General features: G+C 42.4%; 4 protein-coding genes and 2 pseudogenes across 11 annotated transcripts in view; 3 read left to right on the plus strand and 3 right to left on the minus strand.

Annotated features, from left to right (window-relative positions):
- The first annotated feature begins 768 nt into the window (after positions 1–768).
- On the plus strand, positions 769–7,240 carry LOC115753224 (annotated as a pseudogene).
- Positions 4,381–30,495, plus strand: LOC115749161 (beta-amyrin 28-monooxygenase-like). Of its 4 annotated transcripts, none has more exons than XM_048281055.1 (6): positions 4,381–4,388; positions 7,244–7,251; positions 28,568–29,059; positions 29,362–29,817; positions 29,906–30,093; positions 30,185–30,495. In XM_048281055.1, the coding sequence occupies exons 3-6, from the start codon at positions 28,570–28,572 to the stop codon at positions 30,479–30,481; spliced, it is 1,431 nt and encodes a 476-aa protein (XP_048137012.1). In that variant the 5' UTR covers positions 4,381–4,388; positions 7,244–7,251; positions 28,568–28,569; the 3' UTR covers positions 30,482–30,495. The 4 variants fall into 4 exon arrangements, with proteins under 4 accessions (XP_048137012.1, XP_048137014.1, XP_048137013.1 ...); XM_048281057.1 differs by lacking the exon at positions 4,381–4,388 and adding an exon at positions 6,676–6,683; XM_048281056.1 differs by lacking the exons at positions 4,381–4,388; positions 7,244–7,251 and adding exons at positions 6,676–6,683; positions 7,589–7,590 and having other exon boundaries at positions 28,561–29,059.
- LOC115753207 lies at positions 11,099–17,200 on the minus strand (annotated as a pseudogene).
- A 5,518-nt stretch (positions 30,496–36,013) lies between the features above and the next one.
- Positions 36,014–39,335, plus strand: LOC115730589 (beta-amyrin 28-monooxygenase-like). The gene is made up of 4 exons (XM_048281053.1): positions 36,014–36,546; positions 36,659–37,114; positions 37,220–37,410; positions 38,772–39,335. Exons 1-4 carry the CDS (start codon positions 36,036–36,038, stop codon positions 39,078–39,080), a joined length of 1,467 nt encoding a protein of 488 aa, XP_048137010.1. The 5' UTR covers positions 36,014–36,035; the 3' UTR covers positions 39,081–39,335.
- An 817-nt stretch (positions 39,336–40,152) lies between these two features.
- On the minus strand, positions 40,153–46,347 carry LOC115730586 (pumilio homolog 12). 5 transcript variants are annotated; one of them, XM_048281152.1, is made up of 8 exons: positions 46,062–46,347; positions 45,460–45,540; positions 43,367–45,047; positions 42,996–43,158; positions 42,032–42,195; positions 41,635–41,893; positions 40,671–40,783; positions 40,153–40,574 (listed from the first exon to the last, which is right to left on the minus strand). In XM_048281152.1, exons 3-8 carry the CDS (start codon positions 44,965–44,967, stop codon positions 40,565–40,567), a joined length of 2,310 nt encoding a protein of 769 aa, XP_048137109.1. In that variant the 5' UTR covers positions 44,968–45,047; positions 45,460–45,540; positions 46,062–46,347; the 3' UTR covers positions 40,153–40,564. The 5 variants fall into 5 exon arrangements, with proteins under 5 accessions (XP_048137109.1, XP_048137110.1, XP_048137112.1 ...); XM_048281153.1 differs by having other exon boundaries at positions 45,441–45,540; XM_048281155.1 differs by lacking the exon at positions 46,062–46,347 and having other exon boundaries at positions 43,367–44,809; positions 44,916–45,047; positions 45,441–46,046.
- Positions 46,348–50,913: 4,566 nt separating this feature from the next.
- LOC115753201 (chaperonin 60 subunit beta 2, chloroplastic) overlaps positions 50,914–54,403 on the minus strand; it is a 4,896-nt gene continuing 1,406 nt past the window's right edge. The window contains exons 3-13 of the mRNA XM_030691725.2: position 54,403; positions 53,709–54,185; positions 53,373–53,607; positions 53,088–53,257; positions 52,911–52,988; positions 52,764–52,835; positions 52,469–52,573; positions 52,056–52,148; positions 51,879–51,971; positions 51,299–51,422; positions 50,914–51,172 (exon numbers count right to left, since the gene is read on the minus strand). The exon at position 54,403 is cut by the window's right edge and continues 125 nt beyond it. Of these exons, the coding sequence (XP_030547585.1) occupies positions 51,159–51,172; positions 51,299–51,422; positions 51,879–51,971; positions 52,056–52,148; positions 52,469–52,573; positions 52,764–52,835; positions 52,911–52,988; positions 53,088–53,257; positions 53,373–53,607; positions 53,709–54,185; position 54,403 (1,462 nt within the window). The 3' untranslated portion in view covers positions 50,914–51,158. The remainder of the gene's footprint in view (positions 51,173–51,298; positions 51,423–51,878; positions 51,972–52,055; positions 52,149–52,468; positions 52,574–52,763; positions 52,836–52,910; positions 52,989–53,087; positions 53,258–53,372; positions 53,608–53,708; positions 54,186–54,402) is intronic.

The following is a 54,403-nucleotide window of genomic DNA, read 5'->3' on the forward strand; positions in this document are numbered from 1 at the left end:
AGAACACTCTTTGTCCTCTCACCGTCTCACCTAACAGATCCAGACCTGACCAAAATGCTCATGGACTCCCGCCGCCTCCTCGAGTTGTTCCGAATCTTTCGACGGTACGATGTCCGGAGCTTCAATAATATCATATTGGACCGACCAGCTCATATAGCTATCATGCACCTAAGTTTTCGACATACATTTGTTTATTTTTTACTGATTTTGATCCTATTTACATCTTGGAAGTTGATAGCCTAACAACTTGATAGTATTGTCGAGTTATTTCGATCACACGATCTCCCAATCGATGAGTATTTTATGCAAAATACTGAGTGATAGTGTGTGGATTTACGATAGATACGAGAAGATCTAGTGGATAAACACTTGCATTTATAGTGCTCACCACATAACCGTCTGAGAGCCGTTCTCCTGCAGGTTTAGCCATGTTTCTATATCTTCGAGGATTTTGGTCAGTTGCTCCTTAAAAATTGCATGTTGATCTCTCGCACTTGTTGGCTGCTGAGTTGACTTCATTCTTCACCCACGATTTGCTAGATTTAATTGCTCTATCCACCGGTGATTTCAAATATGATCATTATAACTGAGTCTTGGCACCTTCTAAACATCCAATCTTTACTCGGCATCTCAATCTATAGCTTATCGATTTCTTTAATCAGTATCCTTGCTGACTCAACAATCGTTGACCATATGCTATCGTGTATCGACAACTGATTTGTAGTCAATGATGTACATTAAAATCGACAACTCTTACAATCACCGGCAATGGGTCATGTGTCTGGTGTTGATAACCAAATATCGCCTACTCATGTCGACTACCCGGTTAATTTTTAAGGGAAATGCTTTCCTGTAGTTACTGTAAGGAACGGTATAATATCAACCGTAGATCCACACACCATCAGTATGTGTTTTGCATAAAGTACTCATTGATTGAGAAATCATGTGATCAGAAATAACTGATAGTACCGTTAGATTATCGGGCTAGCAACTCCCCCAACAAAACAAATATGTTATCTTTTAGTTATCTTTTAACTCATGCACTATAGCAGTAGTTTTTAGATGCGTGTAGTTTTCGGATGCTTGTCATTGATTGAATTTCGCCATTACGTCTTTACGTTTTTTAAGCTTGACCGTCAATTGAATTCCGGTCAAATTTGTGTATTTTCGGTTCTGTTTGAAGCGAAGTTGTCGATTTCCTTATATACCCGTGATATTTCCTGTCCGAAATCACCACAAAAACTTGTCTCCTCTATATAAAATAGAAGAATGTCTTTCAATTGTGAATCCCAACGAAACAAATCCTTTTACCGTTAATGGGTTAGTCGTCAAAGATGAATCCGCAGACGATTTACAAAGAATTGCTCACTGCTAAATCAACGGCAGTATTTTTTGCAAGACACAAACATCGTACCAGTACGATGTTTGGCTGTTATAGTCAACTTAAGTTAGGCAGGTTGATCTAATTAATAGGGTTTTCCACGTTATAAGTAGAGACGCTGCGCAACCCATTTGAACATCCCCATCACGGACTCCCTACTCTGCTCTCCATACTTGCTCGCTCTCCTCATTGCCCTCCCCACGTTGGCCCTTGTCCTCTCTATCGCCAGCAAGAGAGTTCCCAGAAAATCATCTCCCCGCAGCACTCCTCCAGGCCAATTTGGATGGCCTGTCCTAGGGGAAACCCTGGAGCTGCTCCATGCGGGCCGGGAAGGGAGGCCCGGGAGCTTCCTGGACGAGTGAGCCGATAAGCACGGGCAGTGCGTCTTCACCACTTCCCTCTTCGGCGAGCCGACTGCCATGTTCTGCGGCGCTGCAGGGAACAAGTTCCTCTTTGGCAACGAGAACAGGAAGGTGGCCGTGTCATGGCCGAGCTCCGCGGTCAAGCTGCTTGGCTCATGTATAATTACTCTGGCCGGCGACGAGGGAAAGGTGATGAGGAGGATGCTGATGAGCGTTTTCAACCATGAAGCGCTCGCGAAGTTCACCAAGGTCATGGATGAAGTCACTTGCAATCATATCCAAGCTAATTGGAAAGGTATAGCTATACAGTATATGATCTGCTGGTCCAGAACAACCGAAACATGGAAATTTTGTGCAACTATCCTTTTTTTCTTTTTGTTGTTTTGATGTTCTTCGGTATTATTAAGGCTAAGAAGAGGTGCTTGTGTACCCGACCATCAAGCGCTACGTCTTCGAGCTCACGTGCCAGCTCTTCCTCAGCATCCGTCACCCGCAAGAGATTGCGGACCTCGTGCGCCCCTTCGCTGCCTTCCTCGACAGTGCGTTTAGCATCCCTGTCGACCTGCCGGGGACGAGATTCCGTGGCGCGAAGAGGGCGGCGAGGTCCATCAGGAAGATCCTCCAAGAGATCATCAAGGAGAGGAGGACGGCCTTGGAGAAGGGGGCCGTGTCCCCGACGCAGGACCTGCTGTCCTACCTGATGGTCACCGCGGACGAGAATGGCTGATTCTTGACCGAGGTGTAGATCATCAACAACCTGCTCCTGCTCCTGGTCGCGAGCCATGACACTTCGAGCTGCGCCATAACGATGGTGATCAAGTTCCTCGGAGAGCTGCCTCATGTGTACGAGAAAGTTTTGGCTGGTGAGTCTCCTGAAAAGCCCGTTTTCCATTTGCAGCCCTTAATAATCTTTCTGTTCGTTACATGCAGCGCATGCAATGTCTTCTTCTGGGAATTGCTATGAGCAGAGCAGAGAGGGATCGCCCTGCAGAAGAAATCAGCGGGAGAGGGATTGACGAGAGAAGATGTACAGAAGATGCGAGATTCATGGAGTGTGGTTTTAGAGGTGATGAGGCTCGTGCCACCTGCTCTTGGAGGTTTCAGAGTTGCCTTGGAGGATTTCACCTTCTGTGGCTATACCATTCCCCGGGGATGGAAGGTACATAAAAGAACGCCAATTTTTTTGGAAAATTGTCAACAACAAAAAATACTAAATTTTTTACATTTTTGCTAATTGAGTCCTAAACCTTTTAAGTTTGTCATTTGATATTTAAATCTTTTCACATTTTGTCAATTCAGTACTATTGACCAAAATGACTGACATGAACGCTGACCGTTGTACATGGTACCGCAGACGCTGACTTAAACAAATTCTAATAATCTCTTTTAATTTTTAATTTATTCTTTGTTTTCTTTATTATGTTTTCCTTTTTCTTTTTTTCCCTCCGGCCATCACCCTCCCTCGACCTCCTCTGTCATTTTGCAATGGATGCCGTTGCCAGCCCAAGTGAGGGCTCCCCACGCCCACCCAGGCGAGGGCTGCACACGCTATGGGACGGCAGGAGAGACTCTTGCCTAAGGCCGATGGAGGTTGAGGCCGAGCGATGGCCAACAGAGGGAACAAAAAATGTAAAAAGTAAAAAAAAAAAAAAGAAATAGAAAAAAGAGAAAAAGGAAAAAAAAATTATTCGAAAAATATTAAAGCATTATTAAAAATTACCTACTTCAGCCTCGGCGATGTCATGTAGGACAGCTAACATCCACGTCGGTGCCGGTGGAGGTTGAGACCGGGCGATGGCCATCATAGGGAAACAGAAAAAGAAAAAAGGAAAAAAAAAGGGAAATAGGAAAAAGAAAAAAAGAAAAAAATTATTCAAAAAATATTAAAGCATTATTAAAAAATACTCACGTTAGCGCTGGCGACGCCGTATAGGACAATGGACATTCATGTCAGCAATTTCTAGTCAATATGACTAAATTGGCAACAGGTGAAAATGTTTAGGACTCAATTGGTAAACTTAAAAGGTTTAGTATTGAATTAACAAAGTGCAATAAGTTTAAGATTTTTTTTTTTATAATTTTTCCACAATCTCTTTTATAATGTTCTGCACAAATTCATCAAAGATTTTGAATCTTTCAGCTTGATTAATCTTAAAAAAAATTATGTTGAGAAAAATAAAAGAAAGTTATTTCTTAAAATAAAATGGATTTATCTTCTATAGACATAAGGCAAACGAATTGATGAACACACACATCTTATATCAAGCATAGAGTATCAAAATTGATACTACTTTGCATTTTCTTAATTTATGTCGATGCTCGACGATATATCCGTACTCTCGTAATTGAGTTCTTTTATCTCGATAAACTAATATCTTTAAATTTTAAAATTAAGAATACTGCATTGTAAAATCTTCCCGTGCTTTAGATCGATTTAAATCACAAAGTACTTCTGAAATTTAGATTCTCAAGTACTTTCTAATATCCTCACAAAAGTTTAACAAAAAATGATGGGATTTGATAACAATTAGATCAGATGTTCCACAACGGAAGATTAGTTATTTAGTAATCAAAGGTGAATGGACTGTTCATGCAAAGCATTACCTTTGTTCGGTACTTTGCCAATGGAAGTATTGAAAAAAACTGTGATCCATTGACAAAAATTTTAGTCCAGGTTAAGCTTGCTTGATCAAATTACATTACACAGCTGATGTGGAGTCCTCTCACGACGAACAACGATCCCGCCATATTCCCGAGCCGGAAGCTATTCGACGCGGCCAGGTTCGCGAGGAGCACGTCGCCCGCCCCGTGTGCGTTCGTCCCGTTCGGCGGCATCCCCGGGGAATGGTATAGCCACAGTAGGTGAAATCCTCCAAGGCAACTCTGAAACCTCCAAGAGCAGGTGGCACGAGCCTCATCACCTCTAAAACCACACTCCATGAATCTCGCATCTTCTGTACATCTTCTCTCGTCAATCCCTCTCCCGCTGATTTCTTCTGCATGGTGATCTCTCTCTGCTCTGCTCATAGCAATTCCCAGAAGAAGACATTGCATGCGATGCATGTAACGAACAGAAAGATTATTAAGGACAGCAAATGGAAAACGGGCTTTTCAGGAGACTCACCAACCAAAACTTTCTCGTACACATGAGGCAGCTCTCCGAGGAACTTGATCACCATCGTTATGGCGCAGCTCGAAGTGTCGTGGCTCGTGACCAGGAGCAGGAGCAGGTTGTTGATGATCTCCACCTCGGTCAAGAATCGGCCTTTCTCGTCCACGGTGACCATCAGGTAGGACAGCAGGTCCTGCGTCAGGGACGCGGCCCCCTTCTCCAAGGCCGTCCTCCTCTCCTTGATGATCTCTTGGAGGATCTTCGTGATGGACCTCGCCGCCCTCTTCGCACCACGGAATCTCGTCCCCGGCAGGTCGACAGGGATGCTAAACGCACTGTCGAGGAAGGCGGCGAAGGGGCGCACGAGGTCCGCAATCTCTTGCGGGTGACGGATGCTGAGGAAGAGCTGGCACGTGAGCTCGAAGACGTAGCGCTTGATGGTCGGGTACACAAGCACCTCTTCTTAGCCTTAATAATACCGAAGAACATCAAAACAACAAAAAGAAAAAAAGGATAGTTGCACAAAATTTCCATGTTTCGGTTGTTCTGGACCAGTAGATCATATACTGTATAGCTATACCTTTCCAATTAGCTTGGATATGATTGCAAGTGACTTCATCCATGACCTTGGTGAACTTCGCGAGCGCTTCATGGTTGAAAGCGCTCATCAGCATCCTCCTCATCACCTTTCCCTCGTCGCCGGCCAGAGTAATTACAGGCGAGGGCTGCACACGCTATGGGACGGCAGGAGAGACTCTTGCCTGTGGCCGATGGAGGTTGAGGCCGAGCAATGGCCAACAGAGGGAACAAAAAATGTAAAAAGTAAAAAAAAAAAAGAAAGGGAAATAGAAAAAAGAGAAAAAGAAAAAAAAATTATTCGAAAAATATTAAAGCATTATTAAAAATTGCCGACTTCAGCCTTGGCGATGTCACGTAGGACAGCTGACATCCACGTAGTGCCGGTGGAGGTTGAGGCCGGGCGATGGCCAGCATAGGGAAACAGAAAAAGAAAAAAGGAAAAAAAAAGAAATAGGAAAAAGAGAAAAAGAAAAAAATTATTCGAAAAATATTAAAGCATTATTAAAAACTGTTCACGTTAGCGCTGGCGATGCCGTATGGGACAATCGACATCCACGTCAGTAATTTCTAGTCAATATGACTAAATTGGTAAAAGGTGAAAATGTTTAGGACTCAATTGATAAACTTAAAAGGGTTAGTATTGAATTAACAAAGTGCAATAAGTTTAAGATTTTTTTTTTTATAATTTTTCCACAATCTCTTTTATAATGTTCTGCACAAATTCATCAAAGATTTTGAATCTTTCAGCTCGATTAATCTTAAAAAAAATTATGTTGAGAAAAATAAAAGATTATTTCTTAAAATAAAATGGATTTATCTTCTATGGATATAAGGCATACGAATTGATGAACACACACATCTTATATCAAGCATAGAGTATCAAAATTGATACTACTTTGCATTTTCTTAATTTATGTCGATGCTCGACGATATATCCGTACTCTCGTAATTGAGTTCTTTTATCTCGAAAAACTAATATCTTTAAATTTTAAAATTAAGAATACTGCATTGTAACATCTTCCCGTGCTTTAGATCGATTTAAATCACAAAGTACTTCTGAAATTTAGATTCTCAAGTACTTTCTAATATCCTCACAAAAGTTTAACAAAAAATGATGGGATTTGATAACAATTAGATCAGATGTTCCACAACGGAAGATTAGTTATTTAGTAATCAAAGGTGAATGGACTGTTCATGCAAAGCATTACCTTTGTTCGGTACTTTGCCAATGGAAGTATTGAAAAAAACTGTGATCCATTGACAAAAATTGTAGTCCAGGTTAAGCTTGCTTGATCAAATTACATTACACAGCTGATGTGGTGTCCTCTCACGACGAACAACGATCCCGCCATATTCCCGAGCCCGAAGCTATTCGACGCGGCCAGGTTCGCGAGGAGCACGTCGCCCGCCCTGTGCGCGTTTGTCCCATTCGGCGACAGCCCTCGGATGTGTCTCGGCAAGGACTACGCTCAGCTTCAGATTCTCGTCCTCCTCCACCACCTAGTGAACAACTTCCGGTGGACAAACGCAATCCCGGACGAAAAGGTCAAGTTCGACCCATTGCGGGTCCCATTGCAAGGACTTCCGGCTCGCATTCGGCCTCATTATGATCGACCGTGATGTCGATTCGCATCGGCGTGGTATTTAAAGCTCGAGTACTTGTTTAGTTGGCAGTGTAACATCTATAAGCTTAATCTGCATAAATAATGTGTGCACGTTTCAGTCACTACCTTCACGAGTTCATCTTGTGATTGAGTCTACGTTTTCGTGGTTTCATTCTATGGAATAATGGTTGACGGGTTTTTGTAGTTTGAATTGTCCATTTTGAGATGAACATGGGAAGGTGATGGACTGAGAATGATACTTGTGATTAGACCCCTCAAATGAATTGGTCAGGTCGAAAATAGTCGTGATCCCTATAGACCAATTTAATCCATTTTTTCATATAATGCAAATCTAATTGCTCGTACCCAATCCAACCCATACACAATTCATACTCATCCGACACATATTTCTAAATCACTTCTATATCTAACTTAATCTAGGAAACCCATACACAAACCGAAGTGAGAGTAATGAGTAAATGAGCACGAGATTGAGTCGGGGCGAGAGAGAATAAAAGAAAATCATAGATGTAAATTGGGTCTAAGTAAGTTGTAAGTCCATTTATGATCCATTTACGATTCATTTAACACATATATTATGTTTAGACTAATTTATGATATATTTATCGAATATAACCAACCCATTTTATAATCTATTTTGACAGGTCTACTTGTAATGTGCATAAACTATTGTCGGAACTTATGAGAGAGTCATAATTATGCAGTGTTGATTTCATCTGGCGGCTCTTTTGCAGAGTTTTCCTCAGCACGAAAGCAGTTCCAAATAAGGTCTTGACACATCCTTCTTAAAACTTGCTCAGCTTGCCTTCAGCTATCGAATGGATGTGCTTCAGCAAGAATTTAAGAGCTGAAGACCATCAATCAATGTTCCTGAATAGCGAAGATCATAGGATTACTGATGTAACTTTTACCGTGTGTTACGGACATTTAACCTCCCGACATCGGTACTGGCAGCTTCAAGCGAAGGATTGGCTTCCTGGCATTACTCGATGCAGGCCAAACATGATTTACTAAACAGTCCGATAGTGTCTAATCCATGATACTTGGGGGGTTTTGTCACGCCCCGACTTTCGAGCTCGCGACATCCCTACCTTATTCACCTCAAGTCATGAATGATAGCGTTCTAGGTAGGCTATCGACCTATGAAATTACGGCGCATGCGGAACGTGCAATTCTCCCGGACAATCAACAACAACGGGATAATATAGCAAGAAAATCAACACCATCAGTTCACAAAACATAACTTCATTCAAAAGCCAGAACAAACGAATCTTAACCTTACCGAGCTACGGTAAAAAGGTACAACCCCATACGTCGAGGTGACTCACTAGGACCTCAAAAAGAGACGAGATCGGGTAAGGTTAATTCCTCGTCTACTCTCAAAAATCCTACCACAATCCTCTCGGTTCAACGTCCGCGGTCTCTATCACCGCTTGAAAATTATTAACCACGACGGGGCGAGAAATTAATCTCGGTGAGCCAACGCTTAAGCCCGGTTAGGACGTTGATTCGCTCGGACACCCTAAAAATTATCACATCAACATAAAGTAAATATTTCAACCATATGCAAGCTTACCCTCCAGGCCACATGTAATACAATGCGGACTCAACTCAACAGTCAACCAACCAAATCCATTCAACCTACTGCAAAGCATCATAGCACTTGCATGCACAGGACACCACATGTAGTCCATTTATTATCAGATTCGATCCGTAGGTCCAGCACACTAGTCGGTTGGTGCTCTCCTGGCAGGACCAGGCATCGTCCCTTACTTTCGACGATGGCGTCTGATAGTCCATGTGATTCCGCTCGACCAACCGGAAGATAATGATTGTCGACACGGCACGGAGCTAACGGGAATCCTAAAAAGGCTTCGACTCATCACAAGTTAGGACCGGCAAACGTATAACCAAAAGACAATGATCGACGCGCATCCAGAACCTGGAAAATAATGATTGCCGGGACCGATCAACCGGAAGACAATGATCGTCGGAATTATCCCATTATGTGACCACTCACACACTTCGACAACTAGCCAGTTCATTTCTTGGATTTATGTCGAATGCTCATACTTGCATGTTCAAATACTTGGCCCAAGGCCGTTTTCGTGCAAAAACATGCAATTTTATTTTACACGTGGTCACATGAATGCGCAATTAAATCGATTGACACACCAGGCAATTTGGGGCGATTAACCTCTAATTGGACCCCCATGGCAATCAACAGCCAAACTAGCACTCTCAGCCAACAATTCAATAATCGATTAATCAATTGCGATCAATCGATTATTAATCCCAATTTCAATTCCAATTGCGCACTCGTCTCTGACCTATCGCTCGCTCGCGATCAATCAATACAATCAATTAGATTAATCAATTCTAACCAATCAATCTCATCTAATTAGGCATAGAATCCTCATTAATTAGACTAACTTAACCAATTAGGGCCATTGAACCTAACCAAATTTTTAACCTAAATATGCTATAATCGAGCTACCTAAATACCTAATAATCTAATTAAATTAATCCAAACGCAATTAGCGTCCTAACCAAGAGTTATGAGCCAACTCACAATTTTAACAAGCTCGGGCAATCTCAACTCGAGCGGCGGCGACACAAACTCGGCTTGGCCCGACCCGACAGCGACACAAACTCGCGGCCCGATCCACTTAAGCTCTGGGCTTCCAATCCGAACAAAGATGGCCCAAGGACTTGGCGACACCTCGGGACAGCGGCACGGGGCTTTGGGGTGGTGGCCGGAATAGCGGTGGCCGGCGGTGAACAGTGGCGGCACAGTAACCGGCAGAGGAAAAACAGGGAAAATGGGGCTGTTTTGGGGCGTTTCGGGCTCTGCAAAGGCTGGGGGAAGTTCGGCCTGGGTTGGGTGGCTCAAAAGGTGGTCGAAGGTGGCCCTGGTGGCGGTGGCGGACGGCCGGAGGCGGCGGAACAGCGGCTGTGCAGAACCGGGAGTCAAACAGAGCAGTTTTGGGCAGAACAGGGGAGGTGACTTCGGGGTGGTTTCGGGGCTCTCTGGGTGGCGGCTAGTCTCCGGCGGCCTTGGGGGACGGTGAGGGGTCGAAGGCCGTCGTTGGAGGTGGTCTGGGGAGGCCGGAGCTGGGCTGAGGGCGCCGGAACAGAGGTGGAGGCTGGGCGACGCAAAAACAGGGCAGGGAGGTCACCGGGGCTTTGGGCGGCCGTTCGCGGCTCCCACGGTGGCTTGCGATGGTCGGAGGGGTGCAGGGTGGTCGGAGGGCGGACGAAGAGGAGGTCGGTGGTGGTCGTGACTGGCGGCAAGGGCTAGTGCAGCTCAGACGTCCACTGAGGCCGAAACAGGGTAGACGCGCGAGAGGGGCTGCTGCACGGTCTTCCGGCGGTCTGCGGCGGCGAACGGCGGCCAGAGCGAGGTCGGAGGGAGGCTGAGTGGCGACTGGAGGCGATGGGCTGTGGTGGTTGCACAAAATGGCCGAGGAAGGAGGTTGGGTGTTCGGGTCAGGAGGGGAAGGAGGTCGCGCAGTGCATAGGGGAGGGGGCAGACGCACGAGAGAGAGAGAGAGAGAGTGTGTGTGCAGATGGAGAGTTGACTGGTGGGTGGGGGAATGACTTGTGGGCCCCACCCATCAAGTCACACTTGAAATAATTGTCTTCTAGTGTATTATTGGGGACAAAAGGGTAATTTGACATTTTAGGACTGAACGAATTTTTTGGCATAACTGACTGAGAATAAAATTTGGATTTTTACGGGCTAGGTTCGGTCCGAAAAGAGGCTAGGCGCGAGAATTAAAAATCCTAAGTCGTTGTGACCACGATTTCGAGTCCCAATTGAAATCGAACGACAATTCGGGATTAGTCCAAATTCGTCACTTTCGCCCTTGCGGTCCAAAATTTACATCGGCTAAAATTCAATTCTCTTCCTTTTTATTGAATTCAGGCAAATTACATAGCTCGAATTTCTCGGGCGTCACAGGTTTCATATCCATCCACAATGTCTGATCCACGATACTCGGGGGGGTTTCACATCCATCCACAAATGCACTAGCTATTAAATGAACAACGATCTGTCACAGAATGATACCAACATAGCATGTACAGAGATCAACATAGGTCTAGGGCACAAAAGCCGCTAGATCAAAAGAACAGAGCTCCGCCCTGCATAAGCTTTTGAAGGTACTCTACACCTCTACAATTCCTTATTTTTCTGTGCAAAAACTGCTGATCTACGCTGGAACCGTGGTAGAAGCTCAGCTTCACAGGAGTCCGACCAAACTTATACTTAGAAAAGACGTGTATGGACTAAGGAACAACAAAAAATTCCAGCTGTTGCTTTGCAATGCTTGTAACATATCTCTTTCTCGAAGTCCTACTCGAAGGTTACAAAATTCTTGAAATGAGACGTGCCAAGTTGATCGCAAGCTCTTGTTCTGCGCTCCTACCAGAGCTTGCGGATTTCTCAGTCAATCATACCTGAAAGTCATGAAAGCTTAGCCGTTTCACCGGAAAGATAAAACCAATAGAATCTTGCAGACACGCCCAAACAAGGTTCGGCAATTGGAACCTTACCACCGATAGTTCTTCAAGGAGGGACATGAGAGGACTTTCTTGCCATACGGGTTTGTCCGACGCACAGGAATGCAGCTTTAAGAGCTCCCTGCTCAAGAAAACGAAGACACGGATCCACGGGTTATAACAGCACTTCTTCCTATTAAGTGATACCCGGCTTATATCGAACGCAACAAAAAAAAGTGACACCCAACATGTGGTTTTTCTTTATCGGTTACGCTCTACTCAAAAGTACTCGTTTATACTGAAAAAACAGCTGCATAGACAATGAGTGATAGGTGATCCCACCAAAGACAGAGCAATTTTGAATACCTCCAAAAATATTGGCTGAAAGCAAGTTCCATGTATCTCAAAGACTGTAGTTAGAACAATATTAAGCCTTTTATTCCACTTACCAAGCACACAAGTGAACTCCTACAAAAACCGAGAGGCTTTTAAGAAATTTTCTTTCATACATATCAGGACAACTTCTTCTTTATGAAGCCTCTCTTTCTGTACCAATAGGCTTTTTGAAAATTTCGTATTTCATATTCTACTTTACGAATCATCTGTTTCTGTCCTCCTTCCATTTGCCACAGTTTCACCATTCTCCCGCACTTTTTGCAAGTTCGTGTTCCTCTCCACTTAAAGCATGACGACAATATTTTAGAAACAGACAAAACGGAAACTCAATACATATTTTGTACCCAAAATGTTGACAGAGCTGACGATACAGCTCAAAAAAATGCCTATAACCATTTAAGCCAAGCCACACAGCCCAGACAAGCAAACAGAGGAGCTATCAATTAAGGCCCAACGCGAAACCTTTTAAACTGTAACAAAATAATTAACAAATTTATATCAGACCAAAAACCCGATGTAGCGAACGAAGAAAGCTTCTTGCAAGGATCATGAAACTAAATATAAGTAAGGCTTAATCTTGAGAAGGTATTTCGCGGACCTTTGATTTTTCAAGTGCAGCTTGGATGACAAAGTTGCCAAAAGGGTCTTGCATGATCTGAGCTAACCGAGGATCATCCATCAACTCTTGGACAATGCGAGTGCGACGTTCTTCACCCGCAAATTTCAGACATTTCTCCACAACGTTGCTGCTATATTTCTGCATGGACAAGTCTCCGTTATTGCCATCCAATTGGTCAAGTATATCTCTCGTTGCATGGGGCATGTGAAGCTCAAAAACAAATTGCACTACATAGTTCCTGCAAAGTGCTAGGGAAAAGAAAAGAGAGATGTAAAAGAGCACCTCCCGCGAGGTGAAACAATTATAGCATATTTTGCAGCAAGACCTTCCGTGCTAAATTTTAAAAGGGAACGGAAAGACAGATGTAAAAGAGTACCCAAATTGATCCTGTGAAAGGATTAGAGCATTGGATGTGATCCCACAGATCAGATGGCATTTCTGCTCACCACCAGAATGACCGACGCACTTCTGAAGCACACAACAGCCATGGCGGTCTGTTGCCTGCTCGAGACAATTAGCAGCAGCAGCTTGAAACAGAAACTGCAGAAGAAACCACAAGTGCTCCATTAAATATTGCAAAATCCCTTTGATGTGTACGATGTTGCATCTAGAAAAATAACAACATCGAAGGATGCAGTCGCATCAGAGTAATGGAGGACTGCATTTTCATGTAAAGCCAATCCTTTATTGAAAACTCAAACATGAAAAAGGCAACTTCTATTAGAGTAAGAAATATGGAGGAAAAAAAAGGGCGAAACATGAGAAGAAGCTAATAACTGACAGCAGAAATCATCAAAAACAGGCAAACTCTTTCCATCATGCATTATCCATGACATCAACATGCACTCTTAACCCGATGACACAAAGTTTAGATAGCAACTCTGCAAATAGAGGAGTGAAAGCAAATAGAAAAGCTATCAACCACACGTTACAGGCCTTCAAAACATAATGACGTACATGGTGCATTCACTCATGTTGAGCCACCTAAATCCATGACAGAGATATGGAGTTCATTTGCAAATAATGCTTTCAATTATTGGACTAATGTGACCAAGCATGATCTGAGAAGAAGTTTAGAGAAATATTGCACTCAGAAGATTCGCACCACCGACTATTGATAAGCACCAATTTCCTAGAGCCAATTGTAACCTCGACTGCAACCTAAGTGTTGACTGTTGAGGATTCTGCTTGACGAAAGCTATTTAAAACAGAGCTGAACATACTGGAGTTTTAAAACATGCTGACACTAGGGCATTCGGAAAAATAAAGCATCAGATTCATGCTGCAATCACTATGTGACCAAGAGGCTCCTCAAAAAACAGAAGTACTCACTGACCTCTTTGTATTCCAGCGGTAAGTAGCGTAGGCAGTGCTGAGCGACATGATTCCCATTTGTGTTTTTCATTAAAGTTACTATACCAGGTTTTAGGGCAGAAACCACAGCAGAGAACTCCTCTGCAGTTTTAAGGGTCTCAAGTACCTTTTGAACAACTCGGGTCCTGTATTTGACAAAGACAATCAGAACAGTAAGCGGAAGTAAAATCAGTGATCAAAAGCACAAACTAGCACATGCGGGCACACACGCATGCACGTGCGCACACAAATATATATATATAGAGAGAGAGAGAGAGAGAGAGAGAGCGAGAGAGAGAGAGAGAGAGAGAGAGAGACCCATGCATATCACATGAAATGTGAATCAGATCACCCGGTCTCCTAGTGATAACATGAAGTATTCGCATTCTCTGATCCTCATCACACACTTCCAGCAGCTTCTGGAGTAGGTAATTGCCAAAAGGATCTGTCATCAGCTCGACTATGTGGTCAATGACCTCAAAAAATATCTGCTCAACATCCTTTCTTGTTCCCTCGGAGAACTTCTTTTGGAGAAAGCGGCAACCATTTTGGTCCTTGGCCATGAGATATATTCTTCCGCGACTTCATCCAGACTGTTACACCTCTGCAGCCTCAGATCAGCACTTCTAAGACTGGCTGCATCAGGGGAGGAACCCCATTGGTTCAAACTCTCTGATCGTAAACATCCTGTACTAGGATTGCACAGGTTGTGCAAGTGTTGACCATTCAAATTAACTCTTCCACTCTGGCTGATGTGGCTTAGTAATTCATTTCCTCGAACAGAGCCAAATTTCAAAGCTCTTAATGCATTTAGGCCACATGACCTTGTTAGAATCTTTTCAGGCACAACCTGTTGGGAGATTCTTCCAAAGTTTTGCACGGTATGGACATCTCCAGAAGAAAACTCGACATGTGGTTGCTTACATTGCGAATTTCCACATGAGCGCAAAAATGGTCCCTGCTTAGATTGTTCGAGTAAGTGAGCCACTGGCATCTCATAGTGGGATTGACTAGCATTTGGATTCACTACCCTAGTGATGAAATAGGCATTATCTTCCAGAGCATGCTGAGAATCAAACTGATGGCTATACAAGTTCTGGAGATACAGGTGTTGCTGATGCATACTGTGGAAGCGTTCCTCCTCTACATTTCTGCAAGGAAACTGAGACTCGTGGATTTGTCGTGGTGAATAGAAGGAAGGGAATTGAGATTGCTGATTAGTGAAATAGTGCGGCTTATTAGGAATCATGGGAAACTCTTGGGTCTGGATAGGTACATTTGGTATGAAAGAAACCCCTCCGCTGATTGGCATGCAGCAGCATAATTTTCGATTGGCTGGTAAGTACCGAATTGTCGCCCACTGTGAACTTCGCCATTAACTTCTACTAAATTTGCATTCTGTTTGCCAAACTCTGTGCTACGATACTTGTTGGAAACTTGGAACCATGAAAGCCACCATCTTCTGATTGCCATACATTGTTACATAGGGACTCTCCGGCCAGATCGCGGAACCTTAAGTTGATGGGGTACTGGCTTCCAGAGCAAATGGCATCATTTGGCATGGATAAACAATTAGTCAAAGGATGATTAACAGCTTCCGATGTCAGTCCATTGGAAAAGCTGAAGTCTGCAAAAGCAGATATGAAGGATTGGTCATCTGGCAGCTTCCTTCCCTCCATCTGAGCAGTTTTGACAAGTGGCCGCTGAACTTCATTTTCTCACTTGAAGGCCCTCTGCATGAATTGACAAGCATAGGCAGCGAGCTATCATCCAAGCATGCCCTTTTCAGTATAGATTTCCCAGCGTGCGAATCCCCAGAGGTAGCGTTAGGAATCTCACCTAGAAGCTTCTCTATCACGCTCCGACTCTCGAGCTCGCGACATCCTTACCTTACTCACCTCAGGTCATGAATGATAACGTCCGGGTAAGCTATCGACCTATGAATTTACGGCGCATGCGGAACGTGCAATTCTCCCGGACAATAAAAAATAACGGTACAGTAGAAAAATCAATACCGTCAATTCACAAACACAATTTCTTTAAACAACCAGAGTATATGAATCTTAACCCTACCGAGCTACAGTAAATATATATAATCCCATACTTCGGGACGGCTCACTAGGACCTCAAAAAGATACAAGGTCGGGTAAGGTTAATCTCTCATCTACTCCCACAAATCCTACCACAAACCACGGCCTCCATCACTGTCTGAAAATTGTTAACCATGACGGGGTGAGAAATTAATCTCAGTGAGCCAACGCCTAAGCCCGGTTAGGATGTTGATTCGCTCAAACATCCTAAAAATTAATCACATCACCAAAGAGCAGATATTTCAACTACATGCAAGCTTACCCTCCAGGCCACACATAATGCAATGCGGACTCGACTTAACAGTCAACCAACAAAACCAATTCAACCCACTGCAAAGCATCATATCACTTGCATGCACAGGACACCACACGTAATCTATTTATTAACAGATGAGGCCACATGGCCCGACACACTAGACGGTTGGTGCTTAGCACATTAGACAGTTAGTGCTCTTTCGGCAGGACCAGGCATCGTCCCTTACTTCCGGCGACAGCTTCTGATAGTCCATGTGACTCCGCTCGACCAGCCGGAAGACAATGATTGTCGACACGGCACGACACTAACAGGAATCCTTAAAAGGCTTCTGCCCATCACAAGCTGCGACCGGTAAACTTCGGGCTTCCAACTTGGTCCGAGATGGCTCGAAAGACTTGGCGATAACTCGAGACAGCGGCACGAGGCTCGGGGGTGGCGGCCGGAGCTGGTCAGAATAGTGGCGGCCGGCGGTGAACAGTGCTCGGCCAGAACAGGGCAGCAGCAAGAGCAGGTGAAACGGGGCTATTTTGTGGGGTTTCGGGGCATCCAAAGGCTGGAGGAAAGATGGGGCCATGGTTGGGGGTCTTCGAGGTTCCCGTAGGTAGCGGCGACGGCGCCGGTGGATGGCCGGAGGCAGCCAAATTGCGGCTATGTAGAACCGGCGCCCAAAACAGGGCAATGGTTTTAGAACAGGGGAGGTTGGCCGGGGGTGATACGAGGCTCTCCGGGGGGCGGCCGGCTTCCAGCGGCTCCAGGGGACGATGAGAGATGGAGGGCGACAGCTCGAGGTGGTCGGCGACCAGAAGAGGCGGCCGGAACAGTCGCTGCCAGAGGCGACAGAGGACAGGGCTCAGAACAGGGCAGGCCAGTGTCGGGGGCTGCTAGGGGCTGTCCGACGGGTTTCAGGCGGCATGCGACGGTCATGGCGGTGGCTGAGGGTCAAAGGGTGAGGGAGTGATGGCTGGCGGTGGCTGGAACTAGGCTGGAGCAACTGGAATAGTCGCGGTGGCTGGTCGACGCAAAACAGGGGACGCGCGTCGACGGGGCTGTTGCACGGCCTTCCGGCGTCGGGCGGCGGGCGGAGCGACGGCGTAGTGGTGACAGAGGCACGGAGGAGGCCTGTGGTGGTGGTCGGAGGTGGTGGTGTCGCTAAAAAAACGCTAAGGAAGGAGGAGGAAGCTTCGGTGTGCAGGGGGGAGGGCTGGTCGCACAGTGAATAGGGGAGGGGGAAGACCAATGGGAGAGAGAGAAGAGGGAGGAGAGAGAGAGAGAAAAGTCACGTGAGTTGGGGGGAAAAAGACCAGATTTGACTAGTAGTGGGGCCCACGGGTCTCCTCCAATTAATGGTTTTCGTCCTACATGCATAATATCTGTGACGTCCTGGAATTTCGATGTCCATAGGAAAAATGATAAATTCCAGCGTGGAAAGTGAAATTTGATCTCGAGGTTTTAGAAGTCGACGATTGGTTGTTCGAGATGTTGTCGAGAAAAAGCCAAGTTTGAATCGTCAAACTTTGACTTGTTTTACCGAGAATAGTCGGACGAAAAATTTAATTTTGTCCGAACCATAAATGCGAAATCTCAATTACGCCCTCGGTTGATTGAGCTAAATGACCATCCGATGTCCATTTATTAACTTACTATTTTGCCTCTAGGATTTAAGCACATAAAACAAAATTTGTTACGAGGAGTTGGTTTTATTTTGTGGGCCTCCATTCTCCTTTTATTCGGTTGAATCCCTCCTCCACGTTTTCTTTTGTGGCCGCCCAACATCACAACCTCCCATGCTGACTTCACTTCTGCCCATGTCAGCATCTAAACCCTTCCCCAAGTTGTTTTTCTTTGACTTTTCCACCCTCATTTTTCTTATCTTGGCTGATGACCCTACTTGCTCCCCACGTTCTCTCTCTCTTCCCTTTCTTTTCTTTTTCTTCTTTCTCTCCTTTATCTCTTCTCTCTCCCTCTCTTTGTCAGATCTCCCCCTCCCTCCCCCCACTACAACGACGCGACCCCACCTCTCTCTCTCTCTCCTCCTCTTTCGTTCTTCTTCTTCTTCTTCTTCAATTTCCTTCTTCGTTCTTCTTTTGTTTCCACAGAGCCGAGCGATACCCAGCCACTGTTACGTGCACCACCACGACCAGCTCGCTCGTCGCTAGCCACTTCATCCCGACACCATCTCGCCCTTCGCGGTTAGCCACGACCCGAGCCTCGACGTTTCCATCTTCGCCTCTGTTACTCGACCGCCGCTGTACAGCCGCACCCGCGACCCATAGTCGTGTCGTCAGTCGAGTCGGACTCGCGAGCCTGCAACCGAGCCTCCTCTTTTCACCGTGAATCCCGTCCCTCCTTCGCCCGAGCCTAGTTACAAGCCGCGAGCCAGCCCCCTCGCCGGTCGCCGAACTTCAACCATTGCTTGCACCGACGCGAGCTCGAACCGCTAGCCCCGACTCGCGACCTCACCCTCTCGGGCCGTCGCCTCAAGCCTTCGTACCCCCACCCGACACTCACAGCCACCAGTCGTCGCCAAGCCGTTGTTGCCCTTATTTGTCGAGAACCCGCGCCACCCGAGCCACCATCGAGCTCACCTCTCTCGGCTGTGCCTTGTTCTGACCCTAGGAAGTGTGCCTGTGAGCCTGGGCCGTGGCCGAGAAATTGGGCAGAGTGGCCGAGCCCGTGTGCCTAGTGGCCGAGGCCGTGTGCCGAGATCGTGGGCCAAGTGGCCGAGAAATTGAGCCCACGTGACCGAGTTTCTGAGCCCGTGATCCGACCATGTCCAAGTTCGTGCCCGAGGATTTTCAAGGATCGTTGTAGTACTCGCCTCGTCCCGTGGAATAGTTGTGAGTTAACTCCTAAACTCTGAATAGGGTGTTAACTGCGTTTAAGGATTAGCTTAATTACTGTTAATTGTTAATTGGAATGATTGACTGGTGCCGGATATATTTGTTTAAATCGCGATCGAATTAATTATCTAAAATCGAGCTTGTTGTATATTTTGACATTATCAATTGGAATATGGATTAATTAATCAAGTCAGATTAATTAAATATAGTCTGGTTAATTAATTGTTGTTACTTAATCATTACTGCACGATTATTATTATTATTGGGTGATTACTTTATTATTATTATTATTGAGTGACTGTATATTGGCTATTGCTTGTCGGGACTGATGTTATTGATCACCTCATTTATAAATGTAAAATCTTGTGGATGACAAGTATATTTGTGTGACCACGTGTGGACTGAATTTTGAGCATAAAAATAGTCTTGAGCCAAGTTTTGAGCACGATCGCTTGTGTATGTGCATTGGATTAAATGCGAAGATATAAATTGGTTTGATTGTTTGGCGTGCTTGTGTGGTCACATGAGGGTTAACCTGATAAGCTCGTGCCGTGACGATCGGAATCACACGACTTATTAGATGCACGACAGTTCGTGACGTCGGACCGATCGGATGCCGGTCGCAGCTTGTGACGGACCGACGCTCCTTACGGGAATGCTCGTTAGCCGTGCCGTGACGACCGGAATCACACGGCTTAACGGTCGCCGTCGCCGAAGGAATGAGACGATGCCTGGTTATGCCAGTAGAGCACCAACCGACTAGTGTGCTAGGCACCAATCGACTAGTGTGCCGGGCACCAACCGACTAGTGTGCCGGGCCTAATGGCCTCTAATAATTGGAACACGTGTGGTGCATTGCGTATGCGAGTTGGGATGAGTGTTCTAATTAATTGCCTTGATTGTATATAAACGATTGCATATATACATATGAACTGCTCGTCGTGTGGATCAAGGCAGGGTAAGTTTGCATGTGATTAAGGATTCACCGTGATATTGTACTTGGCCATGTGGTAGTTATAGCGTGGTGTGAGTTGCACGCTATTGATCCGTTATCGATATTATCCTGCCTGTTTAGGATGCCTTGAGCGAGTCAATGTCCTACTCGGACTTAGGCGTTGACTCACGGAGATTTTATATCTCACCCGTTGTTGTTAACCATTTTTCGGGTCTTAGCCGTGGGAAGCTAGAAGTGAGCGTGACTTCTTTTTGAGTAGTTTGGAGTAGTTTTAACCCCCCAACCCCGAACCGATATTTTTTAGGATCAGAGAGAGTGGCCCTAAGGTAGGGCTTGTATGTATTTTACCGGGGTTAACAAGATAATTAAATAAAAGTGATCTTTGGTTGATGTTGATTGATTTGACTTCCTACTTTTCTATCTCGTAAATTTTATATTTGTTTGGGGAAAATTACATGTTCCGCATGCGTTAATAAAAGATAAAAATAATGGGTCGATGACGTGTCCGGGACGTCGTCCTTTTTGACCTGAGGCGTTTTGGTAGGGTTGTTGCGGGCCCGGGGATCGGGGCGTGACAATATCCATGGGCAAAACGGTCTTTTGATAAATCGGGACCGATTGGATTTTTAGCTCAACCGATTGGGAATGAAATTTGGATTTTTACGGGTTAGGCTCGGTTCGGAAAAAGTTTAGGTGCAAGGATTAGAAATCCTAAGTCGCGGCAATTGAGATTTTGAGACCCAATCGAAATCGAACGACATTTCGGGAGTCGTCCAAAATTCGTTACTTACATCCTTTTGATCCGAAATTTTATACCAACTGGAATTCAATAATAATCATTTTTATTGAACTCGGTCTCTTAACAAACTACGAATTTTTAGGGCATCACAACTCTTTCCACCTTAGGAAATTTCGTCCTCGAAATTAAGTCTTTACACAACCTTGAAAAGATAAGGATACTGCCGTCTCGGAACATCTCCACCTCTTGCCGTATACCACTCACTTCATTTTAATCCATATCTCAACTTAGCACACAATTGCCGCGATGCGACCATCAATACACGTGCCAAATTCAAGCCTACGATTCTCAATTACCCACTTGTCACAATTCCATACCAACCATTTGTCTAGATAAGTTAAACTTTCCAACTCCAAGAATTCAACCTAAGTTGCCACCCTCTAAACTTGCTGTCCAGCCCAACTGTTGATTGCCATATAGAAATCAGCTATGCCTATCTATCGATCGATCATCCCTTAATTGGTAAACAGATAGAAGTTGTTACTATTACTATTTTTTTTTCTACCGGATGCAATTACATTCTACGACATATCACCTCGTGTCCGATTAATCCTTCTAGATTGGCCATCCACCTGCGGATGGTAGATCGTACCAAACCGCAGCTTCGTTTCCAATGCAGCCTACAGACTCTTCCAAAAAAATGGTAGTGAACTTGGGATCGCGATTTGAAGTGATCAACACTAGCACTCCATAAGGATGTGCTATCTGTAGTGTATATAGCTCAACATATCTGTCCAAAATAAAACCTTTTCGCGCTACTATAAAATGAGCAGACTTCGTCAATTTATCCATTACAACCTAGATCGAATAATTTCCCTTTAACTTCTTGGCAAGCCCATGACAATTCCATTATAATACACTCCCAACTTCACTCTAAGATTCCCAATGGCTGCAGCAGTCCGCCAGACTTACAATGCTGCACTTTAACTTACCAGCATGTCTAACGCTTCATTATGTTTTTGGCTATGTCAGCCATCAAATCAATCCACTAAAAGTATTGCCACAGATTTTTATCTTTCTTCGTACTAATAGGACTAATACTATAGCTACTACGATGGGTTTCCGACAAGGTTTCTGCCTTAACCAAAGCAAGACCCTCATGGTCATTAACTCAAGAATTTACGTGGCCTTACTACGCTTTTGTTGCGTACCCCGATCACACGCCTTCCTTAATTGCCACATCTCACGATTTTAACCTTATTCTAGGTTATCACCATTCTTAATAACTCATACATTTATCTAGTACACCCCATTGTGTCCTCTACTCTTAGCTTGCTATCACGAAATTTTCATCGTTCGTTCCCATAGTCTTCCTTCCACATATTTGCCTAAAGTTCCATTGGTTACAGTCCTTAAACAAAATCCATTCCATCACAACATTATTGGGGGTTAACTAGCTCATATGGATCTCAAACCATTCCTAGGCTACTCTAGTCACATAGCACGGGGTTCTCTCTCCGATTCACATTCGGAGGTACAATCGACCTTTACCAATACCACCAAGCATAAAAGTATTACTTATTTGAGACATCTTGATCAATTCACAATCTTTCGTCCATTATTAAAAAAAAATCCAATCTTGGACTTCTTTTGTTGACTGACTTCTAAAAGGATTTGGTGGATGGAGTTTTTCTTTTTTCTTTCATGCTGATGCCGTCGAAGGAGTCCGACAACTATATATTGTGCACGAGTCAGAGAGGCTTAGACAACCAAGTCTTGAAGCGCCACTTTCATCGTGAGTGCTTGATATCCCAAGAAGTGCAGAGAATTCTTCGAGAATTGTGGGCCATAATTGATGTGAAGACATCTTTGAAGCATCATTTGTTGAGTGCTTGCTCGTGGGGTTTTATTCGCAGAATTACATCAAGAATTCAAGTGTTGAAGCCGATTAAATCTTGATGTTAGATTTGTGTTAATTCCTTACAAGATTGAGAGATTCTTTCGCTAGGAATTGGGGGCTAAACACTGTATGCATTCTTGAATATAATTGGGACCGAGAAACACCGTGAGTGTTTGAGTGACTCAAGTGTGGTTTTGTAATCTCCGTGTATCGCTCATTCTATAGTGGAATTCGTTGCTGCTCTCCCCGTGGACGTAGGTCTCTACGACCGAACCACGTACATCTGGTGTCCGATTTATTTTCTTATTCTGTCTATTTTATCGTTCGATCGCTTGTTTCGCGCAACAGCAACTATCTCACTATTTAAATCCTGACCGACACAAAATATATTTCTCAAATGAGGGGACAGTTCCACTTGGCCCCTTGAATTTCGCCACTACCTGGTGAATTCAACTTTTGCAAGAGTGCTCATCCAGAATTATTAGCTGTCGGATTAGAAAGGGAAACGTACGAGCCATTAGATCATATTTTAAAGCAGCACAATTAGGTTTGTCATATTATATATTGGTCGACAGGGAGCTTGCACGAGTAGCGATCATTCACGAACCCGCACGAGTAGCGATCATTCACGAACCCGCTGTGGGGAAATTTGTAGGCTAACCATCTCTCCGCCGTCGCCGGCTGAAGATCTGATCAAGAAAAGTGCCACGGAAAGGACCGGTTTATTACATATGCAAAGAGAACGCGATGCTGATAGGTGAATTGGACATGAAAATGAACATGAACATTAGTTAACCACTCCTTCTAATGTACCTGATATCCTCCCACCAGATGAAGCACAATGCAAGCGTTGGCATGGTCAGCGAGCGAGTATGGCTCGTAGAACCCAAATCCAGTTAACAGATTGCCTGGGGTGCTGTCCCCGAAGTAGAAGACGGTGGTCACGACAATCGCATACATCGAGGCCTTCTTCATCGTCTCATTTTCCAGGGGAGGGGACTTCAAGGTGTCCTTCAATACGAACCATCACACATACCGCTTCAATCATTAAGCTCCCTTCTTAAAACAAAACTCAATCCTGTGCGCTAGAAAGATAAAGTCGTACCTGTATCTCCTAGACGATAGTAGAATAAGGGTACGCAAAGGCGATGTCTCCGAGTGCTTCAAAGGCTAATAATGACTCGTCGACGATGCTCGAAGCTGAGACTCCTGTGATCGTTCCCTTGATTGTTTCATTTTCTGCAGCCGTGGAAGCAAGTTAGCAATTGGGAATCGCAATCAAACGGTTGATGTACGGTAATTGAATTTCGTAAATTGCAAACTTCGAGCAATACGTATAACACGAGGCTGCTATTTTGACCAGCACTTGGAATTCAAGTATGATTTCAAGTATAATACCAGTGCATGCAGTGCCAGTAGCTAGTTTGTTCCGGTATTCGCATTCGCGAAAATGGTTTTGGACATGGTCATTCAGTCACAGCTTTAATACACAGAATGCAGGGGAAGCTTGTTCAGGAATTACTCATGGACATATTAACTCTCTTAAATACTCTTTTGCAGTTAATTACCGAACTTCAAGTAGTTCAATTTTATGGTAAATATGGCGTAGTGATCCAAATTAACCAACATATATGACAAACCTAAATTGAAAAGGTTTGCCTTTTCTCAGATTATGAAAAATAAGCTTGCCTAGCCATCAGTGGGTGAAAATATATATTAAAAGGAAAGGACACACATTTTTTTCTTTTTCGAGAATTTTTCGTAATGATAATAATATCTTTCTACTGCTAGTTTTTTGGTGGGTGGAGTGTTGTTTTTTTCGTTTATATTTAGAACTTTTTTAGCAAATCGGAAAAAAAAATAAACATTAAATAAGAAACATATGCACATCAAGGGATTAATCTGGGTAGCCTCATTTTCAGGAAAGGTAACCTCGACGTTCGGGGCTGTCCTAATGCACAAATGTACATAAATTATCGAAGGGAAGCCAACAAGGCCGAATTTCTGTCAAATAACCCAACCAAATGCATAAGCATGTCGCCGGGTGGCTAGAGGAAAAAGGAAGGAAAAAAAAAGAAAAAGAAAGAAAAGGAAAAACATAAATCAAAAATAAAAAAACCAAAAAAATATTAAAATACTATTCAAAATTGGCCACGTCAACGACGGCAGAACCACGTCGCCGATTTCTGATCAAAATTGGCCGAAAAAACCGAATTGACACAAATATAAAATGTTTATGATTAAATTGGCAAAAAAAAAATTAGAATTGAATTGGCATAATTGTAATAAGTTTAGGACTCTTTTTTTTTTTTGTAATTTTCTCAGTAACATTCAATAAAACAAAGCAATAAATAAATTGGTGGATATAGGACTAACCCCAATACCAAGCAAAACATGATTTCACTATAATTGTTATTTTAATATCTGCGAGATGTTAATTTAAAGAATCCATGCGATGCATGAGACGCAATTCTATTCTAAGTTATGACTATATGACCTAATTTAACTAATGATATGTGACATTAACTATCTCTATGACGTAATTCTAATTACAAGTAAAAAAAAATATGAACTATTCTAACGTCACATGTAACTCAAGTTGTATGATTCTAATCATAACCACTAAATGAACTCAAGTTGTATGATTCTAACCATGCAACTACTAAATGACATCAAAATATGATGACACCGCACCTAATAAACTAAACATTAGATCGAGAGATTCCATACGGTCTTAAGCAAGCATCTCCTGAATGATCACCATAAAGGGCTAGGAAAGAAAGATACTTGAAAAAGCAATCTCGTCGCTTCGGTGCCCTGAGGTGAGCTAAGCTAGGTGTGGGGTGGAAGGCCTTACTAAGAGGGTTCCGTGTCGTGCATTGTCATACAACATGGTGACATTACAATGATGTAGCAATGATGCAACTTATTCTATTGAGCTATACATGTTTTTGTGATTTTCTTTCAATGTTAAAATAGGAAAAAAAAATACTTAAAATTCTTGACTTCTTTAAACCGCCAAAGAAGAGTGTGGTGTGTTCTCCGTGTGACGCCTAGGAAAAGGCAGTTTGAATGCAATTCTCTCTCCTTTGGTATTTGTGTGCTCTGAATCCATAGTTATGAAAAGTTCCTATACCTTTTGGTTCCGACAATGTCCTCATCATATTTCTCCTGAACCAGAACATCAAGAAGAATCTTCCTCCTGAATGCTACATGATCGAAGAGTCCTTCTTTGATCTCCGATGCTTCCAGGAATGGAGAATTACTCTCTTTCTTGTTTCATCATTTTTTGGCTTTTCTGCAGTTCTCGTGCTTGTCCGAGCGTTCGGGTGGTTCACCCCCACTAACTATATCCAGGTGGGGTAAGTTCGCATATAAAAGAAGGACAAGGGAAAAGGAACCAAAAAGTCAATAAAATGTTGCGTTTGATCGTTCGGATAAAACTCAGAATATGATATGTTTTATCATATCATGTATTTGGTAGATATTTAGAACAAGATAAAGGGAGATAAAATAGTCCTAGGGGTGAGATAGAGCCAAATAGGATTTCTCTTATCTATTGCTCAAGCCACCTCCTCTCCGTCGCACCCTATCCGCCTCTCCGCCACGCCCTATCCGCCTTTCCGGTGGAGGTGCTAGTGGTGGCCCAATTTGGTTCATCTTCCTTTTCTTTGGCCCCATCAACTCCACCGTCAAATCATCCTCGTCAGCTTCACATTCTATATTTCTTTTTATGTTGAGAACTATTTTAATTTGTTCTTGGATGTCTTAGAATCTCAAAACTGAATCAAGGCGCTCCGTTCAGCATTTCAATGATGGTACAAGCAACGTTCCATATATCAATAGCAAAAACAATCTCAGGACTTGTCTTCTTCTTTGTCATAGATCCCTCCAGGACCTGCATGATAATTTGAAATATGACATCAAAGTTTGCACTTGCATGGAACATGAGCTTGAAATAGATTAAGGTATGCTACCTCCGGAGCCATCGAATAAGGACTACCCTTCAGAGAGAGAATGGAAACCTGTCCTGTGAACTTTATACAAGCTTGAGTTAGCATACAAGCAACTAAAAAAGTTGATGCAGTGAACTTCCATGATGCTACCCATGGAATGCAAAGGTGGTGCCCTTCCATCCACGACAGCACCTATTTTTACTTTGGTTATGTTTTTTAATCCCTTGAATTTTGCTGAATCCAACCACCCGGGTTGCACACCTTTCCTAAAAACCAAGTTTTCTACATGTCAATTAAATTTCCCCAAAACTTGTAATTTCCTAATTATTCTTTCTATGGATAATATATTTTCTCATTGCGAAATGGATTGAGCAATACAATATTTTATTTTAATATTTATTTTATGCTACTTATGCTACTATGTCTTAGAATCACAGTAGCTCCCGGTGGCCGTCCCCTCGAGCTCCAACTCGACGGCCCCTGCGAGTGAGCGGAGATCCACCGCATCGACTCCCAAGAAGAGCCTCCGATGGTACAAGCAAGAATCATTATATTGATACCCAGTTTCTTCCAAATAATAAATAGAATAGGATATAAAGATATCCTACTTTGAATCCACATTTTATCAAATGGAAGATAGGATATGATTAAATCCTCGAATTTCTTATCCTAATTTATCCAGTCCTATCCCGACTAGAAATGCGGATGGCCAAATGCTTGATCCGGCCTCTTTCAAAAGACATCAATTGAAGACCTTCACTTACCTCCTAAGAAAAATTTGAAAAGGAAACAACAGCTCCACCTTGAAATGATAGATTTGCCAGTTTTACATGAGTACAAATTCTCATATGCTTCCAAGTTTATGCGTACACATAATTCAAATTTAAGAGAAGATGGCTATCTTTTAAGACTATATAATCAAGGGTTAATACCATCAAAAATCCTAAATTGATACATTTGTGGTAAATTTAATATTAACTAATATTTTGATCACAAAAAATCTCAAACTGGTATACCAGTAACAAATTTACCTCAAACTAATTTTCTAACCATGGAAAATCTCAAACCGATATGCTCGTGAAAAATTTACCCTTCGTTTGTTTTCGTTAAATTGGGTTAATTCCAAGAAAAACTTCAAACTAATATACTTATCACAAACGAAGGGTAAAAACCCTAACTTGATACACCCGTCAACCGCCACTTGTCATCCAACTTAGTAATTTAATAGTAAAATTTAACGAAAATTAACGAACGATAAATTTATCACAGGAGTATCAATTTAAGATTTTTTATGGTCAAAATATTAATTTTGGATAAATTTACTATAGATATATCAGTTTGGAATTTTTTGTGGTATTAATTTTATAATAAATTACAATGACGCACAATTAACAAACGACTCAAGACATTTTCTTAAAAGTCAGTAGGAAAAGAAGGCGAATGGGGCGCCATTGACCGACCAACTCATGTCATAAAAAAAACTACCATCAACTTCTGTCACCCAATGGCAAAAGGCCAAGTGGTAATGAACTCCAATAATTGTAAACCTAACCTTATCCACAAATACTATATTCTATGGGAATGATAAAGAACTCCAATAATTGCCGCATTAAAAGGCGTAAAACACGCAAAGTCCACTTTGATACTGTATAAATAAAAAAAAAATACTGTTCTGACAGTCTCTAAAAAATAATATAATATCAATTATAAATTCACATATCATCGTATCGTGTCGTAGTATATTTTGTATAAATTGAAAGACCGTCGACTATCAAGCTAGTAATTTCATTATAAATAGTCATATGCAAATGCCAACTTCATCGATGCCGTCACTCGATTGACATTTCCTATCAAAAACATTGCTCTCCCCAGTTCCTTGTTGAAGCAAAGTGAGAGAAAAGCCATGGAAGCCTGGACACTAGTCCCGGGCTTAGCTCTCCTCCTCCTCCTCCTGCTCGCCGTCATCAAGCTACTCAAACCCAAAGCCACCCACCCCAACCTCCCTCCGGGGAGCTTCGGCTGGCCAGTCATCGGCGAGAGCCTCGAGTTCCTCCGCTGCCAACGCGGCGGGCACCCGGAGAAGTTCATCCAGGACCGCATGAGCAAGTACAACTCCCCCGTGTTCAGGACCTCGGTGCTCGGGGAGCCGATGGCCGTCCTTTACGGGCCGGCGGGGAACAAGTTCCTGTTCTCCAACGAGGGCAAGAAGGTGGCGCTGTGGTGGCCGAGCTCGGTCGGGAAGCTGATGGGGAGGTGCCTCGTCTCCAAGGTCGGGGACGAGGCGAGGTCGGACAAGAAGATGCTCATGAGCTTCTTCAACCCGGAGGCGCTCATGAGGATCGTCGGGGTCGTCGATGAGGTGACCAAGGATCATCTCAGGATTCACTGGGAAGGTATGCGCCTAAAAAGTAGCTGAATCAAAACTCTGCTTGTTTGGGTTGTTCAGAGAAGAGAGAGGAATCCATTGCTTACAGATTTTTGAGTTGGAACGTGATATTTCTTCATTGGATACTATCGGGTCCCACTTGGACATGTGGCAGCCATTTAATGGAGTGATTATAGCCCACGTGGCATATCTGGCTCACCCAATATTTCTTTAATCAAACATGATATTAAGATAGGCATCTCTGGACATATGCTTGAGCAATTTCTGAACGTTTAATTCATCAACTATCTAAATGAATTGCTTATCAAGGCAAAGATCAGCTGGAGGCCTACTCCACCCTTAAGCAGCACACCTTCGACCTCGCGTGCCGTCTGTTCATGAGCATCACGGACCCGCAGCTCGTCTCGAGGCTTGCCGACCACTTCCACGTGTTCCTCAGGGGAGTCGTCGACCTCCCCCTCAACGTCCCCGGCACAAACTTTTACCGCTCGAAGAAAGCAGCGGATTCCATCAGGAAGGAGCTCCGGGTGTTGGTGAAGCAGCGCCGGGCGGAGCTGGAGAAGAAGACGGCGTCCCCTTCGCAGGACATCATGACACACCTGATTGCCAATGGGGACGAGAACGGGAAGCTCATGCCCGAGGCGGAGATCATAAACAACATGATGAACCTCCTATTCGCTGGCCATGATACCTCCAGTTCGACTCTAGTGTTGATCATCAAGTACCTGAGCGAGCTGCCTCATGTACTTGAGAAGGTCGTTGCAGGTTACTTCCCTCTCCGTCCACGATTTTCCTAGTCACCGTTGCATTTCCATCGGCCTCCATGTACGTACTTAACATTCGCATTCGCCAGAGCAAAGGGAAATCGCGGCATCGAAGGCGGGAGGAGAGCTTATTCAGTGGGGGGATTTGCAGAAGATGAGATACTCGTGGAACGTCATCTCGGAAGTCATGAGGATGACCGCGCCGGTCTACGGCTCTTTCCGCGAGGCCCTGGTCGATTTCACGTACGAAGGATATACAATTCCGAAAGGCTGGAAGGTAAAATGCATGCATTCATTCTCTGAAAGCACATCAGAGGTAGGCAGTAATGCCGGGCTTACTCGTTTATATGTTGGTCTGTCGTGCATAGTTACACTGGAGCGCGTGCACTACGCACGGAGACCCGGACTACCACCCTAGAGCGCCGACCTTCGATGAGTCAAGGTTCGAGGGATCTGGACCGGCTCCATATTCGTACGTCCCGTTCGGAGGCGGGCCGAGGATGTGTCTAGGGCTCGAGTTCGCGAGGGTGGAGCTGCTCGTGTTCCTGCACAACCTCGTCAATGGATTTCGATGGAGTCTGGTCAACCCCGATGAGAAAATAATCTACGACCCCATGCCTATACCGGTTGGAGGACTTCCCATCCACCTTCGACCTCGCGACTAGCTTCTTCTGTCATCTATGAATGACTGCCTGAACGCTTGGCATTCGTATTACTCGAAGTCCCTTAATGTTTGTATATCTTACATTTCCCAAAGCTCTCATCCGATTGATTCTATAAAATCTTCAAATCGAACTTTCGTTTAATCAGACTTTAGAAATTAGTAGAAGAGAAGAAATTAAGCTACAACATTGACTAAACCATCTGTAAAGATAATTATCAATATCGTGCTCTCTCGTTCAAGGAAAGCTAGCCTATAGAAGGGGGAAATAGATGGAATATACATTGAAAATAAGGATGATTATTTCATTTTTGCTAGTTTAGTTCTAAACCTTTTAATTTTATCAAATAAGTCGTAAATATTTTCACTTTTGGTCGATTTAGTTCATACGATTAATTCTGGCTAGAAATCGCTAACGTGGATGCCGTTTGTTTTATGTGACATGGCCAATACTTACGTGGACAAAATTAACAATATTCTTATAGAATTTTAAAATTTTTAATGCTATTTTTATTATCTTTCCTTCTTTTATTTTCTTCTGTATTCCTTCTTTACTTTTATTTTCTTTTTTCATTTTTCATTTTCCCTCCATCTTTCACACTATTGATGGCCGGCGAAGGTCATTGGATCGGCGAGGGCAACCCTCGCTGGCCTAGCGATGGCCACCCTTGCCGGCCATCAACGAAGCCCGGATTTGGCCGGCGGAGGGAAAAAGGGGAAAAGAAAAAAGAAAAGAAGAAAATAAATTCAAAATTCAAAAACATGTTAAAAAATCACATGTTTTTGGATACTTTTTCTGATTGAGGAAGCGGTGCATGAGCTTCTCTTTGTTATATTCGAGATGCATGTTCAAAACTTTTGTCTGTTTTGCAATCAAATACCTAATTTTTTTAATATTCAATCAAGCATCTCAACGTTTTGAATTGTGGTCAATGCTATGCCTCCACTAAATTGAATGTTATGTCACTTGGTTTTTTGTTGGGACATGAACCTCCACGTCAATTTATTTTTTTCCATATAAGCAAAAATAACCTTTTCTTTGTTCTTTTGCCTTTTGTTTCTTTTTTCCTCCTCCTTCTTCGTTGAAGCCGCTGCTCTCTACTTGGGTTAATCTGCAAACTGAAGTCTGCAATGGTGTGGATGGAGCTTAAAGAGCAGCCATGGCTGTCAAGGGAGAGAGAGATGTGGAAGGCAACGAGCCTCACAATCATTAATTTTCGCCAACCTGGGCAATACTTTTCCACGAAAGTGTCCATGTCAACTAGAGATGTTAAATGGGTGGGTCGGGTCGGATCAAATATGGTCCGACCCATCCCGACCCGTCTAACCCGTTTTGACCCATATTTGATGACTCATACCCGACCCGACCCAACCCGCAACCGACCCATATCCGATCCAACCCGTTTTGACTCATATTACGAAAAAAAAACACACAAATATTCAAGAAAAACTTATACAACTCATTTAACCTATTTTAAACTCTTCACATATATGTATTACTAGAAAAAAAAAATTCACATCAAATAAAAAATAAATTAAATGATAAAAAAAATTAGAAAATAAAATAAAAATGATGTTACTAAAATACTTTCATGCAATAAAAATCTAGTGAATTTTTAATATTTTATTTTATTTTTCTTTTTTAATATTTTAAAAAAATATTCAAATTTTTTATTATTAAAAAAATTATTTTTATTTCATTTTGCTTTCATTTTTCTACGACAACCTGCCGCGGCGGCGGCGGTGGCTTACGGCTAGGGGGATTTATGCAGGTCGAAGAAGAGTGCATAACTAGTTAGCAACATGGAAAGATGCTATCTCTCTTCGAACAGTAAGGTAAAAAGAAAGGATATATATATGTTTTGGGACTGAGTGGGACAGTGCATGGGGAATTCGTGGGTGGTCCCACATTCGTGACGAGCGCCAATCGATTGTTTTTTGAGAAAAGTTCAATGTGGACGAGGGAAGGAGAGGCGAATCGAGAGCACACGTCTGAAGCGCACGCTAAGCTTAAACACCTGGAATTTTCCTTCCTTTTTTATGGATAAAAAATGGGTTCTATATGGGTACTATGTGTAACCCATTTTTTACCCGACCCATTAGATTTTACTTCAATTTTTTGGACCCATTTTTACTAGGCCCTCTAAAAAACTAACAGCCTATATTGAACCCATTTCTTTTAAATATGGGTCAAATATGGGTCATGGACCCATATTGACAGCTATAAATTGTCAACATAACTAAGGTCGACAGTGCCACATCAGGGTGAAAAAACGAGGAAGAAAAAAGGGTGAAGGGGCTGAACTTTAAAAAAAAAAAGAAAGAAAAGAAAGAAAGAACAGAGGAGCGACAGAGGCTGGTGGAAGTGGTGTGTTTTGCCTGCGAAAGAAGATAACAGGGAGGGGAGAGAGAGGATTTGGTGAACTAAAACAAGAACAGAGAAAAATAGAAGAAGAATCAGAGGATCTAGCCGATAGGAAGCAATACTTCAAATCGCTGAGATAAGTTCCAAGAGAGCTATGCACCGGGTATTCCTACCATTTTCTCTTATGAATTATTCTGATAACTCCTCCTTTCGTCTCACCTAATTCCGGATATGAGTTAACTATAATAGCTATAGGGTGTCCGCGATTAATCAGTTCTTAACATGAATTAGTCTTTTTGGACTCTTAATTAAAACATTGGAAGGGAATTGCTATCATCTTTCTAAAAGGAGGGGGAAAAAAGCACCAGACTCTTCGGACATCAAACCGAGTGATTCGTAGATGAGTGAAGCTCGAATCGACATGTTGAAACTTGGATTTTAACTGCCATGACCATCAAAACTCTAATCTCTAGTCATTTCGATTTCTCATTGGTCATCTTTCGCTTCCTCGTCAATAATCTGTTCAGAAAATTACCTCGAGAAGCAAGCATTTTGGAGTCCTTGATTAGGTCGAGGACTATGCTAGATTTACATTTTCAAATTCGATAGTGCAGTATGGTTAATAATCACATGTTTTTGGATAATTTTTCGGATTGAGGAAGCGGTGCATAAGCTTTTCTTTGTTATATAAGAGCACGCTTGCACATTTGGAGATTTGCAATTGTCTTCCGTCAATCGTATGTCGTGGGTTGATATTTTCCGAATCAGAGACAAGTCTAGTGTTCAATGGGCCACAACACCAGCCAAGCCTTTTTCTCGGTAGATCATTCCCCATGAGAGAATTGCGGATTTCATCATCATCATCATACTCCATTTGACTCGGACATCCAAGCCAATCGCTTAATGAAAAAATACAAATCACATTAGCGCAACAGCTCGTACATCATCATACATCATAAGAGCCATATTAACTCCCGACCAACTCGTGTACTGAAGCACCGAGACTCCTCAAGAGTGCACGCGTCGGTGTCGGACACCGACACGCTCGGACACGCGCCCGACATGCATCCGATATGCAGTCAACCCATGTCGCATTCTCGACACTCGGTCAACGTGACCGATGCTCTATCGATATGTGTGTCGATACTACACTTGATCCTACACTTGATCCTAGGCAAGAGGCTGAGAAAAAAAAAATCTGCAAATAGAATTTGCTGCTCGTTCACGAATCCCTCCCTAGAATTGCACGAATCGAGTAGACTTTTTTGCTCCTCCTGATTCATATGGCTGTTTGGATTTTGGGACATCTTTTTGTAACCTCATGGAAATCTTTTTAGTCAAATACTTATTGTGATTCAGCTATTGCATAGGAAACTTAATTGGTCGGGTTTCATTTATTATTTATATATATAATATTTAATATACAACGTGTCGAAAAATTTTATTTTTTTAAAATGATGTGTCGGCGTGTCATGTCGCGTCGTGTCGCATATCGATATCCGTGCTACCTAGATTGGAGGCGTACCACATCTTTAGAAATCATCTTCGATGAAATTCATTCCATGTGAGGCAGGGTCGTTGGCACATTTCCAACCTATGACCATGTACTGTTTTATGTCCAGCTGGATTTGCACCACTTGTCCAAAATCCAACCAATCTGAAAAGAACACTCTTTGTCCCCTCACCGTCTCACCGAACAGATCCAGACCTGACCAAGATGCTCATAGACTCCCGCCGCCTCCTCGAGTTGTTCCGAATCTTTCGACATGGCGATGTCCGGAGCTTCAATAAAATCATATTAGACCGACCAGCTCATATAGCTATCATGCACCTAAATTTTCGACATAGGTTTGTTTATTTTTTACTAAATTTGATCCTATTTGCATCTTGAAAGTTTCTTACATGACAGCCTGATAGTATTATCAGTTATTTTTTGTCACACGATCTCCCAATCGATCAGTATTTTATGCAAAACACGGAATGTCAGTGTGTGAATCTACAATAGATACGGAAGATCTAGTGGACAAACATTTGCATTTATAGTACTCACGACATAACCTCTTGAGAGCCGTTCTTCTGCAGGTTCAGCCATGTTTCTATATCTTCGAGGATTTTGGTCAGTTGCTCCTTTAAAATCGCGCGTTGATCTCTCGCACTTGGTGGCTGCTGAGTTGACTTCATCCTTCGCCCACGATTTGCTGGATTTCATCGCCCTATCCACCGGTGATTTCAAATATGAACATTATCACTGAGTATTGGCACCTCCTAGACATCCAATCTTTACTTGGCATCTCAATCGGTAGCTCATCGATCTCTTTAATCGGTATCCTTGCCGACTCAACAATCATCGACCATATGCTATCGTGCATCAACAATTGATTCGTAGTCAACAATGTATATTAAAATCGACAACTCTTACAATCACCGGCAATGGGTCTCGTGTCAAGTGTTGATAACCAAATATCGCCTACTCATGTCGACTACCCGGTTAATTTTTAAGGGAAATGCTTTCCTGCAGTTACTATAAAAAATGATATAATCTCAACCGTAGATTCACATACCATCGGTGCATGTTTTGCGTAAAACGTTCATTGATTGGAAGATCGTGTAGTTAGAAATAACCGACAGCATCTTGTCGGATTATCGGGCTAGCAATTCCTCAAACAAAACAAAATATGTTATCTTTTAGTTATCTTTTATCTCATGCACTATATAACGGTAGTTTTTAGATGCGTGTAGTTTCCAGATGATTGTCGTCAATTGAACTTCGCCATTACATCTTTACGTTTTTCAACTTGAATTCTGGTCAAATTTGTGTATTTTTGGTTCTGTTTGAAGTGAAGTTGACGATTTCCTTATATACCCATGATATTTTCTATCCGAAATCGCCACAAAAACTTGTCTCCTCTATATAAAATAGAAGAATGTCTTTCGATTGTGAATTCCGACGAAACAAATCCTTTTACCGTTAATGGGTTAGTCGTCAAAGACGAATCCGTGTCCATCTGCGGGACGATTTACGACGAATTGCTCACTGCTAAATCAACTGCAGCATTTTTTGCAAGACACAAACATCGTTCCAGTACTATGTTTGGCCCTTATAGTCAACTTAAGTTAGGTAGGTTGATCTAATTAATAGGGTTTTCCACGTTATAAGGAGAGACGCTGCGCAACCCATTTGAACATCCCCATCATGGACTCCCTACTCCGCTCTCCATACTTGCTCGCTCTCCTCGTTGCCCTCCCCACGTTGGCCCTTTTCCTCTCCATCGCCAACAAGAGAGTTCCCAGAAAATCGTCTCCCCGCAGCACTCCTCCAGGCCAATTTGGATGGCCTGTCCTAGGGGAAACCCTGGAGCTGCTCCGTGCGGGCCGGGAAGGGAGGCCCGGGAGCTTCCTGGATGAGCGAGCCAATAAGCACGGGCAGTGCGTCTTCGCCACTTCCCTCTTCGGCGAGCCGACTGCCGTGTTCTGCGGCGCTGCAGGGAACAAGTTCCTCTTCGGCAACGAGAACAGGAAGGTGGCCGTGTCATGGCCCAGCTCCACGGTCAAGCTGCTCGGCTCATGTATAATTACTCTGGCCGGCGACAAGGGAAAGGTGATGAGGAGGATGCTGATGAGCGTTTTCAACCATGAAGCGCTCGCGAAGTTCACCAAGGTCATGGATGAAGTCACTTGCAATCATATCCAAGCTAATTGGAAAGGTATAGCTATACAGTATATGATCTACTGGTTCAGAACAACCGCAACATGGAAATTTTGTGCAACTATCCTTTTTTTCTTTTTGTTGTTTTGATGTTCTTCGGTATTATTAAGGCAAAGAAGAGGTGCTTGTGTACCCGACCATCAAGCGCTACGTCTTCGAGCTCACGTGCCAGCTCTTCCTCAGCATCCGTGACCCGCAAGAGATTGCGGACCTCGCGCGCCCCTTCGCCACCTTCCTCGACGGTGCGTTTAGCATCCCTGTCGACCTGCCGGGGACGAGATTCCGTAGTGCGAAGAGGGCGGCAAGGTCCATCAGGAAGATGCTCCAGGAGATCATCAAGGAGAGGAGGACGGCCTTGGAGAAGGGGGCCGCGTCCCCGACGCAGGACCTGCTGTCCTACCTGATGGTCACCGCGGACGAGAACGGCCGGTTCTTGACCGAGGCGGAGATCATCAACAACCTGCTCCTGCTCCTGGTCGCAAGCCACGACACTTCGAGCTGCGCCATAACGATGGTGATCAAGTTCCTCGGAGAGCTGCCCCATGTCTACGAGAAAGTTTTGGCTGGTGAGTCTCCTTAAAAACCCGTTTTCCATTTGCTGTCCTTAATAATCTTTCTGTTCGTTACATGCATCGCATGCAATGTCTTCTTCTGGGAATTGCTATGAGCAGAGCAGAGAGAGATCACCATGCAGAAGAAATCAGCGGGAGAGGGATTGACGAGAGAAGATGTACAGAAGATGCGAGATTCATGGAGTGTGGTTTTAGAGGTGATGAGGCTCGTGCCACCTGCTCTTGGAGGTTTCAGAGTTGCCTTGGAGGATTTCACCTTCTGCGGCTATACCATTCCCCGGGGATGGAAGGTACATAAAAGAACGCCAATTTTTTTGGAAAATTGTCGACAACAAAAAATACTAAATCTTTTACGTTTTTACCAATTCAATCCTAAACCTTTTAAGTTTGTCGTTTGAAACTTAAATCTTTTCACATTTTGTCAATTCAATACTATTGACCAAAATGGCTGATGTAAACGCCGGCCATTCTACATGGCATCGTAAACTTTGACTTAAACAAATTCTAATAATCTCTTTTAATTTTTAATTTTTAATTTATTCCTTTTTTTCTTTATTACATTTTCCTTTTGCTTTTTTCCCTCCGGCCATCACCCTCCCTCGACCTCCTCTAGCGTCGTGCGATGGCTGCCCTCGCCAGCCCAAGTGAGGGCTGCCCACGCCCACCCGGGCGAGGGTTGCACACGCTATGGGACGGCGGGAGCCACTCTCGCCTAAGGCCGGTGGAGGTTGAGGCCGGGTGATGGCCAGCATAGGGAAACGGAAAAGGAAAAAAGGAAAAAAAAAAGGAAATAGGAAAAAGAAAAAAAGAAAAAAATTATTTGAAAAATATTAAAGTATTATTAAAAACTGTTCACATTAGCACTGGCGATGCCGTATAGGATAATCGACATCCACGTCAGCGATTTCTAGTCAATATGACTAAATTGGCAAAAAATGAAAAGGTTTAGTACTCAATTGGTAAACTTAAAAGGTTTAATATTGAATTAACAAAGTGCAATAAGTTTAAGATTTTTTTATAATTTTTCCACAATCTCTTTTATAATGTTCTGCACAAATTCATCAAAGATTTTGAATCTTTCAGCTCAATTAATCTTAAAAAAAAATTATGTTGAGAAAAATAAAAGAAAGTTATTTCTTAAAATAAAATGGATTTATCTTCTATAGACATAAGGCATACGAATTGATGAACACACACATCTTATATCAAGCATAGAGTATCAAAATTGATACTACTTTGCATTTTCTTAATTTATGTCGATGGTCGACGATATATCCGTACTCTCGTAATTGAGTTCTTTTATCTTGAAAAACTAATATCTTCAAATTTTAAAATTAAGAATACTGCATTGTAACATCTTCCCGCGCTTTAGATCGATTTAAATCACAAAGTACTTCTGAAATTTAGATTCTCAAGTACTTTCTAAGATCCTCACAAAAGTTTAACAAAAAATGACGGGATTTGATAACAATTAGATCAGATGTTCCACAACGGAAGATTAGTTATTTAGTAATCAAAGGTGAATGAATTGTTCATGCAAAGCACTAAGTTTGTTCGGTACTTTGCCAATGGAAGTATTGAAAATAACTATGATCCATTGACAAAAACAATAGTCCAACTTAAGCTTGCTTGATCAAAGTACATTACACAGCTGATGTGGAGTCCTCTCACGACGAACAACGATCCCGCCATATTCCCGAGCCCGAAGCTCTTCGACACGGCCAGGTTCGCGAGGAGCACATCGCCCGCCCCGTGTGCGTTCGTCCCGTTTGGCGGCGGCCCTCGGATGTGTCTCGGCAAGGACTACGCTCAGCTTCAGATCCTCGTCCTCCTCCACCACCTGGTGAACAACTTCCAATGGACCAACGCAATCCCGGACGAAAAGGTCAAGTTCGACCCATTGCCAGTCCCATCGCAAGGACTTCCGGTTCGCATTCGGCCTCATTATGATCGACCGTGATGTCGATTCGCATCAGCGTGGTATTTAAAGCTCGAGTACTTGTTTAGTTGGCAATGTAACATCTATAAGCTTAATCAGCATAAATAATGTGTGCACGTTTCAGTCACTACCTTCACGAGCTCATCTTGTGATTGTGTCTGCGTTTTCGTGGTTTCATTCTATGGAATAATGGTTGACGGGTTTGTGTAGTTTGAATTGTCCATTTTGAGATGAACATGGGAAGGTGATGGATTGAGAATGATACTTGTGATTAGACCCCTCAAATGGATTGGTCAGGTTGAAATAGTCATGATCCCTATAGATCAATTTAACCCATTTTTTCATATAATACAAATCTAGTTACTCAAACCCAACCCGACCCATACACAATTCGTACTGACCTGACATATATTTCTAAATCACTTCTATATCTAGCTTAGTCTAGGAAACTCATACACAAATTGAAGTGAGAGTAAGGAGATGATCACAAGATTGAGTTGGAGCGAGAGAGAATAAAATAGAATTGTAGATGATGATTGGGTCTAAGTAAGTTGTAAGTTCATTTACGATTCATTTAACACACATATTATGTTTAGACTAATTTATGATAAATTTACCGAATATAACCAACTCATTTTATAATCTATTTTGACAGGTCTACTTGTAATGTGCATAAGTTGTTATCGGTACTTATGAGAGAGTCGTAATTACGTGGGGTCAATTTCATACGGTCGCTCTTTTGCAGAGTTTTCTTCGGCACGAAAGCAGTTCCAAATAAGGTCTTGACACATGCTTCTTACAACTTGCTCAACTTGCCTTTAGCTATCGAATGGATGGGCTTCAGCAAGAATTTAAGAGCTGAAGACCCTCAGTCAATGTTCCTGAATAGCAAAGATCATAGGATTACTGATGTAACTTTTACCGTGTGTTACGGACATTTAACCTCCCGACATCGGTACTGGCAGCTTCAAGTGAAGGATTGGCTTCTCGGTATTACTCGATGGAGACGAAACACGATTTACTAAACAGTCCGATAGTGTCTGATCCACAACACTCGGGGGGGTTTCATATCCATCCACAAATGCACTAGCTATTAAATGAACAACGATCTGTCACAGAATGATGCCAACATAGCATGTACAGAGATCAACATAGGTCTAGGGCACGGAAGCCGCTAGATCAAAAGAACAGAGCTCCGCCCTGCATAAGCTTTTGAAGGTACTCTACACCTTTACAATTCCTTATTTTTCTGTGCAAAAACTGCTGATCTACGCTGGAACCGTGCTAGAAGCTCAGCTTCACAGGAGTCCGACCAAACTTATACTTAGAAAAGATGTGTATGGACTACGGAACAACAAAAAATTCCAGCTGTTGCTTTACAATGCTTGTAACATATCTCTTTCTCAAAGTCCTAATTGAAGGTTACAAAATTCTTGAAATGAGACGTGCCAAGTTGATCGCAAGCTCTTGTTCTGCGCTCCTACCAGAGCTTGCGGATTTCTCAGTCAATCATACCTGAAAGTCATGAAAGCTTAGCCGTTTCACTGGAAAGATAAAACCAAGAGAATCTTGCAGACACGGCCAAACAAGTTTCGGCAATTGGAACCTTACCACCGATAGTTCTTCAAGGAGGGGCATGAGAGGACTTTCTTGCCATACGGGTTTGTCCGAAGCACAGGAACGTGGGGCCTTACAGCATCCACAAATGCAGCTTTAAGAGCTCCCTGCTCAAGAAAACGAAGACACGGACCCCCGGGTTATAACAGCGCTTCTTCCTATTAAGTGATACCCAACTTATATCGAACGCAACAAAAAAAAGTAACACCCAACATGTGGTTTTTCTTTATCGGTTACGCTCTACTCAAAAGTACTCGTTTATACTGAAAAAACAGCTGCATAGACAATGAGTGATAGGTGATCCCACCAAAGACACAGCAATTTTGAATACCTCCAAAAATATTGGCTGAGAGCAAGTTCAATGTATCTCAAAGACTGTAGTTAGAACAATATTAAGCCTTTTATTCCACTTACCAAGCACACAAGTGAACTCCTACCAAAACCGAGAGGCTTTTAAGAAATTTTATTTCATACATATCAGGACAACTTCTTCTTTATGAGGCCTCTATTTCTATACCAATAAGCTTTCTGAAAATTTCGTATTTCATATTCTACTTTACTAATCATCTGTTTCTGTCCTCCTTCCATTTGCCACAGTTTCACCATTCTCCCGCACTTTTTGCAAGTTCGTGTTCCTCTCCACTTAAAGCATGACAACAACATTTTAGAAACAGACAAAACAGAAACTCATACATATTTTGTACCCAAAATGTTGACAGAGCTGACGATACAGCTCAAAAAAATGCCTATAACCATTTAAGCCAAACCACACAGCCCAGAAAAGCAAACAGAGGAGCTATCAATTAAGGCCCAACACGAAACTTTTCGAACTATAACAAAACAATTAACAAATTTATATCAGACCAAAAACCCGATGTAGCAAACGAAGAAAGCTTCTTGCAAGGATCATGAAACCAACTATAAGTAAGGCTTAATCTTGAGAAGGTATTTCGCTGACCTTTGATTTTTCAAGTGCAGCTTGGATGACAAAGTTGCCAAAAGGGTCTTGCATGATCTGAGCTAACCGAGGATCATCCATCAACTCTTCGATAATGCGAGTGCGATGTTCTTCACCTGCAAATTTCAGACATTTCTCCACAACGTTGCTGCTATATTTCTGCATGGACAAGTCTCCGTAATTGCCATCCAATTGGTCAAGTATATCTCTCGTTGCATGGGGCACGTGAAGCTCAAAAACAAATTGCACTACATAGTTCCTGCAAAGTGCAAGGGAAAAGAAAAGAGAGATGTAAAAGAGCACCTCCCGTGAGGTGAAACAATTATAGCATATTTTGCAGCAAGACCTTCCGTGCTAAATTCTAAAAGGGAAAGGAAAGACAGATGTCAAAGAGTACCCAAATTGATCCTGTGAAAGGATTAGAGCATTGGATGTGATCCCACAGATCAGATGGCATTTCTGCTCACCACCAGAATGACCGAGGCACTTCTGAAGCACACAACAGCCATGGCGGTCTGTAGCCAGCTCGAGACAATTAGCAGCTGCAGCTTGAAACAGAAACTGCAGAAGAAACCACAAATGCTTCATTAAATATTGCAAAATCCCTTTGATGTGTACGATGTTGCATCCAGAAAAATAACAACATCAAAGGATGCAGTCGCATCAGAGTGAGTAATGGAGGACTACATTTTCATGTAAAGCCAATCCTTTATTGAAAACTCAAACATGGAAAAGGCAAATTCTATTAGAGTAAGAAATATGGAGGAAAAAAAAGGGTGAAACATGAGAAGAAGCTAAGAACTGACAGCAGAAATCATCAAAAACAGGCAAACTCTTTCCATCATGCATTATCCATGACATCAACATACACTCTTAACCCGAAGACACAAAGTTTAGAAAGCAACTCTGCAAATAGAGGAGTGAAAGCAAATAGAAAAGCTATCAACCATACGTTACAGGCCTTCAAAACATAATGACGTACATGGTGCATTCACTCATGGTGAGCCACCTAAATCCATGGCAGAGATATAGAGTTCATTTTCAAATAATGCTTTCGATTATTGGACTAATGTGACCAAGCATGATCTGAGAAGAAGTTTAGAGAAATATTGCACTCAGAAGATTCGCACCACCGACTATTGATAAGCACCAGTTTCCTAGAGTCTATTGCAACCTAGACTGCAACCTAAGTGTTGACTGTTGAGGATTCTGCTTGACGAAAGCTATTAAAAACAGAGCTGAACATACTGGAGTTTTAAAACATGCTGACACTAGGGCATTCGGAAAAATAAAGCATCAGATTGATGCTGCAAGCACTATGTGACCAAGAGGTTCCTCAAAAAACAGAAGTACTCACTGACCTCTTTGTATTCCAGCGGTAAGTAGCGTAGACAGTGCTGAGCGACATGATTCCCATTTGTGTTTTTCATTAAAGTTACTATACCAGGTTTTAGGGCAGAAACCACAACAGAGAACTCCTCTGCAGTTTTAAGGGTCTCAAGAACCTTTTGAACAACTCGAGTCCTGTATTTGACAAAGACATTCAGAACAGTAAGCGGAAGTAAAATCAGTGATCAAAAGCACAAACTAGCACATGTGGGCACACACGCATGCACGCGCGCACACACAAATATATATATATATATATATATATATATATATATATATATATATATATATATATATATAGAGAGAGAGAGAGAGAGAGAGAGAGAGAGAGAGAGAGAGAGACCCATGCATATCACATGAAATGTGAATCAGATCACCCGGTCTCCTAGTGATAACATGAAGTATTCGCATTCTCTGATCCTCATCACACACTTCCAGCAGCTTCTGGACTAGGTAATTGCCAAAAGGATCTGTCATCAGCTCGACTATGTGGTCAATGACCTCAGAAAATATCTGCTCAACATCCTTTCTTGTTCCCTCGGAGAACTTCTTTTGGAGAAAGCGGCAACCATTTTGGTCCTTGGCCATGAGATATATTCTTCCGCTGACTTCATCCAGACTGTTACACCTCTGCAGCCTCAGATCAGCACTTCTAAGACTGGCTGTATCAGGGAAGGAACCCCATTGGTTCAAACTCTCTGATCGTAAACATCCTGTACTAGGATTGCACAGGTTGTGCAAGTGTTGACCATTCAAATTAACTCTTCCACTCCGGCTGATGTGGCTTAGTAATTCATTTCCTCGAACAGAGCCAAATTTCAAAGCTCTTAATGCATTTAGGCCACATGACCTTGTTAGAATCTTTTCAGGCACAACCTGTTGGGAGATTCTTCCAAAGTTTTGCACGGTATGGACATCTCCAGAAGAAAACTCGACACGGGGTTGCTTACATTGCGAATTTCCACATGAGCGCAAAAATGGTCCCTGCTTAGATTGTTCGAGTAAGTGAGCCACTGGCATCTCATAATGGGATTGACTGGCATTTTGATTCACTACCCTAGTGGTGAAATAGGCATTATCTTGCACAGCATGCTGAGAATCAAACTGATGGCTATACAAGTGCTGGAGATACAGGTGTTGCTGATGCATACTGTGGAAGTGTTCCTCCTCTACATTTCTGCAAGGAAACTGAGACTCTTGGATTTGTCGTGGTGAATAGAAGGAAGAGAACTGAGATTGCTGATTAGTGAAATAGTGCGGCTTATTAGGAATCATGGGAAACTCTTGGGTCTGGATAGGTACATTTGGTATGAAAGAAACCCCTCCGCTGATTGGCACTGCAGCAGCATAATTTTCAATTGGCTGGTAAGTACCGAATTGTCGCCCACTGTGAACTTCGCCATTAACTTCTACTAAATTTGCATTCTGTTTGCCAAACTCTGTGCTACGATACTTGTTAGAACCATAAAAGCCACCATCTTCTGATTGCCATACATTGTTACATAGGGACTCTCCGGCCAGATCATGAAACCTTAAGTTGATAGGGTACTGGCTTCCAGAGCAAATGGCATCATTTGGCAAGGATAAACAATTAGTCAAAGGATGATTAACAGCTTCTGATGTCAGTCCATTGGAAAAGCTCAAGTCTGCAAAAGCAGATATGAAGGATTGGTCATCTGGCAGCTTCCTTCCCTCCATCTGAGCAGTTTTGACAAGTGGCCGCTGAACTTCATTCATCGATACGTGCAGACCCCCATTAGTTGAATATTTCTCACTCGAAGGCCCTCTGCATGAATTGACAAGTATAGGCAGCGAGCTATCATCCAAGCATGCCCTTTTCAGTCTACATTCCCCAGCGTGCGAATCCCCAGAGGTAGCGTTAGGAATCTCACCTAGAAGCTTCTCAAACTCATCGAACTCTATTTCATTCTTGCCTTCCTCCATTTGCAGCTTCACAAAGTCCGAAAATTCCTTTGCAGCAAATGCAGAGATTTACAAGCAAGCGAGAGCATCCATGAAGAGAGCTACAATGAACCAAATTTTGATTGTTAAAAGGAAATCCTAATACCATACAAAATCAGTAACAAAGCGAGTTACACTAGCAGCCACAAAGTTGCCAGCTAGTGCAGCTGGTAGAAGTCCTTTGCAGTTGCTGCCAAAGTTCTACTGGGATTGACGATTTCAAAATCGAAGTGCTACAGCAATTTAGTAGCCCAGCGTTGAACAAATCAATTTCAATAACTAAGAGACGTGTGAGTTCGATGCAGGAAATAACTAGAGACACATTAGGATTCAAATTCACGAAACTCAGAACAACACTGTCACTTAGAATGAAAAAACAAGAAAGATGATGGCAAAGCTCTTACGCAAAATCTGACTACTCCTAAATTTTTTGTAATACAGAAAAGAAGAATCACCATTTTCAAATAATCACGCCTTTCTGTCGTTTCTCCAATGCAGTGAGGAGTCTTGACAAGAAGAAAATATAAAAAAAAAAAATACTAGTCGTCGTATTAGCTGACACTGAAACAAAGAATTAAGGGAAAATTCAACATAAACCAAAGCAGGACTAATCAGGCAACCATCCGTCAAATCCAACAAAGACAAAATCGAAGGAATATAAAAGCCAAACCCCCCCCCCAAGTGAATAATCGAGCCAATAAAGCACGCCAACCCAGAATTACATTAAAATCATCAGACTGATCAACACAAATCGCAGAACATTCTCTCCTCGATTTTTACGTCCAGTGTGCCGAAAAAAAAAAACATAAATTAAACGGGCAACTCAGACCCCACATTTGGCCTCTCCACATAACATCAACCGACAGAATATGCTAAAACCCCCACAAAACATCGATGATCAGGTCACGATTGCACAAGAAACTGTGATCCTCGCATTGCCAGAGCAGAGACACAATCCAAAACCAGAAGGGTGTCGCCAAAACACGAAAACAAAATCAAAAAGCCACCGAAAACAACAATGCAGATACAATCGCAGTCGTTCGGGTCGATACGCGTGGGAATCAGTGAAGGCGTACCGGTTTTAAAGAGGAGGTGATTCCAACATTATGAAAAGACGCATATTTCTTTTTTTCTTTTCCAGTTCTTTTTCCCCCCCGGTAGAGAAATCCTGAAGAAGACGAAGGGTTTTCTTGCGGTATATAGAGAGAGGAAAACGCAAAGAGAGTGCAAAAGTGATGCTGGTAAGGCGGCGTGGGGAGAGTTTCCTTAAAAGAGCGAATTTTAAAGGAGAGGAAAAACAAACCACAAAAAAAAAAAAAAAGATTTTTTCAGCGAAGATTGCGAGAGAGAAAATGGCGAGTGTGTGCGCGAGTGTGTGTGCGAGTCACTGGCGCGTTGCGATGAATCGCAAAAAAATCACCAGAAAAAATCAAACCTTTATGCGAAAAAAAAATGACCATCATCAATCTCATGCATGGGATGGTGTTGGGGCATGTTTTGTTTCTGTGCCTTCTTGCTGTTGGGTCCCCTCTCTCTCTCTCTCTCTCTCTCTCCTCTGTTTGGTTTGGTGGGCTTTTTCGACTATTTTAATGTTTCCTTCTCATGGAATGGTCGAAGCTAATAACCGGTCTTGTTCATGACCAAAAAAAAAAAAAAAAAAAAAAATAACCGGTCTTGTTTATTATATTCGTTCTTGTAGGGATAAGGGACGTAAAGTAATTTCTTAATGCCACGCATTCATTCCAGGAAGGTGCGTTTATTCTTCTTCTACGATTTGAAATTCTACGATTGGCCAAGTGATTAGACGTTTAATCTGGATGCAGCGACTTCCGAATCCATGATAAAAGATGAAAAAAAAGTTTAAAATCGAGATAAGATAATATCTCATAGCACGTAAATCCTACATTTGAATCTCAATCGGTGATACTAGTAAGGAATTGAATGTTATCTCGTCCCATGTAAGATTCTTCCTTCAATTTTTCCTCGTCCTCTTGTAATTATTCTATTTATCGTTATAATTCATTTGAGCTATTTATTCCCTCGAGTTGTCACGTTAATGGAGAATAAGCCAGAAAAAGACGGAATATAAAGATTTTATTATCTGAATTGGACTGAAATATTATGAAGTGGAAACGGTATGGACCCTTCGTACTCAAATGCTACTCGATTAACTAACTATTCATTTTTCTCAATTTCCTAACTCTAGAGAGTGCAAGTGTTGGTCTAACCCCAGACGAGTCTTGATAGGATTTGGCCGGAACGAATGATTTAATTGGACCTAACTTATTTTTTGTTCCTTTTTCTGTCTGTGGTTTTTTTTTTTTTTTTTTGGGGGCAAGGCCTAACTAGACACTAAGCTCGACCTCCTTTTAGACTCCACAGAAGTTACATTTAGTGTTTTGACCAAAAAAAAAAATTACCTTTCGTGTACTTTACAAGCTCTTTTTTTTAAAACAATGACTAATTGATACACGTTACAATTGCCCTTCGGCAAAAATGGCAAAACAAAGTTACCATAATTAAGGGCGAGCGAGAAACCAATAATTGGACTTGGCAAGATAAGTTTAAGAGCATGGAGAAATTATATCAAATTAGATTTATTGCCAATCAATCTATAAAAGAGATACCTATCCCGATGCCGAGACTATCCGTATCTTGTACTGTTGTGTCTCATGAAAATAGCAAATTAGATAAACACCTTAGTCGAATTCGAGCTAGCAAGGTTTTCGGATATGTTCTTCTTGTTCTTTATCATACTATAATTTTGAATTCGAATATATTCTCATCGTATTCAAATTGTCCTTTTGGATGACAAAGTCTTTTGGATCCGATAACGCTAATGCGCCGTGTAATTCCATACTTTATTGAACTTGTTATGTAACTCCTTCGAATTTCTAGGAGAGTAATGAATATTTTCATCAATCAATGAGAAAATGGAAGTGGAGGTACCCTTAAATGTTTCGACTCAAGTTTCAAGCAGTCAAAAGGTATTATATTTTGTGCTTGAGGAAAAAAAAAATTCCACAACTCTAATCCTCCTACTAACTAATCATACTTAAAAAGGAAAATACAATTAGAGAAATTCGAAGGGTCAATTATCCAATTCTCAACAAATAACAAATTGAGTGGAACCACGACATGCACTCAACGACTAATCCGCCTAGTCCAAATCTAAACCAACGATGACAGACGATTTCGCCGTTGCGACCCTGGTTTTAGCATTTGCGATGTGATTGAAGTTGATTGGAGAAACCTCCTAAGCTCTTCTTAACCAAATTAATGAATTTAAAAAAGAAAATTAAGGAATGAATTTAATGATCCCTCAAATCCAATTACTTATATTTGGCGAAATATAGGAAAAAAATCCATTTGTTTGTCACCTTTAGTTTCAAAAATGCTGGGAAAATTTACCAAAATATCCTTAACATATTGCAATTATGCCAATTTAGTCCTAAACTTTTGCATATGCTGGTTCAATCCTAGACCTTTTGTATTTCTATTATTTTAGTCCATTGAGCCAATTTTGGCCAAAAATTGATGTCATTGTGCTGTCGGCATTGACGTGGCATTTTTCAATAATATTTTAACACTTTTTTATTTTTATGTTTTTGCCAATTCAGTACCAAATGTTTGCATTTGTGTCAATCTAGTCCATTCAACCAATTTTGGCGGAAATCGATGACGTGGCCCTAACTAGTAATCTTTTAGAATTTCTATATAATCTTTTTTCTTTTCTTTTTTCTATATATATTTAATCCCCACCCCCGGCGACGCGTGAGTGTCACGAGCCGAGAGACAAAGAGAAAATGCTTTTTATTATTGTTCAAGTGTTGAATGAAACAAATGATGGGAAGAGCTTCCCCATTTATACAAGAGGACCTCTCTTTACGACGGTTGATCGATGCTTTGATCTAGTGGTTAAAACTGCAGTTTCCCTTCTACCAACTATCGACATTAAAGATGAGAATTCTATAACACAACCTCCCCGTTGCTAGGCAAGGCCATGTCAGCAATTTCTGATCAAAATTGATTAGGATATGCTGAATTGGAATAAATACAAAATGTTTAGAACTGAATTGGCATAATCATAACAAATTTGAGACTTTTTGGTAATTTTCCCCGAAATGCTGACATTCGCCGCTCTCTTTTTAGTTTGACTAGAGAAATTCCCAACGGAAGCGAAGAGAGATGATCCGACCCTGTATTTTTAAACTAAAACCACATACATCCGAAGATGAAGAAGAATCAAACTTTGACTCTGACCTTGCCGTAAAAATCTCTGACCAGAACAAAAATAACTAAACCTTTACACTCTGGACTGACTCGACCATTGACTTACTTTTGGGTCCTTTTCTCCACCGTCGCAAAGACTCGTACAAATGGATCGCGGACGCCCGGCTCCGGATGGACCGTGATCACCTCCGTATCGAGAAAGAAAGTGTTTTTTGGATTGGCTTAGTGGTCAAGAAACCCGCTTGCGCGTGTGGACCTTAACCCGTAAGAAATCGAACTGTTCACTTTGCTATAGCTGCATATGACTTTCGCGTGTCGACCCCCCCCCAATCGGACTTAACGTTCGTGCCTTACCTAATCCGCCAGGCTAATGCGATACTACGTGGCTTTCTATGATGAGCTTCTTATGCTGAGAAAGAAGGCATACAAGGCGAAGTCGACCCGATCCCAAGTGCGCCACAACTCTCAAGGGGTCTCTCCAATGTCGATATTCGTGCAAATTTGTGCCATTTGTTTGACGGAATATTATTTCGTAAAATTTGTTTTTCGACATTTCTGTGCTTGGATGACAAATAACTAATCGATTTACGAAAATTACTTTTCATGGATTGAAAATACGAAGTTTAGATTGGAGAAAAAATGTATTTCCCTTCTAGTAAGAAGGAAAATCACTTTTCCAAAACAATCAAACAAATAAAAATTAAATATTTTTCTAAAAAAATGATTTTCATTGGAAACTATTTTCCTTTATATTGAAGTGGTTCGGTGAGGTGCGTTTGTTTCAAAGAAATTTCATGATAAAGGAAAATGTTTTTCAAGAAATCATATTCCAAGAAAACATTTTCCTCTTTTCAGGTTTGAGAATCCATTTTCTTGACTTTAAGCATGCATATTTTCATTGATCGCAAGTGATTTTTCATTGACTGATTATTTTTAACAAACTAAACGTGTGAAAATTTAAAAAACTAAATTGTGAAAAACACTATTGACTGATATTTCCAGTAAATCAAATACGTGAAAATTTGAAAAATTAATTCCGGAAAAAAACCTTACCTTGCTTTTTCTTGCGTTTTTGAATCGATACGGCATAAAGTTGGTTCCAATTGGCAATGCGCCCTTGGCCACGTGGACGGCTCTTCGCCGATGCACTACATTTCCGATGCCAAGTCAAGGCCCAAGTCGTGCAACGACTAATCCCCTCGTCTTTTATTTTTGGTGGACCAATAGGTTTGGACCCTTCTTCCTTTTTTCGGCGACCTCCCTCGGAGGGTTACCGAGAGAAATCTGTTACCGGTCAATTTCGTTCTGAGAATTACGCCGAAGTTGTGTCCATTTGGACATTACTGCAAGACAGCGACATTCTGATTCTTCTTCTCGGGGGGTGGCAGGGGAGGAGGGCCCTTTCTTTCTACTTGTCGCCTTCTGACATGGCAGGACACCGCCACGATCTTGCCAAGAAATTAACATCGTACGGTGCAGGTCTACAGTTACTATGCACCGTCCCTCCACGCAATAGAAACAACAGCTAAACCCAGTACAAAACACATGGACGGTATCCATATCTTTGCCACCTTCCACCAGCCCGACAGGCTTTCAGACTTCCTCAGGGCATGAGTAGATCACGTATGGACCTCATACATACTTTGCGACCAAGGACGTGGAATCTATCCTCCAGCATGCGTGATGAGATTGGCGTTGAATGAGAGAAAATAACTCAAGAAAAAAGATTTCCCTCCCAACAGAGTCCAAAAATTGTTGCAAGCATACATTTATGTCGCACAATTGCGCACTACCCGCAACACTAGCTTTAGCCTAGTCGCATTATCAATCTGACTTAATTTACAAAAATAAGGGGAAGAAAAGAAGCCGAGCCGCCATTGCCGTCAATGTACTTCCGAAAGAAGGTAGAGATTTATTTTCTCTCTCTATCCTCAAATCCCTCAGTATCCGTAACCTGGGACAGCAGTTAAATGAAAGACAATCGTCAGCTTAGCATGCATGCATACGAGTCACGAAAGCAAGAAATATCATCTCACGACCACATGGCCATCCCATTTGAAGTTTCGGAAGGGAAATTTACCTGAGTTGTCCATGGGATTGCCAGCCGGAATTGGTTCAGGCTCCTTGATCTCAACAACTACACAATCTGACATCAAGAACGTTTTTGCCACAGAAGCAGCATGCTCCAAGCAACACCGAACCACCTGATCAGAAAAATCAGATTTAAGTCAACCCTATATCAGCAGAGAGAGCTACAATATCTTCCAGTAGCAGCCTTAGCACAGGGAAAGACGGGAAGAACAAAGGCTTATTGGTTCTCCCATACGGCCATCGAGAAACAGATCATATCGGGTTTCACATTCTCTGAAAAATCATACACAGTCCAGTTACCTCACAAGTTCAGAGTTCAAATGTCACTGGCATCAAGGCTACACATAATAACATTAGTTATTGCAAAATTACACACGCATAACCAATTCTCATAGCTAACAGTTCATTCCAGAACTAGCTCTATGTACACTACCAGGTTTATGACCAGCTGCCAATTTCCTCAAGAGGCAATAACCAGGGAAGTAAGCATCGATGAAAAATGGACATCCCAACAGCAGCTCATTATTCCTACTTTTTCACTCCAAATGACATGGAACACTAGAGCTCACCTTAGTGGGATCGATGATTCCAGCAGCCATTAAATCTTCATATTTGCCAGTTGCAGCATTATATCCGTACTTAGGATTGTCGCTTGAGAGAATCTGGGTAAGATTACAGACGGGTAATCAGAATCAACCACAAACGAGGCTAAACAATTGTAGCTATGAACTAGTGGCAGAACTTACCTTCTCACTGACCACACTTCCATTAACACCAGCATTTTTGGCTATCAACTTCAGAGGGTAACTCAAAGCTCGCTTAACAATGTCTGCCCCAACCTATGATCAACCAGGATAATTCGGATCAAAAACCTATTCCGCTGTGAGCTTATCTACAAGATGACTAAATAGCAAACATACTCAAAGGAGGCTAGGAGGTTTTAAGTTTAAAATTTGTTGTTGATTCTGTGCCAAAGGCATTATAAGGAAAGTATTCATTCTGAAATGAAAATGAAAACACAAAACTTGAAAACTTTTCAGAAAACAAACAGGCCCTAGATGGATTCCATATTATTCCTTCCAGGAACAGAAACTGCATATGGACCAAGTAGAGACTTTAATCATAACTACACGCTCCAGATGTGAACATAAAAGTTTACCTTTTCTTCATCATTGTCAAGCGTGTCCTTGATGGCATCAACCTTGGATGCAAGTCTCAGCAAAGTGCAGCCGCCACCAACAACAATTCCCTCCTCAACAGCAGCCTGATAACCAAAAGCGGTGCACTCAGCATTTTGTTTAATAGTCCATTGGTAACTCATAACAGACAAGTATACTTGGCTAATAATATAAATTTCAAGAGAGAACTTCTGCAGAAATAACTGATAACATACAAGTGGACTTGGCTAGTAACATAAATTTCACGAGACAACTTCTGCAGAACATGCAAATTACCTTCGTAGCATTGAGTGCATCTTCAACTCTCAACTTCTTTTCTTTTAGCTCTGTCTCGGTTTGTGCCCCAACCTACAAAGCCAAAAACCAAATCAATATACACAGTAAAAGACCACGTATAAAGCTCAATGGTAAACTAACGTTTACCTGTATGACAGCAACACCACCAGAGAGTTTTGCAATCCTTTCATTGAGCTTGTCTTTCTCATACTCTTGCTCCGCAACCTACGAAAAGTAAGATGCACGTATGCATCAGTGCCTGCCTGCCTTAGTGTGTATGTGACTGTATGAGAGAGAGAGAGAGAGAGAGAGAGAGAGAGAAACCAGGATAAGATTCCTAATCTGAGCGACCCTTTTATTCACTGCATCCTGCGTGCTTCCATCGCCAACAATTGTAGTTGTGTCCTTTGTAAGCACCACCTTTGAAGCATGTCCTAGCACCTCCTTGTCAGCTTTATCTAGGCTAAGGCCCACCTCCTCTCTAATGACAGTCCCTGCAGGGAGGTTCAAGCACATCAGCCATAATAAAGGAAAAGAATTGGTAGAGAAGCTCCAATGCCACACACACAGGCCAATTAAATCGGGATAAGGGCCCAGAAAGATGCATACCTCCCGTCAATATAGCAATGTCATCAAGGTACTGACTTTTGCGCTCTCCAAATCCAGGAGCTTTAATGGCAGCAATCTTCAAAGCTCCTCTCAGTTTGTTCACGACAAGAGTTGCCAAAGCTTCCTGTTCAATGTCTTCTGCAACGAGCAAGATGGGGTAACCACCTCTAATGGCATCTTCCAAGACATTAATCAGATCCCTTGCATTTGTTATCTTTTTATCAACAAGAAGCAACTGCACAAATATAAACAATTTGAGGGAAAAGCAGACACTGTATGACTTGTAAGATAAAATTAGGTGAAATAGAACAAGTATTCACACCAAGCAACACACACCTTGCAATTCTCATACTCAACAGCCATTTTCTCACTATCAGTCACAAAATAGGGCGAGATGTAACCGCGGTCAAACTGCATTCCTTCAACAACGTAAAGGCTGTTCTCAGCACTTTTTCCCTCTTCAAGAGTCACAACACCCTTCCGACCCACTTTACTCAAGGCTTCAGCTATCATATTTCCAACTTCATAGTTGTTTCCTGCACTAACAGCCGCAACATCTGCCAATTCACTATCCTCAACCTCCTTTGATATCGATTTCAACTCACCCACGAGAGCCTTGGTTGTTTTCTCAATGCCTCGAGTTATGAGGACAGGGTTTGCACCTGCAGCAACCACCTTGACACCTTCAGCGATAAGACCCTGTGCGAGAACAACTGATGTTGTTGTACCATCACCAGCCAAGTCATTGGTCTTTGAAGCAGCCTGCCTCACTAGTTTGGCACCGATGTTTTCAACGGGATCTTCTAGCTCAACCTGAGGGGAGAATCCAAAAGTTAGGAAGTTTCACAGTGCTGCAACATGAAAGTACTTTAAAATACATTCAGAGAGGTCATCGTGTAAAATATTAACGAAATTAGTTGCAATCCGGTTCAGATGCTTATGATAGATCGACAATAACCAAGATACTTATAAAATCTTTTCAGATAACATCACTTCGAATTAGGCTAAAGACAAATTATTGTTCAGATACC

The sequence above is a fragment of the Rhodamnia argentea genome, chromosome 6 (assembly GCF_020921035.1).
Source record: "Rhodamnia argentea isolate NSW1041297 chromosome 6, ASM2092103v1, whole genome shotgun sequence".
In the NCBI taxonomy this organism is placed as follows: domain Eukaryota; kingdom Viridiplantae; phylum Streptophyta; class Magnoliopsida; order Myrtales; family Myrtaceae; genus Rhodamnia; species Rhodamnia argentea.

Coding starts and splice junctions, on each gene's coding strand:
- LOC115749161 (XM_048281055.1), top strand. CDS start 28,570: ATGGAAGCCTGGACACTAGTCCCGGGCTTAGCTCTCCTCCTCCTCCTC. Junction 29,060..29,361: donor TCTCAGGATTCACTGGGAAG/GTATGCGCCTAA, acceptor TTGCTTATCAAG/GCAAAGATCAGCTGGAGGCC. Junction 30,094..30,184: donor CAATTCCGAAAGGCTGGAAG/GTAAAATGCATG, acceptor TGTCGTGCATAG/TTACACTGGAGCGCGTGCAC.
- LOC115730589 (XM_048281053.1), top strand. CDS start 36,036: ATGGACTCCCTACTCCGCTCTCCATACTTGCTCGCTCTCCTCGTTGCC. Junction 37,115..37,219: donor CTACGAGAAAGTTTTGGCTG/GTGAGTCTCCTT, acceptor TGCTATGAGCAG/AGCAGAGAGAGATCACCATG. Junction 37,411..38,771: donor CCATTCCCCGGGGATGGAAG/GTACATAAAAGA, acceptor TACATTACACAG/CTGATGTGGAGTCCTCTCAC.
- LOC115730586 (XM_048281151.1), bottom strand. CDS start 44,967: ATGGAGGAAGGCAAGAATGAAATAGAGTTCGATGAGTTTGAGAAGCTT. Junction 41,894..42,031: donor CTTTCACAGGATCAATTTGG/GTACTCTTTGAC, acceptor TGCACTTTGCAG/GAACTATGTAGTGCAATTTG. Junction 40,784..41,634: donor CTGCACTTGAAAAATCAAAG/GTCAGCGAAATA, acceptor TTTCTTGAGCAG/GGAGCTCTTAAAGCTGCATT.